The sequence below is a fragment of the Pollicipes pollicipes genome, unplaced genomic scaffold (genome assembly GCF_011947565.3).
Source record: "Pollicipes pollicipes isolate AB1234 unplaced genomic scaffold, Ppol_2.1 Scaffold_4881;HRSCAF=5763_pilon_pilon_pilon, whole genome shotgun sequence".
Lineage (NCBI taxonomy): Eukaryota > Metazoa > Arthropoda > Thecostraca > Pollicipedomorpha > Pollicipedidae > Pollicipes > Pollicipes pollicipes.
Window position 1 is genome coordinate 13,122,371 of NW_023596576.1, and position 71,854 is coordinate 13,194,224.

At 52.2% G+C, this 71,854-nt stretch overlaps 1 protein-coding gene across 1 annotated transcript; it reads left to right on the plus strand.

Annotated features, from left to right (window-relative positions):
• The first annotated feature begins 33,407 nt into the window (after positions 1-33,407).
• LOC119101593 (proton-coupled folate transporter) lies at positions 33,408-58,440 on the plus strand. Its single transcript, XM_037224943.1, has 12 exons — positions 33,408-33,485; positions 43,807-44,221; positions 48,387-48,524; positions 50,173-50,359; positions 50,799-50,964; positions 51,699-51,822; positions 52,212-52,335; positions 53,081-53,182; positions 53,300-53,437; positions 55,448-55,531; positions 55,914-56,070; positions 57,460-58,440. Exons 2-12 carry the CDS (start codon positions 44,075-44,077, stop codon positions 57,593-57,595), a joined length of 1,503 nt encoding a protein of 500 aa, XP_037080838.1. The 5' UTR covers positions 33,408-33,485; positions 43,807-44,074; the 3' UTR covers positions 57,596-58,440.
• Positions 58,441-71,854: the final 13,414 nt, after the last annotated feature.

The window sequence follows — 71,854 nt, forward strand, 5'->3', positions numbered from 1 at the left end:
ATATTTTCAGGTTGCCGTGGATCCTAAAGACAGGGACAAAACTACCATTACCACACCGTTCGGCACGTGTCGTTATACTCGCATGGTTTTTGGTTTGGCTGGGGCACCTGCAACCTGTGCCCGTCTTCTTGACGTCGACGTCGTTTTGGGAGATGTGACTCCCCGAGACTGCGTTCATTATTTTGACGATATCATTGTGCATGGCTGTGGATTTGATGACGTCATTACCAAACTCGACACGGTTCTGCAACGTTTTGAGAGTGCTGGCCTTACCCTGAACCTACAGAAATGCTCATTTTTTCACCAAAAATGTGAATTTCTTGGGACATGTAGTGTCCGCTAATGGTGTGTCCACCGACCCGGAGAAGGTCCAAAAGGTAGTGGACTGGCCCTGCCCGAGCACACAGAAGGAACTAAGCAGTTTCCTTGGGCTGGCTTCCTATTTTCGCAAGTTCATACGAAACTTCGCTGAGATCGCTGCCCCCCTGTTCCGCTTGGCCCAAAAAGACACAAATTTCGTGTGGACTGAGGAAACGCAAAGCGCGTTTGACCTGCTGAAGCGAGCGCTGTCGTGTGCGCCTGTTGTGTCATTTCCGCGTTTTTCGGGTGGTGCGGGAAGGTTCCGTCTCGATACTGACGCATCTGACCTGGGAATCGGGGCAACCCTTTTTCAGGAGCAGGACGGTGAGGATCGTGTGATTGCCTATGCCTCTCAGAAACTGAGCAAATCACAGCGTAATTACAGCACAACCCGCAAAGAGCTTTTGGCGTGTGTCGTGTTCGTCGAACATTTCAGGCATTATTTGATTGGGAAACGTTTCGAGCTACGCACAGACCATGCCAGCTTGCGTTGGCTCCTGACATTTAAAAACCCTACCGGAATTTTGGCGAGATGGTTTGAAATACTTTCTGCATTTGATTTTGAGGTAGTGTTCAGACCTGGCGTTGAGAATGTCCCTGCCGATGTGATAAGTCGATGTCCCCTAATGACGTGTGACGCCCAAACCCAGACTGATGAACATGTGTGTGCGGTGTCTGCGAATTCCTGGTCTAACAGTTTCCTGCGACACGAGCAGGATCAGGATTCTGCAATTTCTGAGACTGCGAAACATTTATCTCTGGGCAAGAGACCAAGATCCTCTTCGGTAGACACTGAGTCGATTCCACTTTTGCGCCAATGGCACCGTCTGAGACTTTTCGATGGTGTTGTCTTCCGCTGCTATCGGACTTGCGCTGGTGGTGAAGACCAGCCACAGCTGGTTGTCCCAAAACAGTTGATACCCGGTGTACTGACGTCCCTACATGCCGGCCCTGCTGGTGGCCATTTTGGCTCAGAGTCGCTGACGTCAACGGCGAGACGCGAGTTTTGGTGGTGCGGGATGGAGGCCGTCATCAAATATTTTTGCGGCCGGTGTGAGAAGTGCAACACACGAGCTACTCCTATTCCACACCCAAGGGCTTCAATGGGTGAATTGCTTGCCGAAGAACCTTTTGAGACTGTGTCTATCGATTTTCTATGTGGCCTGCCCACGACGACCCATGGGAACAAGCATCTTCTGGTGATCTGTGATCATCTTACTCGCTGGTGTGAAGTGTTTCCGGTCCCCGACATGACTGCCGCCACTGTTGCTGATGTGATTGTCAACCAATTTATCGCGCGTTTCGGGTGCCCCCGCCGCATTCATTCAGACAATGCTGCAAAATTCTCTGGCACTCTTCTTGCTGAGGTTTGTCGATTGCTGGGCGTTGAGAAAACGCATTGCTCTGCTTTCCATCCTGAGGGGAATTCAAAATGTGAGAGAATGAGCGAACGATACTGGACATGTTGGCAAAGTACTTGGACGAGAACCATGGCGACTGGGACGCTCACTTGCCTCTGCTCATGCTCGGATACAGAGCCAAGGTACATTCTTCGCTGGGACACTCTCCATACTACCTGATGTTTGGCAGAAGTCCTAGGTTACCAGCTGCGGTGCAAATCCAGGCACCATCTGCTGTCCCCAAGTGCGCCGCGATTTCTGAGTATCTGTCCAGACTCACACAGCGGATCAAACTGTCCCACAAGTTTGCGCTGCAGGCCTCAAACAAGCGTCATGCGCGCAACAAGAGATTGTTCGACAAGAAGCTGACCATGTACCACTTTCAGGCTGGTGACGCGGTGTATCTGTTCAAGAGTGTAGCTCAGCGAGGCCAGTACTACAAATTTGTCAGGCCTTGGAAGCCTGCGGTGGTTATGGCTAAGCTGTCTGACCTCAATTACAGGGTGAGGGTGCTGGGAGGGAAAAAGCTTGTCGTTGTTCACCACAGTAGACTGAAACCTCATTCCGATGACCCCTCGGTGCTTGTCGCAGGCCCAGACATGACCATTCCAGGCTCGGCGTTATCTGCGGACCACGAGGTTGGAGATCAGCCTTCACCCCGATCACCTCCGCCACCAGATGGCGCGTCACCGAAGGGCGACTCGTACTTGTCGCCATTTGCTCGTGGCACATTTCCAGCCGGCGAGAATTCGGTACCCGCGGCTGTTGCTGTGGGTGGCCCGGCGCCTCTCTCGACAGGGATGCCTGTTCTGTCAGAGGTGCAGGATATATCCGCTGCGGTTCCGGAGAGACATGTGGGTGAGCACGCCCCTGATGTGCTTGATGTTCCCGTTTCTGCTCCGGATGGTGGAGATGGACCACTGACCGCACCTGTGCTGGTGCCTGATGGGCTCGTGACCGCTCCTGTGTTGGTCCATGATTCGTCTCCGAGGGCCCCTGCTCCTGTGCCAGCCCCCCGGTGCTCTCACAGAGCTTCTAGGCCAGCGGATCGCTATTGTCCGAGTTAAGTCGTTGGTTAAAATTTTCTTGAGTTTGGCTAAATGTGGCAGAAATGCAATTGGATTATATGGGATAAAATGTACTGCCTGCGTGCTTTTCTGGTGTCGTGTTTGGCAATGTCTTCGCAGGCCTACCGGTGTAGCGCTACCGGTTGGTGTGTCCTGTTAACGGGACAGTGCACATGGGCATGGCATGTCATTGGAGTGTTGCTCACTGACTTCACGAACCCTGTTTCCCAGTCCCCCAGTCATGCCTCAAGCAGAAGCTGTCCTTTATTATTACAATTACACGGAACTTACACCGCCCTGTGGGTTGCGTGTGTTGCGTATGTCGTGTGTTTTGCCTAGCGTTCGCAGATGGGTCGTCGCTGCGGCCGCGCTGCCGCGGTTGTGCTGTCCGCGGCTGAGCTCCGCGGCCGAGCTCTGTGGCCGTGATGTCCGCGGCTGGGCTCCGTGGCCGAGCCCCGTGGCTGTGCTCCGCGGCCGAGCTCTTCGGCCGAGATGTATGCGGACGGGCTCTGCGGCCGAGCTCTGCGTCGGTGTTCTGCGGCCGAGCTCCGCGTCGGCATTCTGCGGCCGTGCTGTGATCGTGCGCTGCGGCGGAAGATTGCGAAGTGATGTCTTGTTTTTGGTTAACAGGGTCGGGTGTAGTCGGTGCACCGTTTGCATTTTTAGTTTGATTTAGTGCTCGCTTCTCGTTTGTTGAGTCACTTAGCTTGCGATTATCTTGAGGTCTAATTTAGCGTCAGTCAATCCATGCTAATTTGGTATTCATTTTGTATTGCTAATTTTAGTCGCTGTTCTGTCTGTTTCCGCTCTGTTTAGTTCTAGGTCTAGTCTGTCCACTTCCGAGGTTTCGTTGTTTCCCTGTCGGCGTCCACGAGGAGTTGAAGCGCGGTGTTGGCGATGGACGGTCATCAAATATAGTGCACCTAAAACCTCGGTGTCTTCGACGTGGCGGCCGTCTACAAATCAATGAATTGTGACCAAACATCATGTTTGGAAGGGTCATCATGCGGTTAATCGGAGTAGCATAGGCCTAATGGCATTGGCCTGACGTCAGCATGTAAGCAGATGGATAAAAGAAATCTAATAGATTATTTCATCAAATTAGATTGCATGAATGCACATAAAGCCTCACCTGCACGCAGTTCAAGGCTTGATCTGACAAAAATTCTGAGGCTGACTAAAATTGCATTCCTACCAAGCACCCAAGAAATCCAACGCCACCATTAAGACGAGCAGACTGTTGGTGTGTAGTTTGTGCCATGCGGGAGCCATGAAGGTCGGTCATATTATCTTACCCAGATTTCTTTTCAGTTGAAAAATTAACTCGTTTTGATAGAAGTCTGGCCTACAGATATCTCTCTTCAACCGGAAACCTAGCTAATGGTGGCATTGGATTTCTGGAAAGCTTGGTGGCAATACAATTTTAGATAGCCTTAGAGTTTTTGCCAGATCAATCCTTGAACTTGGTGCAGGTGAGGCTTTATGTGCATTTATGCAATCTAAGTTTATGAAATAATCTGTTAGATTTCTTTTACCCGTCTCCTTACCTGCTGACGTCAGGTCAATGCCATTAGGCCTATGCTACTCCGATTAACCGCATGATAACCATGCCAAACATAATGTTTGGTCACGACTCATTGATTTAACCCGTCCTGTGATTCACAGCCAAGTCCTGGCGCTCTGCAACCCGGCGCTCTGCATTCCATCTTCAGTGCTCTCCATTCCGGCGCCCTCCAACCCGGCGCCCTCCAACCCGGTGCTTTCCATCCGGCGCCCTCCAACTCTGCGCGCTCCGACCCGGCGCTCTTCAGCCCAGCGCTCTCCAACCCGGCGCTCTCCAACCCGGCGCCCTCCAACCCGGCGCTCTCCAACCCGGCGCTCTCCAACCCGGCGCCCTCCAACCCGGCGCTCTCCAACCCGGCGCCCTCCAACCCGGCGCTCTCCAACGCGGCGCTCTCCAACCCGGCGCCCTCCAACCCAGCGCTCTTCAACCCGGCGCCCTCCAACCCGGCGCCCTCCAACCCGGCGCTCTCCATCCCGGCGCTCTCCAACCCGGCGCCCTCCAACCCGGCGCTCTCCAACCCGGCGCCCTCCAACCCGGCGCTCTCCAACCCGGCGCCCTCCAACCCGGCGCTCTCCAACGCGGCGCTCTCCAACCCGGCGCCCTCCAACCCAGCGCTCTTCAACCCGGCGCTCTCTAACCCGGCACTTTTCAGCCCGGCACTGTTCAGCTCGGCGCTCCCCAGTCTGGCGCTTTCCATCCGGCGCCGTCCAGCCCGGCACTCTTCAGCCCGGCGCCCCCCCCCCCCCCTCCCCCCCAATCCGGCGCTCCCCAGCCCGGCGCTCTGCAGCTCCAGACGCTCTGAACACTTGGCCGCTCCAGTGCCAAGCGTGCGTCAACTCCATTGCTAGACGCGCGACCTCTTGTGGGCGAGACGGGCGGCTCTTGCTAAGTCGGGAACGCGGCTTCTTCTGTCCCGGACCCGCGGCCGCTTCCGTATTAGTCATTCAATGGGCCCAATGATAAACTCAGTACCGCTCAAGTGGTCGACTCACCACTGCTGACTTAGCTGCTGGTCCACAGGCTCTGCTATGATGTGAATCATAATAATGGCGCGGTGCTGGTTAAAACAACAACATTTTATGCCTTTCTCTTTATTTTACGACTTCGTCATAAGTGCGCACTGGAACAGTGATGTCTTGTACTTAAACATGCTATTGCAGGTAAGCGCACAAATGCTAGGGGGAGGATGGTGTGTGATACGCAAGTTGCCCAAATACTACTGAAAAAGTCGCGGTTTCATTCCATGTGTGGCGCCGAAACTAGAAAAGCTACGAAATCCTGAACAGGGTCATTGCATAACGAAACATTCGTAACGCCCGAAATAAAAAGAAATAAGCAGTCTCGCTACGCACGGCTAGTTAAGCGGACACTGACATGACCCATATAGCCCAGACCGTTTGACAGATGATCCATGTTTGGATTTCTGATTGTTGGCTCAATATTTGGAAGATAGAATTTCCCAGATACGAATTGTAAAGGCTAGAAATGTTCATCATATGAACTATGGGAAACTAGGCTGGAATTGTAGACGCAGGTCATAGAGGTAATGTGAAACAAAAGAGAACTTCCCAAATTCATGTAATCTAGCATGCTACATCAAGAGTGTACAATATGATAGCAAAGCGATGAAGTGATCTCGTGAACGGATTAAACCGGACAGGAGCGCTTTCTTCTCTGCTGGTATTGTCCCAGTATGTCGTGAAATAGCGCATAGGCCTTGTTGCCAGCCATGTATGGCCATTATACGGGCGCTGCCCATGCTTGTTCTCGTCTTTTCCGTGCATGTCATATCATAGGTTCAAACCGGCCGACGTGCTCCTCGACCTTTAGTGGCCCGCAGCACCAGCCACTCGTGCACTGATGTCTACGTCCTAACCACTGGGATTTTGCTTGGCTGGGAAGTGAAATTCACGAAGCGAACACTTTTGATTTTAATGTTTCTGACGTTTATAATGAGTTGCAGTTTATCTATCTGTGTATTTGGTGGTCTACCGTATTTAAAGGAATGCTGTAACAGTTTCAGATATATTTCGTTCCAAAAGGGCGGATGAATTTCAAGAAACCTTTCAAAACAGGGGATTTTCGCACGGAAATTGTTTTTTAAGCTTTGAGAACCTAGTCGGAGGTCGGTCAAGAGTAAGCAGAAGAACCAGGGTCTGCTGTCAAGTCGTTTTAGCTATGTACTCAAGATTTCTCTTCGCAGCAGTCCTCACTATGTACAACAGCGCTTTTCACCTATGAATCCTTCTCGTACAAATCACAGTATATTGAATACAAAGACATGTCCGTTTGCATGCACATAAAACCAAAAGCAGCAGTACAAAAACACAGGCAATGGTCAAAAATCAGCACAAAAGCATACACCCAAAGCCGAAAACGGCCCCAAGGCACAACGCAAAAGCCCAAAAGCACCACAAAAACATATGTACAAAAGCATGCGTACACAGCCAACAACATCACCCGAGTATGCACTCAAAAACCGAGAAACGGCACAAAAGTATGTACACAAAAGACTCCAATGTATGTACAAAAAACGGCTCCGAAGCATACACACAAACGCATACATGACGACCAACGTCACCAATCACAAACATCACCACAAACATCGACACCTCACATTTGTTCTTACGTTTCGTAGTACCATCAGCCGAGGCTCGGCTGTTCCTTCAGCCCGTCAGTGGCGCCCTCCTCCGCGGGTGAGAAGAAGTCCGCGGGGAACTGAGGCCGGGGCCGGGTCGGGTCCGTGGTGCCCGACAGCTTGGGGTCGACCTCGAACGGATACCTTGCGAGCCCCTGACCGCCGCGGATGTTGGTGTATTTCTGGCGCCAAAATGCCAGCTCGTCCGGCTCATCTTTCAGCATTTGCAGCGACAGGTCCTGCAGAGGAGAGCAGGCGGCAGCCCGTCAGGGATGGCCCCAGTCCACCGCGAATGGCAGGCACTGGAAAGCTTCTCAGTACGACACGGTACCAGCTTACCGTTTGTGAGCATTTGGATAGGTTGGCATCCACAAAGGTGCTGCTGCCGTCCCCTGCATCCCACGTGGGCCTATAGTGATATTCTGTCTCAGACCGATCCTCGTGAGCACCATCGTCAACTCCCTATCCCCATTCATGCATTGCTTCCTCCCCTCGTCGCCCTTTTAAGTGAATAGAAGCGACCGTCGGACGACATGGGTCCACATACTGACCTGCAGGTGCCGATAATTGGTCCATGTGTCCAACACATTCAGGCTATCCGGCCCGGTGGTGCGGCCGGTCACGCCCATCGCCTCCAGCTTGGCGTGTGTACCGCATGGAAGCCAGCCGGAATTCTCAAGGCCCATCACATGGGTCTTGCAGCGCAAATGCTTGTTCAACATGCCCGCCGTCCTAAAGGCCCGCAGGCAGAATAGACATTCGAATTTGCGGCGATTGCCCGCTGGCATTGCCGCAGCACGCTGGGAAGAACACAACAACGGGGTCATGGTGTGCTTTGTAAGCTCTTGAGACACTTGACATGCTTAACAACGCATGCAACGGACAGTGATGAAGCAAACAATAGCACGGGCACTCCACACTTCGGGCGACACCTGCCTCTACTTTTGGCCGCTAACCTTGTGCGCGGGGTATTCGCGATGCTTCTGCAGCTGCCGGGCCGAGCGAAAGTCGGAACAGCAAACACTGCAGCGGTACCGGCGCTGCTTCACATCAGCATGGCACGATAGATGCGCAGAGAGATGGCCTCTATTGGTGAAACTCGTTCTCCCGCATATTTGGCACTGGAGACGATCAACAAGCCTGAAGAAAGAGCCAGCAAGTCAGTGACGGAGAGACAGGTAATGCCTGACATTATGAATCCAAGCTATAGTCACGCCACCAGTTGTTGCATTAGAGGGGCCCTCAAACCAGATCAGGTGTCACACATCATCACAGACTTGTAAACCATTTAAGTCCTAGCGTAACTTTTACTTGAATGTCGCAAGCGTCCAATCAACGCGCACAGCTTGAGGAGTTTCGGCTTGATGATGGCGACTTAATGTGAAGCAAACATGCAACAAAATGGGCAACGGAACTCAGAAGTCGAGAACGTTGTCCATGACACGCTGCCACCGTGGCCTCACCTGTCCACGAAAGCGGTGTCGTGATCCGGGAAGGTACCCAGGGGTCGGGTGGGGCTGTTGGTGAGCGCCAGGCCCGCCTGGCCGGCCGTCACATTCGGGTGCATGTGACCTGTGGGCGGGACCAGCGGGCTCAGCCGGGCCGGTGGCCAGGGAGACGCAGTGGAGTCGCCCGCCAGCCGACGGCCGCCGGCGCTGGCCTCCGTCCTGTTTACAATCTCGTGTAAGACGCCATGCAGGGCAGGGTTGGCGTCAGCAGCTGCCCATGTCGGGCTCCGGCCCCCGGCTGGACCGGCTGACGCCGGGGTACCGGGCGACGGCCTGGTCTCGTGCGAGATGGTCCGCTTGACGGCAGATGAGCGATGGGCCGTAGGCGCCGGAACATCGTTTTCAACGTCTTCTGGATGGTGATTTTCCTGGTTATCTTCATGAACCTGTGGTTGGAGATTGCACCATGTTAGCTCATGGAAAGTGCGACGCCGTGTGGAGCCGGGCTGGACCAGATGGCCGAGGCTGACGAGTTTATTACGGTCCAGGTAACACCTGCCGCTTTCAGGCTCTGCACACATTGTGTGACATGGAGCTGATGCGTGTCGGCGAAGCAGACTGGTGCCACAGAAAGCCAATTCCGACTGAAAACAGTTGTGAAGTCTTTCTTGGCGCATCTCGTAGCGCATGTTGCGTTTATGCAAGGCGAGTGTCGACTTAAAAATAGGCATAGCCTCCCAATTTGTGTCCATATCTGGCGACACTGTTCAGACAGCTTATAGATAGAAAGGCACAATAACGTAGATTGTCAAGCGTATTTGCTAGGGGCATTACTCACATAAATAAGATAGTTATAACACTTCTGCTGCTGTTTTGATAAAGGCATGTTGCCAAAATATCAACGCATATACATCTCTATTCTCATGACTTTTCTCCGCGAAATAAGGCTATTTCTTTTGCCTGATCTGTGTGAGTGGGAAAATAAAATAAACTATGCTTAACCTGGCGAAAGCCCTCCTTCTCCTGCCCCCCCCCCCCCCCCGTTCTCAAACACCACTGATTTAGTGTAAACATTGCGATAATCGCGCTGCAAGAAGGGACTTCTGGAAGTACTGTCGGATGCGGTGATGGACTCACTGCTCGCCAATCCTATCCAGTTGGGGATTATCCGAGCGTGTTGGTCGGCTGAGAAGCTAGCAGAAGCTGAGAACAGAATATCTAGGCATAGGACGCCCAAAGTATCACCCATTGATCCATGAATATTATGATTAGACACTGCTAGCTTTTGTCCAAGATTCTGATGTGCTTCCGTCCCGGCACGCTTTCATATCCCGTGCCGGAGCTGAGATGGAAGCATGCAGCTCCCGCCGGTGTAAACCTAATAGAGATGCCCGTTGCCCCAGTGTACGTTGGTTTCGTTTTCCCGCAGAAAGCCTGCTGGCGGATGAGGCTATCACGAGGACGAGGTGGGCAATAATTGACCCCTTACCGGTGCTGGGGACGGCCGCTGGTTAATGTGCAGTGGCTGACTCGGTGTTGGACTGATGTCCATCCATGGTGAGCTCTTAGAGGTACACTCTTCGACGCTTGGCTGCAGTCGCTGCGCTGCTGGCTCTGAACTAGAGAAGTGAGTCTCTCTCCCGTTGGAACTGGCCCACGGCCTCCAGGGTTCTCTCAGGATGCTATCGATGGAGAAGCTCAGGTGAGCTCGAGGGCGCGGTGAAGTGTCCGTCGACACAGCCTCCTTCCTTCCCTGAGAGGGCTCCATGGTCACGGTCCGCTTACAGCACGAGCAAGTCCCACACACACACACGCACCCCGACACCTGACGCTCCACGCAGCGAGTGGCGACTCTGGCGGCGCCGGGACGGTCGGCCCGGCAAGCTGACATATGATTGGTCGTGGCGGCAGTAGCTCCGCCCTCTGGTATGTCCGCCCCCTCGGCTAGAGTGCGCCCATCATGGCTTCGCCCGCGGAAAGTAAGGCCTCATGATTATGTTGATTGTGACATGATTATGACGTGACATGACATGACATGATTATGTTATGAATACTGCAGCGGTACCGGCGCTGCTTCGTTTCAGCATGGAACGATATGTGCGCCGAGAGGTGGTCTCTACTGGTGAAACTCTTCCTCCCACAAATAGCGCACTGAAGACGATCAACGGACCTGAGGAGAGGACCAGCAAGTCAGTGATGGAGAGACTTGTAGCACCTGACATGGTGAATCCAAGTTATAGTTACGCCGCCAACTGTTGCATTGGAGGGGCCCTCAAACCAGACCAGGTGTCACACATCATCACAGACTTGTAAACCATTTTACTCCTAGCGTAACTTTTACTTGGATGTCGCAACCGTCCAATCAAAGCACACAGCTTGAGGGGTTTCGGCTTGATGGTGGCGACTTAATGTGAAGCAAACATGCAACAAAATGGGCAACGGAACTCAGAAATCGAGAACGTTGTCCATCACACGCTGCCACCGTGGCCTCACCTGTCCACGAAGGCTGTGTCGTAATCCGGGAAGGTACCCAGGGGTCGGGTGGGGCTGTTGGTGAGCGCCAGGCCCGCTTGGCCGGCCGTCACATTCGGGTGCATGTGACTTGTGGGCGGGGCCAGCGGGCTCAGCCGGGCCGGCGGCCAGGGAGACGCAGTGGAGTCGCCCGCCAGCCGACGGCCGCCGGCGCTGGCCTCCGCCCTGTTTACGATCTCGTGTAAGACGCCATGCAGGGCAGGGTTGGCGTCAGCAGCTGCCCATGTCGGGCTCCGGCCCCCGGCTGGACCGGCTGACGCCGGGGTACCGGGCGACGGCCTGGTCTCGTGCGAGATGGTCCGCTTGACGGCAGATGAGCGATGGGCCGTAGGCACCGGAACATCGTTTTCAGCGTCTTCTGGATCACGATTCTCCTGGTTATCTGCATCAACCTGGGATTGGGGATGACAGGATGTTAGCGTATAAAAAGTGTGACGGCCGGGTGGAGCCGGGCTGGACCGGGTGGCCGAAGCTGACTTTAAAGTTAGCTTTAAGGAAGTTTGAGATTAAGCTTGAGGAAGCTAACTTTGATTATGTCGACTTAAAAACAGGTTTAGCTTCCCAATTTTGGTCTCTATCTAACGAAGCTGTTCAAGCAGCCTTTAAATAGAATGGATAGTGACGTAAGTTGCCAAGTGTATTTGCGAGAAGCACTAGTCACGCAGAGAAGACAGTAGGGACGCTCCAGCTATTGTTTCCATGAAGGCATGCTTCCGAAATATCAACGCATCTACATTTCCATTCTCTTGCTTATTCTCCAAGAAAAATGTTATGACTACGGCCTTATCTATGTGAGTTAAGCCATCTTTTATTTTCGCCACAACCTGCCGAAAGCCTTTGTTCCCCTCCCCCGCCCCCCTTCTCAAACACCACTGATTTAGGGTAAACAATGCGGTAAATGCTCTGCAAGAAGGGACTTCTGGAAGTAATATCGGATGCGGTGTTGCGTTCACCGTTCGACAATCCTATCCAGTTGGGGATTATCCGAGCGTGTTGGTCGGCTGAGAAGTTAGCAGAAGCTGAGAACAGAATATCTAGGCATAGGACGCCCAAAGTATCACCCATTGATCCATGAATATTATGATTAGACACTGCTAGCTTTTGTCCAAGATTCTGATGTGCTTCCGTCCCGGCACGCTTTCATATCCCGTGCCGGAGCTGAGATGGAAGCATGCAGCTCCCGCCGGTGTAAACCTAATAGAGATGCCCGTTGCCCCAGTGTACGTTGGTTTCGTTTTCCCGCAGAAAGCCTGCTGGCGGATGGGGCTATCACGAGGGTGAGGTGGGCAATAATTGACCCCTTACCGGTGCTGGGGACGGCCGCTGGTTAACGTGCAGAGGCTGACTCGGTGATGGACTGATGTCCATCCACGGTGAGATCTTAGAGGTCCACTCTTCGATGCTTGGCTGCTGTCTCGGCACTGCTGGCTGCGAACTAGAGAAGTGAGTCTCTCTCCCGTTGGAACTGGCCCACGGCCTCCAGGGCTCTCTCAGGATGCTGTCGATGGAGAAGCTCCGGTGAGCTCGAGGGCGCGGTGAAGTGTCCACCGACACGGCCTCCTTCCTTCCCTGAGAGGGCTCCATGGTCACGGTCCGCTTACAGCACGAGCAAGTCCCACACGCACACACGCACCCTGACACCTGATGCTCCATGCAGCGAGTGGCGACTCTGGCGGCGCCGGGTCGGTCGGCCCGGTAAGCTGACATATGATTGGTCGTGGCGGCAGTAGCTCCGCCCTCTGGTATGTCCTCTCCCTCGGCTAGAGTCATGGTTTCGCGCGCGGAAAAGTGAGGCCTCATGATTATGTTGTTTTCAGCATAGAAGTAGTATCTTTTACCTTCGCGGCAATGAACCGAAGTGCCCATACGGATTGTTGCGAGGCAATGCACAGAGCTATTCTGGGACGCTGCAGAAAAACGGTTCGTCAAAGGTGGGTGTTGCGGGCGTAGGAATGGGGTACCCTTAATGCCGAATACAAATTACCTGCTTTTTTCGTGCCTGTGGAACTCCCTTTTGCGGCTTAGTTCCCCACCTCCCTAGCGCAACAGCGCTGGTCAGCCCTGTCTGGTGCTGTAAATGGAACAAGGGTTTGTCGGCTGTACTTTCTAAAACATTACAGTTCTGGACATTCGTTCCATTTCAGTGCTGTGTTACGTTACATTGCCGCAAGAATCGCGATGTGCTGCTGCAGCAAATAACATAACGGCATTTGAAGCAAAACGCATAACGCATAACCAGATTTAAAGAAGTGAATTAGGGAAATTATTGGCAGTTTGAAAGAACGGGGATGAAAGGGTAAAATATGTTACCTTCAGGACATGAGCGTTGACTTCCCGGATAGTTACGACAGTAACATATACCGAAGGCCAGTAATGCCATCACAGGGAAGCGGTAACATATCTACATATATTAGACGGAATAATTGTACCATTGAAAATGTCCTGGTGCTCTCGCACAATCAAACGGGACCCCCCGCAGGGGCACCGGCTTCGGTCGGTGTAGGGGACTAGCGCCCCCTCGGGCCCCAGCTCCGGTAACGGGTGGACAGCGCAAGCTGTTCCTCTCAGGGCGTAGCGACCCTGGCGGTACGTGAGCTCCTGCTCCTTGTCCCGCCCGCTCCTTCCACTTTACCCGCACTCCCGCATCCGGCCCTATCCCCACTCCTCATCCTCGTTTTATCGGGGTCGCCGTGCCCCCTCGCCCACGTCCCCGGGTTGATCGGATCCTGGTGGCTGAGGGGCGCGTCGTGCGGGTCAGCCACGGCGCGTCCCAACACTCCACTTTGGCCAGAATATCCGGGGGCGTGGGGGGCCCGTGGGGCCCCACACGGGTCTAGCGGCTTGTCGCTCGCGTTGCGGTTAGGTGCTCCTTGCGGGTCTCCGCTTGGGGCGCCTGGCCGCGCGCAGCGGCTTAAGGGGTCAAGGGGCGGCGGCGCTGAACTACGGTCAGGACGGGGAGGGGTCTCCCCGGTTACACCTGGCCGTGCGGGAGGCGTCGTCCGCCCCGTATAGCACCGAGGTAGCCCTGGCGGCACCACCACCAACTGGCGAGTGGGCCGTCCCCCAGATGGGCTCCGAGGTGGATGGGGAGCCCCGGTGCCGAAAGAAAAACCCTTTCTGCATGGCATCTTCTACCTCAAAAAACACCCATCCTCCGAAAGGGGGTCGGACCACGATAACCCAAGGATGCAGAAAAGACTCTGCTATCCCCGGACCACGGATCCTCGTCTTCCACAGTGAAGAGGTTAGGTTGGCGTCCCTCTCGCCGTTTCAGAGAAGAAATGGCTGCGACAAATTTGGAAAAATTATAAGATGTGACAAGCTCCGGGATGGAAAAATAGAAGTTGAATTTGCTAGTGATCAGGAGGCGAATCGGGCTATGCAAGCAACTGAATTTTCGTACAGTGTTCGGGATGGGGCCGGTAAATTGGAAAAAACAGTGTCAATGACAGCGACACCACACAACACCAAAAATTCGTCCAGGGGCGTGGTGAACTGTTTTGATCTACGTGACGTTGACGAGGAAGAGATCGTGGAGGAGCTCTCGGAGTTTGGAGTGACCGCCGTTCGACGGATCCTCGTCAGAAGGGGAGGAGAGTTGGTGCCCACCAACAACCTCATACTCACGTTCAGTCGCCCTGACTCACCGTTCGAGATACGTGTGGGATACGCACGTGTCAAGGTGCGCCTCTTCATCCCGAACCCCATGCGATGTTTCAACTGCCAGCGATTTGGTCATACCAAACAGTACTGTCGCAACAAGCCTGCCTGTGGGAAATGCGCTTCCTCCGAACACGCAATGGAACTTTGCGACTCAGAGAGAGTGCATTGTGTGAATTGTGACAAGAACCAGGCTCCGCACGCGACTTACGACCGCACGTGCCCGGCGTACGTGAAGGAAAAAGAAATTATATCCATTGAAACCACACGCAACATCTCTTTTCGCGAGGCCAGAACATTGTACGAGGAGAGCCACCCAAGAACATCGTACGCCGAAAAAGCTAAGACCTCCAACGCACGTCCGACCTCCACTGATCAAATGACCGCTGCTCAGTTTGTAGCGCTCTTGAAGTCGTTTGGTCTCTCGGTTGTGTCGACGAACCACGCGCTGGACTCAAGTCTGGCAGCCCTGGCTCCCCCTCCCTCGCTGGAGCGGTCGAAGGAGACCGTGCTGGCAACCTCTTCGCCCCCTGGCCGGTCGGCACCCTCCGCGTTGCCGACTCCCACGGCACCGCCGTCTCCTGCCGGAGAGGAGGGCTGGACGGTGGTCCGGCGTGGCCGTGGCCCGCGGGCTCCACCGGCCTCCACATCGGTTTCCTCGCCACCTTCGTCCGCCTCCGCTTCGTGTGCTCCGCTGCCTTCGTCACCTCCGACTCCATCAGCGAACACATGTGGGCTGGCGATAGAAACGTTGGAGCGGCACGAGGCGGACAGGCGCGCTCGCGATGCCAAGCGGGCGCGCCTGGCTGAACAAGAACGGGCAAAGGCGGCGAACCGTACGTCTGGGGCGGGTAAGGGGTCCATCCCTCGCAACGGTGCTCCATCGCCCAGAAAACCAGTTGAGCCTCCCGCTGGTCCTCAGACGTCTGGCAGGGCCCCATCCATGGGTCCTCCCCCTCCACCACCCAGGATTGGGCACGCTGGCACAAAGCGCCCCCCGGCCGGTCCTCCGTCTCCATCCGACGGAGGAAGCCCAAGGATTCGGCCCAGAGTGGAGCACCGCTCTGCGGAAACGAGCCGTACCTCCCAGACCGAGGTGTCCGGTCCTGCAACGGGCGCAGCCCAGTTCTTTTGAACCGTGTCGCGTCTTAAAGTGTGACTTTGACCCCTTTTTAGTGCACCCCCTTGCAGGCTTATTGACTGTGATATTCTGCGCGCTGTGCTGGTGAGCCAGGTGTGTAATGGCTACCCTCACCTCTTAGCTTTGTGACAAGTATCTTACAGTGGAACTGCAGGGGCGTGAGAACTAGTGTACACGATCTCAGAGTCATTCTGAATGAGCGCTGTCCCGCCATCGCCTGCCTGCAGGAGACCAAACTGGCACCTGGCTCTCATTTTAGTATCCCGAGCTACACCGTAATGCGTCGGGATACGCCAGCTGATCCAATTGCACATGGCGGAGTTCTTTTGGCTGTGCACCACAGTGTCTTTGCCCAGCGCGTCGTCTTACACTCTGACCTGCAAGCTGTTGCAGCTAAGATACTTTTCGGGCGTCGTGCAATAACCGTCTGCTCGCTGTACTTACCTCCTGGTATTCCATTTCCGACGGCAGAAATGAGATTTCTGGTGACCGAGCTTCCCCCGCCTCTTCTATTGCTGGGTGACTTCAATGCTCACCACACATCTTGGGGCTGCGCCCAGACCAACACCCGCGGCAGGCATTGAGAAATTTTTTACGTGATGAATCACTCTGTCTTTTAAACACCGGGACCCGAACTCACATGACGCTGCCGTCAGGCCAGACATCGGCGCTGGACTTGAGTCTTTCAAGCCCCCAACTGGCGGTACACCTGACATGGTCCGTTGACAACGACGCCTTTGGCAGCGATCATTACCCCATCTGGCTGCGCTACCAGAACGGAGCAGCTCTCGGTTCCAGGCCACAACGGTGGAATCTTAGAAAGGCTGACTGGGATGAATTTCAGGCACGGGTGGAAACCAGGTTGGCTTCCGTTTCGGCGGATGTGCCTGCATCGATAGAAGAACTCACCTCCACAATCTTACGATCGGCACAAGAAAGCATTCCACTTACATTTGGTGTCCCACGTCGTCCCCCTGTTCCGTGGTGGACGGACCAGTGCCGCGATGCTATACGTGCGCGTAAAAAAGCCCTGCGAGACTTCGATCGACACAGCACTACGGACAACTTAATCGCTTTTCGACGAGCTCGGGCGGCAGCCCGACGTACTGTCGTGGAAGCCAAGCGTACGTCTTGGCGTTTATATGTGGGCCAGCTAAATTGCCAAACGCCGACTTCGGTCGTTTGGGCGCGGGTGAAGCGTTTAGCAGGCCAACAGTCCTCAGTGCCGCACCCCGTACTTCATATGAATGGCCAGGACATACTGGACCCCTCTAAGGTGGCGAACGAAATGGCTCGTGCGTTCGCGGAGCGTTGTGGGCGGACAACTGCCGCTCCTGATTTCATACGCCATCGTGCTCGTTGCGAAGCAGCCCAGATAAACTTTCATACAGCCGAAGAGTTTTCATATAACAAACCTTTCACAATGTTTGAACTGATGTCTGCCATTAGCTCTCTGCGCAGCGTGGCAGAAGGCCCGGATTTAATTCATAATGATATGCTCCGGCGACTTCTACCAACAGCGACACAAGCTATGATGGTGGCATTCAACCAGTTGTGGGAGACGGGGGAGTTCCCCACTTCTTGGCGGGAGTCGCTTATAGTTCCGTTGCTGAAACCTGGCAAGAATGGGAAGAATCCATCTGACTACCGTCCAATTGCGCTGACCTCGTGTATGTGCAAACTCCTGGAGCGGATGGTTCATACACGATTATCTTGGTTTTTAGAAAGCAACAATATCTTCTCGAACGCACAGTGTGGTTGCAGGAAAAACCGTAGCACCGTTGATCATCTTTTAGCCTTGGACTCAGCTGTGCGCATGTCTTTTAGGGAAAGGCGACATGTTGGAGCTGTGTTCTTCGATATTGAAAGGGCTTACGACACCACCTGGCGATATGGCATCTTACGGAAGCTGTTCCAGTATGGCATACGCGGAGCTATGCTTACCTTTCTTGCGAACTTTCTTGCTGACCGTTTCTTCCGTGTCCGTGTCGGTTCCGTATGCTCGAAAAGATACACACAAGAGAACGGCATACCCCAGGGCAGTGTGCTGAGTGTTGCATTGTTTGCCGTCATGATAAATGATGTTGGGGACAGTCTTCCCCAGGCGATTGGTCGCTCGCTTTTTGTTGATGACCTCGCCATCTGGTGCAGCTCTGCCACAGCAGCGTCCATGTCGCGTCAGTTGCAGTTGGCTGTGGCTCGCTTGGAAAGATGGAGCATGCTCAACGGGTTACGGTTTTCCACCTCGAAGACAGTTTCCGTCCACTTTTGTCGACGCCGGCGTCAGTGTCCCGACATGGTGCTTAAGCTTTATGGACAGTCGATCCCCTGCAATACGGCGGCACGGTTTTTGGGATTACATTTTGATAAGCGTTTGACCTACAGGGAGCATCTTACCACTCTGCGTGACAAGTGTTTTAAGGCACTGAACATACTGAAATGTGTGGCACGAACATCGTACGGAGCAGATCGGAAAACACTTTTGTTGTTATACCGTTCACTGATACGCTCCAAGCTGGACTATGCGTGTGTTGTATATGATGGCGCCTCTGAGTCCGTAAAACGCATCTTGAATGCGGTCCATCATGCTGCGTTGAGAATCATTACTGGTGCATTTCGTACGTCTCCGACAGCCAGCTTGCTTGTGGAAGCCAACGAACCTTCGCTGGCTACCCGAAGACAGTTGTTGGGAATGCGGTACGCTTGTAAGCTCGCGCAATTCCCGAACCACCCAACACATGACGCCGTGTTCTCACGCCATACATCCCATGTTTTTCAGTCCGGACAAGCAACACGTTTGGCGCCTTTCTGTGTGCGTGTTCGTAATGTTCTTCATGAGAGCGGCTTAAGTTTTCGGAGCGTGGCACGCCCACGTAGCCTGCCGACCGCTCCGTGGGTGATGGTATCGCCAACTGTCGACGTCTCATTGTCGGAGGTTCGGAAACAAAATATGATTCCGTACTTTGCCAGATCAACAGCTCTGAAGCATATCGAAACATATCAGGGGTTCACAATGACGTATACAGACGGCTCGAAAACGGATACGGGTGTTGGTTCCGCTTTTGTGTGCGGTCCCGATACGCGATCATTTACACTGCCAGTCCATGCGTCCGTGTATACTGCAGAGCTTGTGGCCATCATTAAGGCGCTTTGTTTTAAAGAGGTGGGCGAAGACAGTCTGCACGTGATTTTATCGGATTCCCTAAGTGCCCTTTCGGCATTAAGGTGTTTTAATCCGGTAAATCCCCTTATACAGGATATCTTACTGCGTCTCGACTCTCTGTACCGGGCTGGCAAGACCGTAGTACTTTGCTGGATCCCGAGCCACGTTGGCATCGCGGGAAATGAGCTGGCTGACTCCGCCGCAAAGCGTGCTACTCGTCGTCCCTGTCGCAGAGTGTTTCCGATACCCGCTACAGACCTGTGCTCGGCCATCTCTGCCTTTTTGCACGAGGAATGGCAGAGCGCATGGGATGTGATAGGCACTAGCAAACTGAAGAGCATTAAACCGATTGTTCAGGAATGGCAGTCATCCTATCGAAAGTCCAGACGGGAGGAAGTAACCCTGTGTCGGTTGCGGATCGGCCATACTGATGCTACACATCGACACTTACTATGTCACGACGAACTACCACGATGTCGCCACTGCAACACCACGCTCACAGTGGAACATGTGCTCGTATGCTGCCCCACACTGCGCGTCGAGCGTCTGAGGTACTTTGGCCCGGCGGCGCCGACCCTGGCGCTCTCCGATTTACTATGTGACAGGTCACCATATATCGAGCATACCCTCAGGTTTGTATCGCATGTTAAGTTCTGCACTTTATATACGCCTGCCTGAATAGCTGATACCGCGTGTAGGAAGTTTTTAGGCTGCCAAAAATTTCGTATCAATGACGCGCTCCTGGTACAACTCAGCCGTCTATATTTCTGAATAATACGCATTTTCTAGTCATTTCATAGTCACACTCCGAAGCTAGTCATTGGGCTGTTATGGGCGCAAAATGACCGCAGTAGTCGACGCGCCCTAAAACTCCAATCAACAACAACAACAATCAAACGGGACCAACACTTTTAAGATCATTGTTGGCACTCAACACCATTTGAAGCGTCCTCCGATCGTTTTCTGGTATTTTGGTATGCTTAGGATTCTGCCGAAAGTATTCTAAGTGATTTACCTGAATTAAAATCCGGTCTTTTCATGAGCAGGCTGTCATGAAGTACTTGGTTTTCTACAAAATGCTAGCGATTTGTTAGCAGTGATTTTGTACCTCGATGTCATTCATGTCCTTGCCTGCAGCGTACTCTAGACACGCCAGAATGTCTAGCGGCTTCCAAATTCTTGTCTTTGAACAAAATGTTTTAACACAAAGCACCGGTTAGTGTAGATAAAACCTGTTCCCTGTCTTTCCAGTACTTCCGCATGTTACTTTCGCTGTTTGAACGGGATTCATGAAAGAAGTGTAAGATCAAACAGCGAAGACACTTGGTTAGCTACTCGCGTTGACTGTGGAGAACCAGGCGTGGCCAATGGCGTATCATCCAACTGCATAGTGACAGGGTTGCAGTAGCATGTCAGCATGGAGACATGTCAGCAAATTGACGATCTCCTATTGCTGCTGTAGAGCTGGCAATGCATTGGTGGTCTTCTGGATCTGCTGTATAACCGGTGGTGAATTGATGGTGCCCTGGATGTGCTGTGGAACCGGCGGTGTTTCACGGTATTCTGGAGCATCTTTCTGTGAGGAGAGCCTCCTCCCCTGATCACAGGGCAAAAAGGCACCCCAAACACACATCTGATATAATTTAGGTTATGTTGATGCCCCGCTTGCTTTGGTGAGTGCTTTAAGCTAAGACTACTGGCCAAGCAAAGCTCAGGTGATACTTAAAGTATTATGGGTCTTATGTTACCACAAACACAACCGGCGGCAGCCTGAGCCGAAATATGTAAGGTAAGCAAAGCAGAATATGAACATGGAGCCTGCACGAGGCGATCAGTATCATCCGCAAATTGGTACCAGTCGCCTGTGCTGACCCGTTTCATCCGCAAAGTGGTACCATCCGCCTGTAGTGACTTGTATCACCTGCGAAGTGGCATCACTCGCCTGTGCTGACCCCTGTGATCCGCAAAGTGGTATCATCCGCCTGTAGTGACTTGTATCATCTGTAAAGTGGCATCATTCGCCTTTGCTAACCCGTTTCATCCGCAAAGTTGGATCATCCGCCTGTAGTAACTTGTATCATCCGCGAAGTGGCATCATTCGCCTGTGCCGACCCCTGTGATCCGCAAAGTGGTATCATCCGCCTGTAGCGACCTGTATCATCTGTGAAGTGGCATCATTCGCCTTTGCTAACCCATTTCATTCGCAAAGTTGGATCATCCGTCCGGAGTAACTTGTATCATCCACGAAGTGGTATCATCCGCCTGTGGTGACGGGTAGTGGTATCCGCGGAGTGGTATCACCTGTCTGTGGTGACCCAGACTTTTTCAGAACAGTATTTTCTTGTCTCCTCCCTTACAATCTGATGGTCTCTGTCGCTGTTTTATGGACTCGGCTTCGACCGGTGATGCCCAGCTGTTTTACAACGTGAACCGTTCGCGGTCTCCAGCAAATCGACGAGGAAGGTAGCAATGCGGTGATGTCTCAATTCTTCCAAAAATGCAACTTCTAACACATCTGCAAGCAAGCTCCTGTCAGTTTATACGGCGCAGCTGCTTGAGGATTCCCATTTTTGTTTTCTGGAAACTTCACGGAGTTGCATTCACTCGTTTTTCAAAACGTAGCAGCCGGGCCATACAGGCTTGACTCCAACTGGAAACTTCTCATTGTTCAGGTAGGACTCCTATGGTCTGTGGCCTTCATTGTCATCAAACAGGGAGCCACTGCTTAATGAAGAGGACACCACTTATCACCTTGAAAAGTAAAAGAACTAGGTATCCTTTCAACAACGCGCATCCATCTCATTGAAAGCGAGCAGAACAAGCTGTAGATTGCTGCATTCTTGCGAAGATTGCCTTGTACAGTTGACCTTGGCCGCCATGGACTATCAAAGCCTAAGTGACGCCGTTCGGGCGCCGGGCCGGCCCCACCCGAGGTGGAGGTCGCATTCTTCAGTGCCCCCGCGTGTGTGGGGAGAGTATCCTTCACCCAAGGGCCACATAGTCGGCATCGCTGTCCCGATAATGACCGACTCGTCATCGTTTGAGCTCTTATGAACCCGTTTAAGCTTATTCCCCTGTCGCCTCACCCCCCGAGACGGACCGGCCCCGGCCGGCCGGCCGCCGTCTCGAGGGGTAGCGGCGCCGCCGGCTAGCCGCTTTGACAGGCGCACAAAAAGCATGCGGCCGCTGTACGATAAGAGGGATCAGACCAGCACAACACGCTCCGAGCGCGACCGAGGCTCGGTTCTGGTCAGCCGGGCGGCCAGCGATAGGCCACAGACGTGAGCTAACGAGGAGTGAGTGCTGTCTGGCTTTGATGATGCCGCTTACGGCCCAGGATGGTGTTCAGGACGCCAGCAGCGGCAAAGGCCACACCTTTGTTCTCACCGCCAGCTCATACCGTTACTCACTGACGGGATCAACTGCTGACAGCCATGCTCATTTGGGTGTTGGAGGGTAATATCTAGTACGGTGGGGGGGGGGGGGGGGCGCACGGTCTGCGCGCGCGCCTCATAACGTGCGCCGCACCCCAACCGGCAGAAAACCCACATATGTTGCTATCAGACAAAGGCGGAGCTTATTCAGCTCCCTGAGTGCGGACTTTGTCAGAACACAATGCTGTCCAACCTGTTTCGTCCGGAACGAGTGCGATGCTAGGGTCGCCATTTTCCAGGGTCGGTGACTATTGCTTCACCGCTTGTGACGTCACGGGGTCGGACGGCTGCGTCCCAGCCGCCCTACACCGTCCCTGCTGCGACTTTCCACGGGCCCAGACCGGCGACTGGGAGCCCCGACCTGGCCGCGATGCTAGCTGGGAGAGACGACTCACGTTTTGGTCTCCTCTCAATTTTGTCTCCTGTGGTTTTCCCGGGTGTCTCCTCGCCGTCTCTGACTAGCGTGTTAACTTGTCGGGTAAACAAGATGTACGTAAAGTGACCAGGAAAATAGTAGTAGAGATTACGAGCGTTGACTAAGCATACCAGCATTTGACTGGGGCCTGCTGCTGGGATGCAATGAATCTACTTGTGCGTGCAGAGCCGGTGCAAGGGGTTCCCCGGTACTGGTTTCTCCAAAACAAGGGATTTTCTGTACCTCGTACTGAATAATTGGAATTCTTATCGTGCTTGTTACATTCGTACATTGCTGGCAATTCCGCCCGTGGCTTCCGCCTAGATTAATTTTGCGCTCGCTTTTTGGGACGGTAAAACACCCCATATATGTTTTCATATCGTGTACAATTTTACCAAGAGTGGTACATCCTGATGGCAAAACGCTCCATTGACTAATCTGTTCTTAACTCCTCGACAGATGTCTGAGGGAAAATAAGAATATTACACCGTATTTATCATAAGCCAACATCAGAGACCATCAGCCTGGGTTGGGCATACTTTGCTGCGGTGTCACATAACTCCGCAGCTGCCTTCCAAAAAACAAAACACCTAAAAAACGGTCTGAGCATCATCGTATATCTCCGTCAGTCGCCACCAGCCCAGTCAATAAGGTTTCTCAGTTGGGGTCACTTTTGATAAAGATGGAAAAAGATGAAAAATGAGACCACTCATGCCACGACCTGGGATATAACATCACTCCTGCGGAGACTGATGACAGCATCCTCCACATGTGATCTCACCCCACCCGCCACCTCTTCCTCTTGTTTGTCTTGTTTCCCCACCTCCACCTCTTGTTTTACAGTTGCAGACGCTTCTTTCACAAACAGGTCTTCTGCATAACCGCTTCTTCCAAGAACTGGTCTTCTGCTTAGCCGCTTGGCGACATCTCGATCAGCGACCCGTACAGTTATGCATCTGTTGAAAAGCACCATTTGCGTGAGAAACAAGCATACGTCGGATGCCATTGGTGTAAACTCATGTGTGTAGCCACCTCTCGGGGCTCGGAGGGACCGCCTGACCTGACAAACTGCCTTGGTGTGGGGAGGGTGCGAAGAACTTGCGTCTTATGCTAAAAATAGAGGGAAAACACCTCGGCAAAGTTGAGGGCACTGCTACCTAGTCTGCACTTTCCGCGGGTTTGTGGCCACTTATTGACTTACGGGCAAACTCGGGGCCCCCGGGTCGATCCAGAGGCCCATAGTAATGTAAATCATACATTGGTCCTCCCCCTACCGTGCCAGGCGTCAGATGGCGGGGGATGTAAGTTTGACCCTGGCACTTGACCCCAGATCGGCGCAGAAGCCATCATTGACGCAACAAGATCCCTTATCGCCGCAGGCGGTCCAATAATTGGCACAGAGGCTTCAGTTCGACTTAATGACCCCTAGTTGAAATGGAGCGCATGACCCCGTTCCAAATTATCAATATGAACCAGTAGTGCAGGCGGGGGATAGGGCACAATGGGCATGTGCCCCCCCCCCCCTTCTTAGGTTTCGAGGGGCCCTTCAGGCCCCTCGAGACCCATGGTTAAGAGCCCAATCTGACGGCACGGAAGGCCAACCGGAATTCGCATTCAGAGGCCCGACCCTGCCGGCCGGGCACTTCACTACTATCCAGGGGGCCCCGCGCGCTGATCGGAACCACCCTGAGTCGATGAGGGCAGATATGTCCGTAGACACAACCACTTACGCACAGTGGGCTCCGTATCGGCTTGGGCCTGAGGACCCAGCAGGAGCCAGAGATTCACGTTGGTCGGGTCAACAGCGTCTGCCAGGAGTCCCACAACGCCAAACATGGTCCTGTGTTGGCAAGGGGCCCGAGTCAGCCAGAGACAGTGTTCGAGGGAGCCCGAAGAGCCTGGAGAGCCCACCGGGACCGTCGATCAAGGGCCCGGTTGGAGGGCATAAGGGCACGAAGTGCTGGTCGGGTCTTATTCAGGGGCACCAGCCTGCTGTGACGAGTCCTCAGATGACAGTCTGAGGGCCCTTTGTGCTGCTCGGGGACCCCCTGAGTCGAAATGGGTCTATATGTCGGTCAGACACCACCAGTACTGCACAATCAGCCCCTTGTCGACATGGGCCTGGGGGTGCACTTTCCAATCAGCTACAAAGTCGGGGCCAGCGATTTATGCTCCTCGGGGCCCCTGTATCTGTCAGGGGCCCGCAATGCCTAACATAAGATCCTGTGTTCGCGAGGGGCCCCCAGCCGGCCAAGGTCAATGTTCGATGAGGCCGAAAGAGGGACCGGGCTGCCGAGCGGAACCGACGATCAAGAGGTCGGTTGGATGGCACAAAGGCCTGAAGGACTGGCTGTAGGTCACATGAAGAATCGCGGCCTGTAGGGTCGTGACCTGAAATATCAGTAAGAGGCTCTCTTGCACCATTTGAGGACGCATCGAGACAATGCGAGTCTCTCGGTCAGCAAGAGCAAAGTTGTCTCCGTGTCAGTTTGAACCTTGGGGCCGTTTCATTAAGATCCTTTAGCTCCTGACCGAGGGCATTAATGTGCCCCTTAATATTCGACTTAAGAGATCCCCTTGCCCGAAAAAATAAAGGGCCTTACTGGCGTTGCAAGGAGTGGATCTAAATGTGTTTAAAACCGACAGGGGTATTCCATGTTTGCCTGAGAACGTTCATCCTTGTTGCAGAACCGATTAGTGAAACCTATTACATCGAAAGGTTTGAGCCTGTGCACCCGAAATTTCGGGAGCAAGGGCAGCGATGGCTTGGGTTGCAGTTTCCGTGAAGCTGAACGGCGTTGGTCACTGCAAGTAACACCACGTACCCCGCGCGAAACAGCCGTCGTGAAATAATGGTTCCGAAGGTCGCTCAAATTTGATTCACATCGTTTAAAGATAAGACTGGGCGTGCCTCTTTTACAACTCTTAGGCGGTCCTCCAGACAGATGAACAGTAGAGCAATACGAAAAATAAATACTCTTCCCTCACCCTTCCGTCTGCTTATAATACGAAGACCAAAAAATATTATAGCCTTCGATATTCCAAAGTACTGTTTCAGACCTTTTGCAAAGAACTAGCCTATATATATATATATATATATATATATATATATATATATATATATATATATATATATTTCCATGGGAGCCGTCTTGCCCAAATGCTGTATAAATAATCAACGCGTCTTAGATTGACTAGAACCAGGAGCGCAAGGTTATTATCAATCTGAATCTTTGATAAAAAGTTACTTCTATTTCGCTACCCGCTCAAGATGTTACATGCTGGACATTGTTATGCGTATCTATAGCTGAATAAACCTGGAAAAAATGTTACGATCAAGGTAACATGAATGATTATCTTCAAATTACAGTTAGCGAAAACGGAGCCAGCGCAAAAGGCGCGAACCATCGATATCATTAGGCTAGACAGGGCACTGGTCTGCGGTGGTATCCTGCGCTCATTGTCAATAAACGCAGTATATGTAATCCTAAAGCAAGCTAAATGCAAATCAAACCCGAAAGCGCATGGGGGGGGGGGCAATCAGCGTTGCTGTCACCCACCTTGAAACATAGCCCCTGTCCCTCCTCACCACCCCTTGTTCCTACACTTATAAGTGCACAGCGGATGTAGTCAAGCGCACACCATGTTCTCATTTGTGTACTTAATGCGCCGTGTGTTATGAGTTTGTTGATAATTGTTGGAAAGTACTCTCAGCATATTTGTTATGCCCCACATGACATCCCCCACGCAGTTGGAGGACGTTCAGTGATTTGGCTGTAAATGATCGGTGGGATGCATCTCGGTCCGTGCTGGATGAAGAGTAACGAACTTTTGAGAGGATGTTGATATATGTGAGCGCGCATGTGAGCGACTGACTTGCGTTAAGAGCAAGATCACAATCGTGTGTGATGCCTATACATCAGATGTCTTTTGGGCACAATAAACATGAGTTACACACACACACACACACACACACACAAAAGGCAGCTCTATGTCACAAAGATTATTACCGTCGTGCTGATGTGGGACATGCAAAAATAAAATCCCTAACAAAAGTAACTGACCTCACTTTTTGCTTTAAATTGTACAAGTGATCTGGCTGAAACTGACATTGATCCCCGCAGGGGCACCGGCTTCGGTCGGTGTAGGGGACTAGCGCCCCCTCGGGTCCCAGCTCCGGTAACGGGTGGACAGCGCAAGCTGTTCCTCTCAGGGCGTAGCGACCCTGCCGGTACGTGAGCCCCTTCTCCTTGTCCCGCTTGCTCCCTTCCCATTACCCATTTTCCCCGCATCCGGCCCACTCATCACTCCTGATCCTCGTTTTATCGGGGTCGCCGTGCCCCCTCGCCCTCGTCCCCGGGTTGATCGGATCCTGGTGGCTGAGGGGCGCGTCGTGCGGGTCAGTCACGGCGCGTCCCAACACTCCACTTTGGCCAGGATATCCGGGGGCGCGGGGGGCCCGTGGGGCCCCACACGGGTCTAGCGGCTTGTCGCTCGCGTCGCGGTTGGGTGCTCCTTGCGGGTTCCGCTTGGGGCGCCTGGCCGCGCGCAGCGGCTTAAGGGGTCAAGGGGCGGCGGCGCTGAACCACGGTCAGGACGGGGAGGGGTCTCCCCGGTTACACCTGGCCGTGTGGGAGGCGTCGTCCGCCCCGTATAGCACCGAGGTAGCCCTGGCGGCACCACCACCAACTGGTGAGTGGGCCGTCCCCCAGTTGGGCTCCGAGGTGGGTGGGGAGCCCCGGTGCCGAAATAAAGAACAACCTTGCATGGCATCTACAAACCCAAAAAACTCCCGCCCCCCGAGAGGGGGACGGACTGCGATGAATTTAGGGTGCAGCGAGGAGTCGGTTCCACCTGCCCCACGCGTTCTTGTCTTCCGGAGTGATGTGAAGAACCTGGCATCGCTTTCACCGTTTCAGCGCCGAAACGGATGCGACAGGTTGGGAAAAGTCACCCGCTGTGACAAGCTGAGGGACGGCGCGATCGAAGTGGAGTTCGCAAACGGCACCGATGCGACTCGAGCTTTGACTGTAACTGAATTTGTATATGCCGCGAGAACCGAGGGTGCAAAGCGAGACGTGAGCGTGCCGGTCACGGTCACACCGCACCACACCAAAAATTTCTCAAAAGGTATCATAAACCGCTATGACCTTCGTGACGTCAGCGAGGAGGAAATCATCGAAGAGTTGGGAATTTTCGAGGTCACGGCAGCACGTAGGATCACGACCAGGAGGGGTGATGACCAAATCCCTACAAACAACATTATACTGACATTCAACCGGCCTGATTTACCGTCTGATATCCGCATTGGCTACGCAGTTGTCAAAGTCGGGATCTTCGTTCCGAATCCGATGCGATGTTTTCAATGCCAGCGCTTTGGTCATACAAAACCACACTGCCGCAATCGAGCTGTCTGTGGGAAGTGTGCATCTTCCGAGCATTCGGGAGACCAGTGTACCTCTGTGCAGCCCTGGTGCGTGAACTGTGGCACGGGGCAGGTACCGCACACAACTTTCGATCGAAGTTGTCCAGCCTTCATGAAGGAAAAGGAAATTATATCACTCAAAACTTCAAAGAACATTTCTTTCCGCGAGGCGCGTGAACAGTATGAGGCTAATCACCCCAAGGTATCTTATGCCGAAAAATCCAAAACCTCTGTACCACAGTCCACCAGCATCAGTCACATGTCAGCGGTCCAACTCATCACGCTCCTGCGATCCTTCGGTTTGTCTGTGGTGCCGGCGGGGCGGGCGACCCCCGCCCAGTCGGTTCCTCCTGGTCCTTCAGTTGCGTCCTGCTCTACCAACGCTGTGCCGCCGGACCTTCATGTGTCGTCGGGGTCGCAGGCGGGGGAGGAGGAGGGATGGACGGTGGTCAAGCGCGGCCATGGTCCGCGGGCTCGGCCTTCCTCGCCGTCTGTCACTCCGCTGCCCTCGTCGCCTCCGGCGACGCTGGCGAGTGTGTGTGGACGAGCAGCGGAAACGATGGAACGGCATGAGGCGGACAGGCGCGCCCGCGACGCCAAGCGGGCCCGCCTAGCGGAGTTGGAGAGGGCTAAGACGGCCAATCGCTTGTCCGTTGCAAGCAAGGAGCCCAACCCTCGCAGTGGCACACCATCGCCGAGAAGGCCAGTGGAGGCCCCCGCTGACCCCCAGACGCCCGGTAGAGGCCCGCCGATGGGCCCTTCCCCGCCGCCACCCCGGACCGGGTACGCTGGCGTCAAGCGTGCCCCGGCCGGTCCCCCGTCTCCATCTGACGGCGGGAGCCCCAGAACTCGTCCCAGAGTGGGGCACCTCCCTGCAGATTCCAACCGTGGCTCTCAGTCAGAAAAGTCTGCTTCTGCAACTGGCGCAGCCCAGTTCTTTTAGGACGTGCCCGGTTTTAGTATGTGACCTCCAACCGGCTTTTTAACACGCCCCCTTTACAGGCCTTTTTTACAGTGGAACTGTAGAGGAATAAGGGCAAATGCCCTCGACCTCCAGGCTGTCGTCAGCGAGCACTGTCCCGCAGCCGTAGCGCTGCAGGAGACCAAGCTTGCTTCTAGTCACCACTGCACGCTGAAGGGATACGCCCTGTTTCGCAATGATGTGTTAACCGACGGTATCGCACATGGCGGTGTCCTTCTTGCAGTCCACCACAGCGTGCCAGCCAGGAGGTTTAACCTGCGGTCTACGCTACAGGCTGTAGCCGCACGCCTACATTTGAATCACCGTCACATCACGGTGTGTTCTTTATATCTTCCACCTGGCGTCGGTTTTCCATTGGAAGACATGAGACGTTTAGTGCATGAGTCGCCTTCACCATGTCTTCTTTTAGGCGACTTCAACGCTCATCACACCGCGTGGGGCTGTGATAGCACGAACACCCGCGGAAGGATGTGCGAACATTTTATCCGTGACTCGTCACTGTGTATTTTAAACACAGGGACTCGTACTCATTTTACACTGCCGTCTGGTCAGACTTCCGCGCTTGACCTGAGTCTTTCTAGTCCCGAGCTGGTGGAGAGCCTCGAGTGGTCTGTGGCAGATGATCCAATGGGCAGCGATCACTTCCCAGTGTGGCTTCGATTCCACATAAGAGGAACGTTGGGTGTAAGACCACGACGTTGGAATTTAAAAAAGGCTGACTGGAGAGAGTTTGAGGCTCGACTGGAGACATTATGTCAGACCGGAGGTGTGAGGGTGGCACCCTCTATTGAGGATTTTACTCACAGACTTCTAGATTGCGCTAGCGATTACATCCCGCGCACTTCTGGATTTCCTCGTCGCACTCCTGTGCCGTGGTGGACGGAGAAGTGTCGTGACGCAATTCGCGCACGCAAACGTGCTTTCCGAGCTTTTGACGCCAGAAGTAGCTTGGAGAATTTAGTAGCCTTTAAGAAAGCCAGGGCTTTCGCCCGCCGCACGATAAAAGAAGCGAAACGTGAATCCTGGCGTATGTACGTAAGCACGCTCAACCGATTCACACCAACTTCGCAGGTGTGGGCTCGGATCAAACGTATCTCCGGGCAGTTTTCATCCGTGCCACTTCCTGTGTTACATGTTAACGGCCAGGTGGTGACTCATCCGTTGGATGCGGCTAACGGGATCGCCCGAGCACTCTCCCACCGTAGCGAAGGTGCAAACATGAGCCCACAGTTTTTACGGCAAGGAGCACAATCCGAAAAAACCGTAGTGAACTTTTCTACAAGGCAACCACAGGCGTACAATGAGCCCTTCACTTTGGTGGAGTTGGAGTCGGCAATCGGAAGACTTCGTAGTGTATCGGAAGGTCCTGATGACATCCACAATGAGATGCTCCGACATCTGCCTCCGTGTGCACGTCGTGCACTATTGGCGGCCTTCAATAGGGTGTGGTCAAGAGGTGAGTTCCCTCCGGCCTGGCGGGAAGCTGTTGTGGTGCCTATCCTAAAACAGGGGAAGAGTGGGCTGGACCCTCTTCATTACCGACCCATTTCACTGACGTCATCACTGTCCAAGCTCATGGAAAAGATGGTAAACGTGCGACTCACTTGGTTTTTAGAGAACAACGATATTTTTAGTAACTCGCAGTGCGGATTTAGGAAAAACCGTAGTACGGTGGACCATCTCTTAACACTGGACACCACGGTTCGCAAGTCTTTTCAAGAAAAAGCGCATATGGGGACAGTATTCTTCGACATTGAAGCCGCCTATGACACCACATGGCGCCATGGTATTGTTCAAAAGCTCTTTAAATATGGTATACGTGGCCATATGGGTGCTTTTCTCCAAAGGTTTTTAGCCAAACGATACTTCCGTGTTCGGGTCGGCAACGTCCTCTCCGACAGGTACGAACAAATAAACGGCGTGCCCCAGGGCGGCGTGTTAAGTGTTGCACTGTTCGCAGTTATGATAAATGATATTTGTGATGTGCTCCCACAGTCGGTCGGACGTGCCCTTTTTGTTGACGATTTTACTATTTGGACCAGTGCAGCGAGAGCACCAGCGATGGAGCGGCGTCTCCAGCTGGCTGTGGACCGCGTTGAAAGATGGGGTGACATGAACGGGTTTCGTTTTTCAGGCGACAAGACCGTTGCGATGCATTTTTGTCGTCGCCAGCGATGTGATGATCTGAGCATCCGTCTATATGGTCGCTCTATTCCAAATAAGGCCGTGGCCAGGTATCTTGGGATACACTTTGACCGCCGCCTTACATATAACGCACATCTTAAAATGTTACGCGATCGATGCTTTAAATCTCTCAACATACTAAAGTGTGTGTCTCGCACATCGTATGGGGCAGACAGAAGCACGCTTATGCTTTTATATCGTTCCCTCGTCCGCTCCAAACTGGATTATGCATGCTTTGTTTATGATGGCGCGTCTGAATCCAGCAAGCGTGTTCTTGATACCGTCCACCATACTGCCATTCGCATTGCTACTGGGGCGTTTCGCACATCACCTTCCGTCAGCCTTTTAACGAAGGCACACGAACCACCACTTTCGACGAGGAGGAAAATGCTTGGCATGCGTTATGCCTTGAAGCTGCGGCAGTTCCCACTTCACCCGACATATTCTGCAATATTTTCGCGGTTTGCAGTAAGTTCTCTTCGTCATGGGCCGCAGCAGCACGCTTTAACTTTTGGTTCCCGAATGAGAGCGTTATTGCTTGAGAGCGGAATTCCTGTTCGGGGGTGTAAGGCAAGTAAGCCGCCTGGCTTCTCCTCCCTGGCAAATGACCACACCCTTCATTGACACCTCGCTTACGGAAATTAGGAAAAAAGACGTCACACCACACCTATTGAGATCCAGGGCAGTTGAGCTTTTGGCGTGTTATGAAGGATATACCCTGACATACACAGACGGATCCAAAACCTCGGATGGCGTGGGTTGTGCTTTCGTTAGCGGGTCCGTCACTCGATCGTTCTCGTTACCGGCCCACTCGTCAGTTTTTACGGCGGAATTAGTTGCAGTCACCAAGGCGATATGTTTCATCGAAGTGGGTGAAGAATCTTCACACGCCATTTTTACAGATTCACTGAGCAGTCTCTTTGCACTGAAGTCTTTTTATCCATCATGTCCCCTTTTACAGGACATTTTATCACGCCTGACACAATTGAATCGGGTTGGAAAGAGAGTTGCACTATGCTGGATCCCCAGTCACGTCGGTATCGTGGGCAACGAACTGGCTGATGTCGCTGCTAAGCGAGCAGCGGTAGCACCATATACCCGGTTTTTGCCTATCCCTGCCAGAGATTTTTACCCGGCAGTCAAGACCTTCTTGAGAAGCAGATTGCAGCGCTGTTGGGACCAGGTGGGGGGCAATAAGCTCAGGGCAATAAAGACAGAGCTGGGCTTGTGGTCGTCATGCTCTTGCAGTGTGCGGTGGGAAGAGGTGGCTTTATGCAGGCTGCGCATTGGGCATACCTATGCCACCCATGGCCATCTGTTACATGGAGCCGACAGACCCCTATGCTAGCGGTGTGGTGCCGTCCTGACTGTCCATCATGTCATTATATCATGTCCATGCCTTTTCGAAGAACGACGACGTCACTTTGGTTCACAGGCTTCGACCCTGACGATAAACGATGTGCTTGGTGACAGTTCCTCCTTTCTTGGTCCCAAACAGCTCTTTTCGTTTTTAAAAGATATTGATTTTCAAGTCATTTTCACACCGTACTAATTAAGTAACAGCATAGTTATGGGCGCAAAATGACCACTGCAGTCGACGCGCCCGAAAACTCCAATGAACAACAACAAACAAAAACTGACATTGATTTTAACGACATTGAAGACTAATTACCTTCTTAAACCATTTCACTGTGGTGAAAACATTGCCTGGGAGATGGGAAAAAGAGCTTTCTCATCTTCAAAGAAAGGGTAAAGCGCATACCAAGTCTCAAAAATGGGAATGACGTAAAATAGGTTCGAGTGGGCATTGTGGACATCGTTTAGCCGCGCATTTTTGTGACACCCAATATTTCCATTAATTTGGCAGTAATCTGGAAGCATCATTTCAATAGCGTTACAATTACTACGCACCGGGGTCAAATACAAACTGCTTTGTTGTCTGCTCCGTTAGCCTTGGTCTGCGCGCCACCGCCTTGGTCTGCCCGGGCAATTGCATGGTTGGCTGTCCCGCGGCATCCAGTGAAATCCGCGGATCCAGTGAAAAGCCTAATGGAGATCATCTAGAACCTGAAGTGAGATTAAAAAACTGGCGTTGTTATAGCTTCCCCCATGCTATGCTAGCATTACATTAATGCACTGAACCTGGTTTTCTTCAAGTACTTCACCTTTTTCAGAAGAAGAAAAATCTCCACCGCGAGCGTTTTACGCGCAGTGCGGCACGGGCTCAACCAGCTCGCGTTAGCAGGATTGCCCGACTTTGAAATCATACAACCCAAACGACATCTTTAGCACCAAAAGTAATGAGCAGGCAATTAACATCATTCACTACGTCGTTTCGACCACTGCTACTCACAATGCTCGCATGATTGCCTATCATCTTCAAGAAATAACCATCTGATAATATAATAATTTCGGCCACAAACAGGTCATATGATTTTTAACACGCAGACAGCCGACGACTTATAGCATGTACTAAAAGGGCAATATAAGCACCAAATTACGTACATTCGAGCAATCAAGAAAAGCATCCCAGTTCTTCACGTTCGTGTCTCGAATTGATGTTTCCAAACAGACAGCACAGAGAAAAACCCAACAATGTCGGCGGAACTGAAGCATTTCCAGCAGTCTTAAAAAACGGACCAAGCCACGGGAACCAAACACCGAAGCCAAGCCAACGTTTTCGGTGCGGTACATTGACGTCTATTAGCGCAGTGCATGTCATACACGAGTCCGGATAATGTGATTCACACTTATTAGGACCAAGCACATCGTGACGACATCGTCGCTTAAACGACAACACTTGGGTTCAATTAACATGACTACTCCGTTGCCGTGACATGCTGCAATCATGTGCAGAGGGACTGTCGTAGTACCCTCTTAAAGTAGTGCACCTCTTGTACAGTTCCAACGAGCAAGGCTTGAAATCGCTCTGACATCAAGAGACATACTCTGCCGAGATATTATGCCAACAGCCACCCTAAGGAAACGGATCACGCCCCGGGAAACGAAGACTGAAGCAAGGCCAGCGTTTTCGGTACGGTACATATACGTCTATTAGCGTAGTGCACCTTATACACGAGTCCGGATCATGCGATTCACACTTATTAGGACCAAACACATCTTGCTGACGATGTCGGTGGGTATGCCAGACCACGGTCCGATGAATAAGGCTCATGCATTGCCGTCAGATGTTGCCATCATTGGCGGACGGACTGCAGTAGCACCCTCTTCAAGTAGTACACCTCTTGTATAATTCCAATTGGCGAGACCTAGAAACCACTCTGACATCCAAAGACGTTCTCTGCCGAGATAATATGCCAACAGCCACGCTAAGCAAACGGACCAAGCCCCGGGAAACGAAGACTGAAGCAAGGCCAGCGTCTTCGGTACGGTACATATACGTCTGTTAGCGTAGTGCACCTCACGCGAGTCCGGATCATGCGATTCACACTTATTAGGACTAAACACATCTTGCTGACGATGTCGGTGGATATGAAAGACTTTGGTCCGATGAATAAGACTCATGCATTATCGTCAGATGTTGCCGTCATTGGCGGACGGACCGCAGTAGCACACTCTTCAAGTAGTACACCTCTTGTATAATTCCAATTGGCGAGACCTAGAAACCGCTCTGACATCCAAAGACGTGCTCTGCCGAGATAATATGCCAACAGCCACCCTAAGCAAACGGACCAAGCCCCGGGAAACGAGGGCTGAAGCAAGGCCAGCGTTTTTGGTACGGTACATATACGTCTGTTAGCGTAGTGCACCTCACACACGAGTCCGGACAATGCGATTCACACTTATTAGAACTAAACACGTCGTGCTGACAATGTCAATGGAAATGCAAGACGTCGGTCCGATGAATAAGACTCATGCATTGCCGTGAGGTGCCATCATGTCGTGCAGAGGGACTGTCGTAGCACCCTCTTAAATTAGTGCACCTCTTGTACAATTCCAACGAGCAAGGCCGGAAATCGCTCTGACATCTAGAGACCTACTCTGCCGAGATGATATGCCAACAGCCACCCTAAGAAAACGGACCAAGCCCCGGGAAACGAAGACTGAAGCAAGGCCAGCGTTTTCGGTACGGTACATATACGTCTGTTAGCGTAGTGCACCTCATACACGAGTCCGGATCATGCGATTCACACTTATTAGGACCAAACACATCTTGCTGATGATGTCGGTGGATATGCAAGACTTCGGTCCGATGAATAAGACTCATGCATTGCCGTCAGATGTTGCCATCATTGGCGGACGGACTGCAGTAGCACCCTCTTCAAGTAGTACACCTCTTGTATAATTCCAATTGGCGAGACCTAGAAACCACTCTGACATCCAAAGACGTACTCTGCCGAGATAATATGCCAACAGCCACGCTAAGCAAACGGACCAAGCCCCGGGAAACGAAGACTGAAGCAAGGCCAGCGTTTTCGGTACGGTACATATACGTCTGTTAGCGTAGTGCACCTCACACACGAGTCCGGATCATGCGATTCACACTTATTAGGACTAAACACATCTTGCTGACGATGGTATAAGGTACGCTGCGCTTATAAATACATATGTACCGAACCGAAAACGTTGGCCTCGCTTCGGTCTTCGGTTTCCGGGGCTTGGTCCGTTCCCTTAGAATTGCTATTGACACGTTATTTCGGTACAGTGTGTCTTTGGATGACAAAGCCGTTTTTAGGTCTCGTCAACGAATTATGCAAGAGGCGCACTACTTTAAGAAGATGCTACTACAGTCTGTCCGCACATGATGGTGACATCCCACGACAGTGCATGAGTCTTATTCATTGAATCAAAGTATTGCAGCCCAACCGACATCGTCGGCACAATGTGTTTATTTCTACTTCGTGTGAATCGCGTTGTAAGGGCTCTTGTTTCAGGTGCACCGCACGACTAAACGTATATGTACCGTACCTAAACCGTTGCCTTTGTTTCAGTCCTCGGTTCCCGGGGCTTGGCTTTGTTCCTCAGGGTTCGTGTCGGGATGTTATCTCGGTGGGGTGTGTCTTTGCCTTTTAGAGTGGTTTTTAGGTCTCGCCAATCGGAATTATACAAGAGGTGTACTACTTTAAGAGGGTGCTACTACAGCCTGTCGGCACATGATGGCAGCATCTCACGGCAATGCATCAGTCTTATTCATCGGACCGAAGTCTCGCAGTTCCACCGTCATTGTCAGCACGATGTGTTTAATTTCCATAAGTGTGAATCGCCTGATCCGGACTCGTGCATGAGGTGCACTGCGCTAATAGACGCACATGTGCCGTACCGAAAAAGCTGGCCTAGCCTCAGTCTTCGGTTCCAAGGCTTGGTCCGTATCCTTAGGATTTTTATTGGCATATTATCTCGGTAGAGTATGTCTTTGGATGTCAGAGCGGTTTTTAGGTCCCGCCAATTGGAATTATACCAGAGGTGTACTACTTGAAGAGGGTGCTACTGCAGTCCGTCCGCCAATGATGGCAACATCTGGCGGCAATGCATGAGTCTTATTCATCGGACCGTGGTCTGGCATATCCACCGACATCGTCAGCAAGATGTGTTTGGTCCTAATAAGTGTGAATCGCATGATCCGGACTCGTGTGTAAGGTGCACTACGCTAATAGACTTATATGTATCGTACCGAAACGCTGGCCTTGCTTCAGTCTTCGTTTCCCGGGGCTTGATCCGTTTCCTTTGCGTGGCTGTTGGCATATTATCTCGGCAGAGTATGTCTCTGGATGTCAGAGCGATTTCAAGCCTTGCTCGTTGGAATTGTACAAGAGGTGCGCTACTTTAAGAGGGTGCTACGACAGCCCCTCTGCACGACATGATTGCAGCATCTCACGGCAATGCATGAGTCTTATTCATCGGACCGAAGTCGTGCAGTTCCATCGACATTGTCAGCACGACGTGTTCAGTTCTAAGGGTGTGAATCGCATTACCCGGACTCGTGTGTGAGGTGCACTACGCTAACAGACGTATATGTACCGTACCGAAAACGCTGGCCTTGCTTCAGTCTTCGTTTCCCGAGGCTTGATCCGTTTCCTTAGGGTGGCTGTTGGCATATTATCTCGGCAGAGTATGTCTCTAGATGTCAGAGCGATTTCAAGCCTTGCTCGTTGGAATTCTACAAGAGGTGCACTACTTTAAGAGGGTACTACGACAGTCCCTCTGCACGACATGATGGCAGCATGTCACGGCAAACGGAGTAGTCATATTAATTGAATCCAAGTGTTGTAGTTTAAGCGACAATGTCGTCACGATGTGTTTGGTCCTAATAAGTGTGAATCACATTATCCGGACTCGTGTATGAGATGCACTGCGCTAATAAACGTCAATATACCGTACCGAAAACGTTGGCTTGGCTTCGGTGTTTGGTTCCCGTGGCTTGGTCCGTTTTTTAAGACTGCTGGAAATGCTTCAGTTCCGCCGATATTGTTGGGTTTTTCTCTGTGCTGTCTGTTTGGAAACATCAATTCGAGACACGAATGTGAAGAACTGGGATACTTTTCGTAATTGCTCGAATGGACGCAATTTGGTGCTTATGTTGCCCTTTTAGTACATGCCATAAATCGTCGGCTGTCTGCGTGTTAAAAATCATATGACCTGTTTGTTGCCGAAATTATTATATTATCAGATGGTTATTTCTTGAAGATGATAGGCAATCATGCGAGCATTGTGAGTAGCAGTGGTCGAAACGACGTAGTGAATGATGTTAATTGCCTGCTCATTACTTTTGGTGCTAAAGATGTCGTTTGGGTTGTATGATTTCAAAGTCGGGCAATCCTGCTAACGCGAGCTGGTTGAGCCCGTGCCGCACTGCGCGTAAAACGCTCGCGGTGGAGATTTTTCTTCTTCTAAAAAAGGTGAAGTACTTGAAGAATACCCTGAACTGGTGTACAAGTGAGCTGAGCTCAGTTCAGGCTAACCTTTATCAAGTTTTTAGTTGCTTTTGCTTGAAAACAAAGCATGGTAGTTTGGCTAAAAGATTGATACATCATAGTTACTCTTTGCAATGCTGGCCCTTCATCCACTGCACTTAGCAATTAATTCAGTGTGATACATTTGTGATCAGATAACAGTGTGTTTCCTAGTATTTTGCTCATGTCCTGTAAGACAATGCAGCCTAGCAAAAGCCTATGATGTTGAGACTTCAAGAATAAAAGACCTGTAATTGCCTTTTCTCTAGGTGGCAGACCAGTCACTGTGCTGGGGCAGATCTGATCCTGCCTCAAGTCAGGCAGCCAACTTCTTCACTACTGTGGGGACCAGTACTCTGGTGATCAGGGGTTTTCCTGATTTTTCTGATTATCTTATCTGTGTTTGTAAAGCTGTTATATCACTTTCTCTGAGGAGGGTCAGTATCACTGACTATACCATCCAACATTTTGCCTTGCATCTTACTTATCAAAATTTAGTGTTTAAATTTGCATCAAACAGCTCATAATGCCAGAGAGAAAAGCCTTTGGATTTGGAGCCTTTACACTGACTGCCGGCAGACTGGCTCTCAACAGGGGCACAGCCAGAGCCTTGGCAAGGAGGGGCGGGCAGGCACAGGTTTGTTAAAGGGTCCTCTGACAGTAAAAGGGCCTCCAAAACATTGTTGCATATGATCCATTTGCTATTGAGAACATGTTTTTCTACACATTTTTGCTATCTTGAACAGCAGAAAGGCCTGATGCTACTGCAAGATCAATTCTGCCCTAAGTTGACAATAAATGAACTGACAAAATCATATGTTCAGTGACTGCATGAAATAAATTGTGAGCATTCTGTATTTTTCAATGGTCTAGTGGGCTCTTTTAAATGTATATAACTCAAGAATTTTTTTCAGAATTTTTCTGTGGGTTGTATAGAGCCCAGCAAGGATTCTGTGAATGTAAATCGGAGATCGAAATGGGTCAACAATGTGTATTGACATGGCCAAGCCATACTTGTCTGGATATGTTCACCATTTAGTCAGAATTGATAAGTGGTACAAATTATGTGACATAGGTTTGAGGATGTGTGCTTACATATCTTGGAAACAAAAATCGACGCCAGGCGTTGCAGTCTCCCGAGTTCGGCCAGGTTTGGCTCCGTGACTTACACTGGGTCGTGACCAACAAGTGGGAAAAAATGGTGCCGTATCTGAAATAAGTACCTTCCAGCGCTTTTTGGCTTCAAATCGTACATTCAGAGATATCCCGGGTGTATTTTTCACCTGTGCGGTTTTTAGATTGATGACAATAACGTGTTGGTTTCTACAGCGCCGCGAAGTGGTGCTGGAATGTGGTTGTGGAACTGGAAGAGTAAGGTAAAATCTGTATTTTATATGTTGGTTTAATTGTTAATCTCTTCATAGGACAACATCAAAGTTGTTAAAAAAGTTTTACCCAGCGTAACCTTTCAACTGTACGAATTCATTTTGAACGACATTAAGGAACATTATTTCACAACGTTCATTGTTGCGCGCTCGGCGCCCGCCCCCTGACGTTACTTGCAGCGGCCAACGCCGTTCGGTTTTGCGAAAAGTGCGACGCAAGCAATCGTTGTCCTTGCCCCCCCCCCCCCCCCCCCCGAGATTACGGGCGGGTCACGGGGGCTGTACGACGCCCTGAGCTGCTGGAGCTATGTCGCGCCGCCAGGCTCTCACCCTGGCAGGAAGCGCGGGCACTGTGGGGAATCGAACCCCACACCTGTGGTTTCGAGACGTGCAGTGGTTAGCGTAGGCGTGTTCACAACACTGGCGGCACCCGGCATGCGGGCTAAAACCTTTTGAGGTATTTGCTTCACTGGTCGATTCTGCAAAATAGTGAAGGTACTCGGGGAAACACGGGATGGCCTTGTGCGTTTTGGACTCATTTCGACCCATTAGATCCAAAAGGGGTCTCTTCAACACTACTGAGACCCCTTATTTCTTCCTGGTAAAGGGACCATCTTAAGTGCACTAAGGGCACATCGTTGTTCCCGGTCAAGGACTGCCGGGCCATTCTATCCCACCGCGGTGTGTTTTCCGGCCGTCATTCTGGCGACACAGGGCGGTATCCCCTGGCCGATCCGGAGGCCCTCAGACCTCAGAGGGATACATCATATCTTGCTGGTCCGCTCCCTGACGCGGGAGGCCTTTTGACCCGCGCAGTTGACCCTGGATCGACGCTTGAGCCGTCATTAGTGCAACAACATCCCTGCTCGCCGCAGGTGGTCAAATAATTGGCACAGTTGGGCCTAAGCTCCAGCTGGGCTTAACGGGCCCCATACTGGAATAGAGTTGGAGCGCCCACCGCTCGGTACTGGGGGCCTTGGCTGGCAAATGACTCCTCTGTTGCCTCAGTGTGAGTACTCATCACAAATTCTTGTTTCCTTCAATTGTTAGAGGGCCCCGACCAACGCAAGAGACCCTCTGCCATTTGGGCTCCTGTCGCCGTCCCTGGTGTGCAGGTCTTCCCGTGACCGAATCGAGGCCCCTTATCGGCACAGAACGCCCTGTTAGGCACTAACCTCCTGAGCGGTGCAGCAGCCCGACCATGTAAATCGCGGGTCCGGCCTTGTCCCTGCTTGGGAAATGGGCCCCCAGAGCGCAGACTAACACGGAACCGGCTGTTCGTTGTTCGATGTCTCTGTTCGAAATAGAGGAGCGCTCTGTCTCAGGGATCCCTATGGGTGCAAGAGATCATCTTACTGACAATGGAAATCACGGCCCTGTGCGCGGGGAACTTTAATGTGACCTACAGCCAGCCCTTCGGGTCCTTCAGCCGTCCCATCAGGCCCCTGATCTTTGGTATCGAGAGGGCCTTCGGCCCCTCTTCGGGCCCCCTCAAACACCGCTCCGACCCGGGTCCAGTTGCCACCACAGGACCCCTGTTCGGCGCTGTGGCCCCTTACGGACCAAGGAGCCCCTCATTGTGTCAGGGACCCTGAACGTTTCAAATCGCGGAATCGGGCCTTGTCTGCTTGGGTGGGTTATGGGTCTCAGCGGCTCAGACGGACATGGAGCCGACTGTCCGATGTTCGTGGTCCCTGACCGACTTAGACACCCGCATTGTCGTAGGGATTCCTCAAACGATGCTAGAGGAGCTTTGACTGATGTTTCAGGTCACTACCCTACGGGCCGCGATTCTTTGTGACCTACAGCAAGTCCTTCGAGTCATTATGCCCTTCAACCGGGCCTTTGATCATCGGTTTCTGCGAGCCGTTCGGGCCCCCTCTTCGGGTCTCATCAAACACTGCGTTTGGTCGGCGCGGGGCCCCTTGTGAGCACGGGACCCTCTGTTATGCACTGTGGGCCCCTAACAGATACAGAGGCCCCGAACAGTGTAAATAACTGGCCCCGGCTTTGTGGCTGATTGGGAAGTGGACCCTCAGGCCCATACCGACAGGGAGCCGAGTGTGCGGTACTGGTAGTGCCTGACCAACATATAGGCCCATATCAACTCAGGGGCCCCCGATCGACGCGAAGGGCCTTCTGAACGTTATTTGAGTGTCAGTCTTCGCGGGTCGGGCGCGCAGGTCGCGTCGGTCTTCGCACAGGCCCCTGAATAAGACTCCGACCAGCCCTTTGTACCCTTATACCCAACAGTCGGGTCCTTGATCGTCGGACCCGTGGGCTCCCTAGGCTCTTTGAGCCTCCTTGAACACTGCCTCTGGTTGACTTGGGGCCTCTTGACACTACAGGGCCCTTGTTAGGCGCTGTGGGCCCCGAGCAATGCAAATCGCTGGCTCCGGCTCGGCCCCTGCTTGGGAAATGTCCCCCTCAGGTCCAATGCCGCCACGGAGCCGACTGTGCTTTACTGGTGAAGTCTGACCGAAAAATAGGCCCCTATCGACTCAGTGGGCCCTGATCAGCGCACAGGGCCCTCTGGTTGGTATTGGAGTGCCCGGCCCTGCAGGCTGGGGCCCCTGAATGAGTGAAGGATACCTTCGGCTGGCTTTCCGAGCTCCTTGGGCCCTCAAATCGGACCCTTAATCGCATTTTCAGAGGGACCCCGAAGGGCCCGTCGGAACCCTACGGGAGGAAGGGGACACGTGCCCCCTGTGCCCCCCTGCCTGGGCTACTGGTCCCCAGTGACAGCAAGGCATCTTGTGCGGTGGTTTTCGCGGAGTGGGCTGAACTCTGCAAAGCATACTGCCTCAAACTGACAACTGAGCAGTCAGTAAGCAAAGACATTACTGGCTGCCGAGAATGCAAGGTCTCCCCTCCAGCACTCTTAAGTCTGATACCCCAAAATAGGCCTCAGACTTAAGGGCTCAAAATGTTAAAAGGGCTAAAAAATGCTCAAGGACCTAAAAAATGTTCGAAGTACTCAAAATCTTCATCCTGGAAGGCTTTCCTGTTGTGCAGGCTGACAGCATTCCCATGGTGGGCCATCTTTATGCCCTCCCCCTATCACTTAAATCGCATAGGGACGTCTCCAAAGTGAGGAAAAGCAGACCCTTATTTGGTTGCTAATGTCCACCATAAATGCAACGTCTTACCTGTGTTGTTGGATGGAATTATGCGTCCGTATTGTCGTTATTATGTTTATGTGCATGTGTTTGCGTCTCTTCTAATCTGTCGGTGCTCTTGGATAGGAAAGGCATTAAGGGGTCCTTTTAAATTTTTTCAGTCGTTTGATAAACCCGATTTCAAACCTAACATACCAGAAACTGTAACTGCCAAAATCCCAAAATGTCCCAAGATCAGGATCAAAATAATAAAGTCAGCCGCAAAGTAAAAAATGAGAATCAGCAACTAGGGCCTGGACAGGTGGCACCAGCCGTCCTTAAAAGCGGTTCAATGTACCCAGGCCTTGGATCAGCCTACCATATGTCAACACAGTTTTTCGCTAGTAATGTGTCCTGCCTGTGTTCACAAAGCTGTTTTATCTCCTTCCCTGAATGGTTGTTATCCTTCCCTGAATGGAATGGTATATCTACCATGAATGGTTGTGTTCCCTAGCAAGCTTCACACGGCTCCCTTAAACTGTGTCACTCTGTTCGTGCGGATCATTATGTATCAGCATGGATGGGTCGTCGACGTGTCAGCAGCTTATAAAACAAACTCGCTGCAGGCCTGCAGCACTCCTTGAGCCTAAGCCAAACTGATTGGCGGCTTTCCCGTCACGTGGCCATTTATAATACTCTCTCATATGCGCTGATTTCCTACTAACAAATTCACTCCATGATGCATAATCTATTTTCACCACACATTCGGGCAATGTAGCAGAGTAAAGTACAAAAAGCCGTGTGACAGGAAAACGTTAAATTAGTGACGGGACTGGGCTTTGTTATCATCGCGTTCTCGACTGTGAAGTGCCCGTATCCAAGGTCACACAGCCCACGCGCGCTGGCCAAGGTTAATCCGGCTTGAGCGCCAGCACCAGCTGTTGGCGCGCCGCCAACACCGGACGGTGGGAGAGACGGGTCTCGTTTTTGTGCCGCCAGCCGTGCCGCTGAGCCGTCGGCCCGTCAGTCGTCGGCCGCAGCTGCGCAGGGCCGCTAGGCTGCTGCCCTGAACCAGGTGCCGCGGGCAGCGGCTGTCCCGGTCACCGCGAGCGGCGGACGGCGACGGCAGGACTGGACAGCGTGTGTCCCGGTCACCGCGAGCGGCGGGCGGCGACGGCAGGAGCAGACAGCGTGTGTCCCGGTCACCACGAGCGGCGGACAGCGACGGCGGGACTGGACATCGTGTGTCCCGGTCACCGCGAGCGGCATGGCGATGCCGGAGGGCGGCGACGCCGACAACACGCGGGTGATGGGCCAGGCGTGGCGGCTGGCCGCCTGCCTGGCCTCTTACCGGCTCGAACCGCTCGTGTTCGCCTACGCGCTATCCGTCACCCTCATCATGGCGACGTCACAGGTAATGTCTGGGGCCTTGTGCCTGATTTCCTCCTTCAACCACCCTGTCACAGGGGGGCTCGCCACATAGCACGGTATGTTGGGCCAATGACTCAATTCAGCACGAAGTTCGTTGCTGCCTGTGTGATGCGTTTACATGCCGCTGAATGCAAGTTCAAGCTGTGAGTGTTACGCTTTTACCTTGTCGTCAAAACCTCGGGCCTGCCACTCGGCCTGGTTCACTGTGTTTGTCTCTGTGCCTCAAGGTTATATGCAGTGGCATGCGCTGGCAATGGCATGTGTCACGCAACCTTTTATAGGGGGTTGATTCGAAAAAAAGAAGTACGCTTGCATTTAAAAATAAGTTGTTTTAACAAAGGATTATCGAGAAATAGCTAATAAGGACAATTGCAAAACTAATTCTGGAGTAATGTTTGTATTGCATTGTTTGCAGGACAGTAGCTGGTATCAGGGAACTTGTTCTAGCAGGGCAACCATGTTGTTAAAGCTGTTAATAAGCTGTGAAATCCCCTGGAATATGTAAGAAGTCTATCATGCAGTTAATATATCTAAATGTTGTGTTTAAACTGAATGTCACATCTTGTTCCTATCAGGAAAGTAGGCATGGCTGTTCAACTCTGGGAAAATTATGGTAATGAAAAGCTTGGCCGCTGGAGGATGGTCCAGTATTGTTTTATCGGAAGCAGCCAGGGGTGTAGCTTCACAAAATGAGTCGAGGGACGAGCTCAGCAGTGAAAAATGACCCAACCTCCCCTCCCAAATACGCCAATAAAAAGGACTCCCCGGATTTGGCCCACTTTCTTCCAAATTTGGGGGCTGGAGCCTGTTTGGCGGCTGACGCCCCCCCCCCCCCTCCCAAACGAGTAGGAAACGACACCCCTGGAAGCAGCCATGGTGCTGCTAAGCACAAAGCAAAAATTCAACCTGTCTGTTAATACTGGACAACAAAGGCCATTGTTTGGACGCGGCGTCTCTTTCGAACGCTGCACAAAACCCGCGATGCACCTCGCCGAAAGTAAATCCTTCAGCTGGTCCAGAAATCCCCGGGGATGGGTCTTCAGTACAACGTATTCAACGGGCAGGGACCGAAAACGTGGCAGAAATGACCCGGAACGTATGAAAAAGGTGATGTCGGCTTTAAACAATAAAACTTCAAATTAAAAAAAAAATTCAAGCCCGTCCAGAAAATCGTTTGCGAGGTCCAAATAAGCTTCTTTTCAGTATGACTTATTCGTCAGTACACAATCAAATTGATCCCGTGCAACATCACTGCTCACCAGACGCTGGCTTTAGCTGACAACGAGCTGTAAACAGTTTTTTTTTTCTAGCAAAGGTCGCGTCGACCCAGAGTTCCTGAAAAGTTCAGGACTTGGACGCGCTAGCTGTTGGTCCTCTGCGCAGCTTCAATGTGACTGCCTGATGCGTCATGGGTGCCAGAGAGATCGTTAGCCCTCTTAGGCCATAAAAACGGACGGCACATGGTCATTATCACGAAGAAGCAACGCGCAAAAACTAGACAAGTTCTGGACTCGGCGGAAGAGGGACCTCGTCTCATCCGGATAGTGCCGGATTTCAGCAAGATGGCGCCACCCTACATGCGTCAAATATGACCCGGGTTTGGCTTGGTAGTAGCGACGGAAGGAACTGTTTTGTCCAGGAAATTTCGGCCACTGCGTGAAGCGCTGCGCTAACACTATTTACGAATTGGCGCTGCAGCGTGCAGAATCTTAAATAATCTATCTCACCCCACTTCAAAGAACTTAATCGTTGGAGCGTGGGCCGCCGCTGAGAGCTGTCTGCGACAAGCTATGTGTAAATCTTAAGATTTTTCAGTAATGGTAGTCATTAAAGGAGGGTCCTGGCTTTGGGACACGTTTCCAAAAATGTTCTGGTGAAACCGCAGGACTATTTGCGTCTATTAATGGCACTGGCTAGTGTCACTGCAGCACCATCGAGATATAACAACGGTATACATTTTGATTTTTGCTAGCCCAAATTACATTGTGAACGTTTTGCACAAGTACTACACTTCTTCCTTTCATGGTGGCCCCAGAATGTATCCCGAGTCCGCAACAACTGCAGTTGGCGCGACCGCCGTCGTCATGACGACAGAATCCGCTGAGTGCCGTTGTCAGCTGTCACAAGTTAGAAGCATCACTTTTCAATGTCCCCACTTTTGAGCTGCTATAATTCGCACATTGCGGGCCAGCGGGCTTGAAAGTGACACCTCCACTGGTATGGATGAGGTCAGTACAAATGGACGTTTATAAATGACACGGCGGGCGGTAAGGCCAGTTACCGAGTAGTGCGTGGGTCGAAGCTTGAACCAATGCGTCACTATAGACCACATGACGTTCCGTTTTAGAAACCCAAATTGTACTTCGAAAAGAATCGCTGTGGTAAAAGCCATAAGGGAGAAATCAGTGTCATGTTGTAACGTTTCGCTAAATTCGCGAGAAATTGGCCTCATGTTTGCACATGTTTTTCTATAAGCAGAATGTTTTAGGCTTTCATACCATTTATCTCACAAATATTTTGACATTCTAGTGCGTTGAAAGCAATACGGAACACACCCGTTAAAAAAGGAAGGCGAGTGAAATGTATTTTCATGGTGGTAAGCAGGGAGTCTAGTAAGATTTCTCCCGCAGGAGCAGCTACGTCAAATTGAAATTGTTAGGTATTCAGAAGGATCTCGAGAAAACTGGCAACACCGACAAAATCGGACGCGTGTGGTCGAAAAATAAAGAATATGTACAGGAAGATAGCATTCTCCTTCTAAATTTGGTAGCGTTCAAGTACAATCTTTTGTCTGGTTTTGCTTCCTGCGTGTGTTTTGTATTAAGAGGATATGGCAAAATGTCACAGGTGTAACTCTGATTTAACACTGCTTACTTTAGTAGGCTGTAGGCGCCCAGTTTGTGGTGTTTCAATCAAGCGACTCTCAGCTTGATGCCCACTGAGGTTCTTCTCTGTGCACCATGCGTAGTCTCACTGGGCATGCCACTGAATTGCTGCACCCGTGGCTCTGGCAAAACAATCCCGCCTGTTATGCTGAAGGTTCGGTTTCACATAATCAGATTATGTGTCGGCGTGGTGGACAGCCGAAGCAGCTTTGTTGGCTCGCGCTCGAGATATTGCTCTGGTGCTCATGCGATAGTCTTGAAGAGCTCATTTACTTAGCCTTGAGCCATGTTTGGGTGATGTGCCAGAAACGAGCTGCAAGAAATTACGTCGCTTACAAGTGTACCTTACAATGCCGCCTTCGTGGTAAACGCGAATACCATATGAAAGAACGATATATGCCATGTGCCACTACGTATGTGTGTACATGCGCCGAAGAGGCCTGAAAATTCCTAAAGGTACATACTTGAGTACGAAATGCACGCATTTTAGATGAAACAGCGGGGCATTACCAGAGCAAGTGAAGTTCTGGCATACAACCTTTTTATGCAAGGAGAGGCGATGATCACGAAAAAGGACAAAATACATACTCTTGGGAGGAGGGGTAATCTAAACTGAGTTTGGCCGTTGGCCCGGTTGCAAGCTACCCCCCCCCCCTCCCCCCCACGGGGCCGAAGCTGCCACCCGCTACACTGCGTAAGAGATGTTCCAGACCCGGTGTCAGTCGGAAGACAGCGTACCCCAGGCCTGCTCAATTATCAGATTTAACTCTCTGGACTTCAGCTTGCGGGGTTTCCTGAAAGGTTGAGGGCGTGGGGAAAACTGTAAAGGGCACGTAAGAGAGCTATCGCGCGCGAGACGAGACCACATCATCACTCGAGAGATTGCTGTAAGGTCGTCGGAGAAGTCAGAGAAGATGGAAGTGAGCTTCAGTAGAATGACGCGCACCACTAATGTATCGTGTAATATTGACGGGCCCGCATGTCGCTTGTTTCATGCTGGATAAACTTGCACATGTTCCGTTTCTATAAGTGTACTAAACCTGACCCTGTGTTTGGAAAACCAGAGGTACGGGATTCGATTCCCGCGATGCTCGTCCTTCTTACCAGGTGAGAGGCGGGTGACGCGACATGGCCTGAGCTGCTGAGCGCGTCGTGGAACCCCAATGACGACAGCGTGTCATTTGCGCTCGTGTGCAATCCTGGAGTTCAGTTCATAATCGGTCAGAGGCCGTGCGCCACTCACCTCTGCCTGTCCTGTTTCAGAATCTCATCATGGACCGTGTGTGCACAGTCAACCTAGAATTCAACTCCAGCATATGCGCCAATATTACAAATCATCAGTACCTGGCCCAGGAAAATGATGTTCAGCGACTAGCCAACAAATTCGTTCTCTATAGAAGCGTGAGTCCATGCTGTGCATGACCTGTTTGGGGATCCGTGCAGGCGTGTGTGTGTGACATGTTCGGGATATGCTGAACGGATTTTATTGTACCTTTGTGATGAAAGGACGTACCCACTGCGTGATTCGTACGTTGCGACTGAATGGCATGCTGTGTTTGCTGTCAAACGTACGCACCTTTGTTGTTTTGGGCTTGAGAACGCACGACAGAACGCCTCTTGTGTGGCCGAATGCGTACGAACACAATGGGTCACTGTGGGTACGTTCTGTGAGGCCCATTACCGATCTGCATGAACCAGGGATCGCCTTGCTATCTCTCTAAAAAGCCATTTTGAGACATTCGCCTCTTGGTGTTTTAACGCAATATCCTTCCATGTATGGCACCATCGAAAAGTGTTGACAACTAATTGTTTTGCTGGAACAACCTGTTCGCCATAACACAAACCTCCCTGTTTGCCGTTGGTGCAAAGGCTCCACTGCCCAGTCTCAAAGTATATGCATGCATTTGCGCTAGGCTTTGCGCTGATCGTCGCGGCCCGCCCCAGTCCCAGCCTCCTAGCCATGTTGCGACCGCGCGCCCGCGCTCCCGCGGCCGGGGCCGGAGACACCCGGGCCTGCATGCCGGGGCCGGAGACACCCGGGCCTGCATGCCGGGGCCGGAGGCACCCGGGCCTGCATGCCGGGGCCGGAGACACCCGGGCCTGCATGCCGGGGCCGGAGACACCCGGGCCTGCATGCCGGGGCCGGAGACACCGGCACGTGTGCACGTCCCATCCTTGGGTAAACTCATCGCTTTGGTGGCCGCGCGGTCCAAGGACTTCTGCACCGGACGCTGATTATGTAAGCCGGACAGGATGCTATCATGGGGCCGACGGCTCCGGTTCCGCTGCATGTAATGCGCACTGGTCTATGACTGGCTGGGGCCTGCTCGCGATCTCCCGTGCAGTGTGTGTGTGGGGGGGGGGGGGAGGGAGGGGTCTGCCTTCCGGGTTCGGGACGGCGTGACGCGCGTCTGTCGAGATCTGGCAGGGTTCTGCGGTACCGGCTGTCGTTTGTCAGCCAGTGGTCGCCCAGCGCAGATTCGTCAGGGCTTGGTTACGTGGCGTGTTCCCGACTTTGCATTAGTCGTTGGGCAGCACCAGCGTAAGACGGAATGCAGCCAGTTTGGTGCCGCAGCTTGGTGGCTTGCGGTGGCTTGGCTGCCTGTGCCCTCGTTGCCATTGTCGTCCGTGCGCCCCGGCACCCGCGGTATCAAGATACGCTCCTTTGTTGTATTCTTGTGTGTTTGATGAATACTGTTAGCCTTACTGTGTTTTTAGGCATCAGACTGTTCTGTGGGTTTGACCGAATGCTTGGCTCTCGTAGTCCGAATATGGACGCTGTGCACAGACTGGTCTCTTACTTGCCTGCTCCAGTCTCCTGGGGAATATTGACAACCAGTGGTAGGGTCTCTCGCACGGCCTAAATTCGGCATGCATACCGCTACAGGGGGCGTGGGCGACAGCTTAACCCTTGATATTGCAGCCCTCGTGACAGTATGGAAAATGCCTTCCCCTGTCGTGTGCCGTTGTCCAGACCCATCCGAGCGTGCCCCACAGTCTGCCTGTGCCAGAAGCACCGTGGCCAAGGCGACTCCTCCCGTGCCGCCAGCTGATCGAGGTGCTGCCGAGCGTGCTGTTCACGCTCTTCATGGGCTCCTGGAGCGACTGCCACGGCCGCAAGCTGCCGCTCCTGCTGCCCATCGCCGGCTCGATTCTCACCTGCGGCGTGTACATCGCGTTCTCGGTCGTGAAGAATATACCAGCGCAGTACCTGCTGTTCGCCAGCATACCGCAAGGTCAGAATAGTGCGCTGAGGCTGACGTGTCGGTTAGGGGCTGAGGGTGTTATCACCCGAGAATTTGTATCTGCGACGTTTGGGCCGTGGGTGCTCTGCGTTGCTTCCCGGTCCGGAGTGAGAGGGGGAGACGCGTCACACGTGTGCTGAATTTTTACCTGTCATGTTTTCTTAAGTTGGTGCTAGCCGGTGGGTCTTTGCCTGCGATGTTTTCGTGGGCTGGTGTTTGCCGGCGAGTTTTTACCTGTGATGTTTTCTTGAGCTGATGTCAGCCGCTTGCGAGCGGGCGGCGCGTGTCTGTAGGATTCTCGTCGCTGCCGGCCTGTCCCAGCTCCCGATCGGGCCGTGGCCTGTCGCTAGCCCGCTGCTATGACGCTGCCCAGCTCTGTGGTGGTGTCGGCGCTCTAGCTGGCGACGCGTCACCGCCGCCCGTGCCGCAGCGCTGACCGGCGGCAGCACGGTGTTCCTGATGGCGTCCTTCAGCTACCTGAGCGACATCACCGGCCAGCGGGATCGGACGGCCCGGCTGGGCGTGCTGGATGTCTGTTTCCTGGCGCCGTTGGCCGTCGGCTTTGTGACGTCTGGCGCCGCCGTGCAGCGCGTCGGGTCAGTCGCCGGCTGCAGGCCACTCCCTGCCGGCCACTCCCCTCCGGCCGCTCCCCGCCGACCGCTCCCCAGCCGCTCCCCGCCGGCCACTCCTCGCCGGCCGCTCCCCAGCCGCTCCCCGCCGGCCGCTGCCCGCCGGCCGTTCCCCGCCGGCCGTTCCCCGCCGGCCGTTCCCCGCCGGCCGCTCCCCGCCGACCGCCCTCCGCCGGTGGCTCCCCGTAGTCTAGTGTGGCTCATGCGCCGAAGGTGACGAAGCGGGAGGAGCCGCGACAGGCTCGGCCATGTGGAGGCTTTGGTCTTGCCTTTGAACGGGACGTATGATGCGTCTAATGTGTGCAATTAGCCGGTGCAAATTGTAATGTCGATTGCTGAAGTGCCGTGTGTCTCTACTCGCGAACAATATCAGGTGTCAGTATAAGTCATAACCAGGCCATTCAAATATCTCATTCAGGGAATGGTTGAAAACAATTATTGAATGCTATTATAGGGTGCGCTACGTAGTACAGGACATTAATTAACCCGAAATGATTACGCGAAGGCGGAATGCTCGACGTGGCCACGCACCATGGTCGGCTGTCACTCACCGTCGGCCGGCGTGGGCGACCGTGGGCGGTATGTCAGTAACCGATACATCAAGTGGCGTTGGTTACGTTGAGTGTGTGTTTGTGTGTGTGTGTGCAGGTGGACGCGGGTGTGGGTGGGTCTGCGCTGTATCACGCGTGCGCCGCCGCCAGGTACGTGCCGCTGTACTGCGCGTCCGGCGGTCTGATGCTGCTGGTGCTGCTGTACGGCGCGCTGCTGGTGCCCGAGTCACGCTCGCCCCAGCAGCTGGCCTTGTCTGCGGCCGCAGCCGGCTCGGTACGTCACGTCACGTCACGTCACGTCACTCTTCGTCTCCCCCCCCCCCCCCCGAGCCTCGCAGGCCGGTCGCTCCCCTCACTCCCGGCACGGCCCGCTCCCACACCCGCTGCGCCGCCGGCCGGCCGGCCGTGCCGTCTCCGTCGACTGCGGACAGTAGGTACGGTGCCTTGGTCTCGCTTCAGTACTGGGACAGCCTTAGGGGCTCCCGAAACCGCGCAACCGAACTGTAGAACACAGACTCTGATGTCCAACAACGGAAATGGCCTGATTGCGAAGCGGGGGAAGAGATCCCTGACCTTGCGTGCATCGCGTCAAAGCCCGGCCGCTGGCTGGGTGTCACCCATCGGTCTCAGTGACTCAGCGGCTTCGTCCCTCCCCGGCCGCAGGTGGTGAGCAAGCGGAACGTGCGGCGGATCGTGCACACGTGCTTCCGGCGGCGTCACGGCTACAACCGCTCCACCATCCTGCTGGCCATGCTCGGCTTCATCGCACACGAGATGACGCTCAACGGTGCGCGCCGCGGCGGCCCAGCGGAATACGAACAATAACACAAGAAACGCCCCAACTCAGTGGGAAATTACACCCCTGGCGCTTGAGATGAGCAGTCATTGCATCGTGGGACCGCAGACCGTTGGGGCTACGCCGTTTGTGCTGTCTTCTGAATGTATTGCGTGACTCTATTTGTGTGTGCCCCTGGATGTGTGCCCCTGGATTACGCTCTTTTACGGCTTGTCCTCTATTGATTCATCCATAATTCAGTGAAAAGGTTGTGATGCTTAACATTTTTTCCTTACCTTGAAATCATTCATAACAGATATCAAGGAGTGGTGGTGGAAATTTCTGGCTACAAGCCGTTGGCAACTGAACCAAACAACACTGCGCATAGTTTGGTTTGTTCGACAGTGGCTGGTAGCCGATAGTTCACATCAGCATGCTCATTAGATGTTTGTAATGGTGCTTTTAATCCATACATGGTACGGGTATATATCAAAATAATAACTTCCGACGTCCCTGGCAAGACCACCTTCCTATATAAACCTGCAGTAGATTACAATAATTGATTGCAAAGTCATTGACAACCAGGATGTTTATGCTCGTTCATTTCCCTTGTCAAGTTAACGTTAACCCATCGACTATCGATGTTGGTCACGAATCTGATTGTTTGTAACACAGCGGTATAAAACACGGACGGCGCCGGAGCGTTTCACGGGCGAGGCAGAGGCCTCAGTAACGAGAGGGCGTGACCTCCTTTCAGGCGAGTCGAGCATCACTCTTCCGTACGTGAAGCGAGTGCTGGACTGGGACTACCAGGCTTACACGACCTACGCCTCGATCGTGCTCCTAGTCTGCATGGTCTGTGAGTAACGCCGCCGCGCTCCGACCCCACGCGAGCCGCTCTGGGCGGGATGACCCCGCTGTGACGTCATCACTGGCGCCGGGCGGACTGCTGACTGACGCCCGCCCTGCCCCGCAGACAACCTGGTCGTGCTGCCCGTGCTCAGCTACGTGCTGGGCGTGGGCGACTCGGTGATCGGCCTCGTCTGCGAGGTGCTCCGGATCGTGGGGCTGGCGCTGCGCGGCGTCGTCACCACCACTGGCCTCTTCTATGGCGGTGAGTGGCAGCGCCGCCGCCGGTTGTCGGCGCTGCCGGGCCTGGCCTGCGCGGCGTCGTCACCACCACTGGCGTCTTCTATGGCGGTGAGTGGCAGCGCCGCCGCCGGTTGTCGGCGCTGCCGGGCCTGGCCTGCGCGGCGTCGTCACCACCACTGGCCTCTTCTATGGCGGTGAGTGGCAGCGCCGCCGCCGGTTGTCGGCGCTGCCAGCGCAGGCTTGGCCTGCGCGCGGCGGTCAGCTGAGCTGGGCTGCCATCGGCTGGTAGTGGGCTTGACCAATCTTTTTCTCTGCGCTGCGAAGAAATGGTGCAAATAATGGTGGTGGTACAAAAATTGCGGCCCGTGAGGGATTGCCGAAGCGAATAAATGGCACGCACCGATCGATAAAACCATCTACGCTTTATCCCGAAGCAGAGCTAAAGCTCTGCTTCACATCCATAATCCATACTAAAAGCAACAAAATCCACCCAAAAGCCATGGGACATGCGAATCATATCCTCGTATACTGTCGGAAAGTGGAAGTACGCGCAGAGCGTTCTCATCCATTGTCAGTCTCTGGCTGTTTGTTTTCGAGGACGGCGTACTTTCAACTGCACGAGCCGCTCCCAAACAGCGTGACGTGGCCGGCGTGGGCCGCCCCCCATATTGTTATCGGGACTGGCTGGACATTGCTTTGCTTGCCCGCTGTCCGGGTCTTCCGCCGTGGCGGCCACTAAAGCTGCCTGTCGGTCATTAAAGCTTGCCGTCATAACCTGCTAAGTAAGCACATCCTAGGAAGCATATGCACGACAAATAGAGATGCAAGTGCGTCACAATCCAAATGGATGAGACCACGATATACTAATGCCACTAGGTCAGAAACAGCTATTCCCAAAGCGCGCTCAGCAAGACAGCCATTGTGCGACGTGGTTTTACCGGCTGCGACGTGGTTTTACCAAGCTCACGTACATTAGGTCCTCATTTAGCCTAACGTAAACACGTACGACACCAGTAAATCAAATTCTGACTTTGGGGGGGCGAAGGCGTGTGTTTCGTAAAGCGACATCATTGACTTGAAAGACAGCTCATGCCATTGTACATTTGACTGCTAATCTGGGCGGATGCTGAGAAATGTCATTGAAATTTGGACGCTAAGTATTCAAAACTGATGGGCGTCTTCAAACAATCACCTCGTGTAGTTACCGTGGTTAAAGGGTGGCTCAACGCCGCAATTTTAGCTTTTGAAAGCGTGCAGTAAGTAATTATACTGAGGACATATAGAAGCAAGCTATTTATTTTTGGCCACTTATTTTTCTCAATTGGCGCATCAAGTGATCCCATTTATCGATCGACTCCAACAAAAACTCCATTGACAGATTTTTTAAAATGCTTGCAAGCCACCTTGGCTCGCACCTTTAGTGGGTGGGCTGGATGGAATCTCGAGCGTAACATCTGTGGTTCATGGTGAAACAAAAGTGCTCAGAAGTCTCCGTTGTTGAGCAAATTCAATCTTTAAAGCTAATCGCGTAGCGGTGCCGTTTTGGTTGAGACGGATCTGGAGAGGGAAGCACAATATTTTTTTGTGATTGTTGTCGGACATTTTGGGTATCACTTTGGGTTTTACGCCGCACGAAACCAATTGGTCGGTAGCATTTTGCCATGAAAAACTGACTACCAATCTATTTAAAAGGATGACTTAGCCTCAGCGTATTGGTTTGCACGGGTTTGGTTGCATTTTCGCAATACGAAAACATTTGTCACCGAACAGAAAATCGCTGTTGAGGAATCACCGTCGTGCAACCAGTTTCGACGCTCCACCACCTTAAGATGCAACGGTGGAGCAGTTCAACTTTGCGCCAAAACGCTAGCTGAGACGGTGTATAACGTGAAAGTACAGTCCAGTTACGGGCGGACGAGTTTGGCTTTAGCTTCAAAGTTTATATTTGGGGTGAAAAATCGCACGTTTGGTCAGTTTGACTTTTGGTCGTCCCGCATTACGCGTTCCTTTGAGTGCGGCTGCTCCTTTTCAGTGACCATGATCGGCCTCCCCGGCTCCCTGGTGACCGTCGTGCTGCGCTCCATCATCTCCAAGAACGTGGCCAAGGAGGAGCTAGGTAATGTACCCGCGAGGAGGGGTGGTGGGACTGCGCAATGCGACCAGGTTGGGGCTGGATAGGTGGGTCATGGGAGAGCTGGGAACCGTAGCCAGAGTGGAGCTAGACGCTGTGAACAGGGAGAGGGGGGGGGGGGGGGGGTTGAGCAACGTGTCCAGGGTGGAGCTATGTAATGTAGACCCGATCGATCGATGGGCGTGCGTGTGTATGTTTACTCGCTGAGCGCGCGTAGGTGTGTTGCAGCGAGGAGGCGCCCGCGTACACACGTGTGGCGCTGGTGCCCGTGGGTACGTACTCCCGGCCTTATAACAAGCTCTACGCTGTACACCGAGGCGCCGTGCTCTCACACGCACACGCGCACACTACGGGGTGTGGTCCGCAGGCGTGGTGTTCTCGTTCCTGGCGGCGGTGGAGTCGATCTGCGCGATGGCGACGGCGTCCGCCTTCCTGCTGCTGTACAACGCCGTGCTGGACCGCGGGCCGGGCGTCGTCTGGCTGATCGCCGCTGGAGTCACGTCGCCCGCCCTGCTGGTCCTGCTGTAAGTGCTGACTAGGCTCGCGCCGCCCTGCTGGTCCTGCTGTAAGTGCTGACTGGGCCCGCGCCGCCCTGCTGGTCCTGCTGTAAGTGCTGACTGGGCTCACTCCGCCGAGCGGATCAGGCTCAGCAAACGCTCAGTCTTGGCTGGTCCTGCTGTGTCGGTTTGGTGGGCTCGGCTGGCCCGTTTGTAGACCGGTTCATGGTAGGTCTTACTGTAGGCCGATGTGCCCGGCTGGCTGGGGTAGACCGCTTCTGTGTAAAAGGGTCCATCTGGACTGGCCCTCTAGGTAGCCTGTCTGGGCTCCCTGTTGATAGTGATCTGGTCTGTTCTTACAGTAAGTGTGCCATCTGGGCTAGTCGTGTGGTAAAACAGCCGCTCTGTAACTGAAGTCGTGAGACGACCTAGTGGCAATATTTTTGTTTTACTCCTACCTATGTACTTGTCTCTTGAAAATGGCTTTAAAATGATTCTCCAAAAGGATCCTCAAGGTCTAGTTGCAAATCCCAAGCCATAAAAAATGGTGGGGTCCTTTGTCAAGCTGAAATTATCCTAAGCCAAGGTGGCAGACCATGTAGGGAAATAGTGGGAGATCTCAAGGCATCAACGCTGCTTTACTCATTTGGTATTCAGCCACTGAAGAGTGAGTTATCAGTCGCTGTGGACTATGGATGTACTGAGAGCAGGTAACGATATATCACCGAGGTCGTACTTGATATCTAGAATGTTTGAGAGTAACTGCAGATCACACAAATGGTAACTGGTAAAATGGTAGTTGTGCCCCCGTTCTGTTGTCACCATTGTCCTAGGTGCTCATTTGTTTCATCGCTGTTGTTGCTTTGAATATTTTTGACCTCCGTCGTATGTGACTAGCCATGTGCACTGGTTAGAGGACTGGGTTGCGCTATGTAACGCCGCACGACCCTGATTGAAAGGACCCTAGCGTGCTGACTTGCCATGAACTGCGTGGGATTTTCGCTCCGCGTGTTGCTACTGTTCATTCTGCACAGATTGAGCTTTTTGGACAGGATCCGGAAAAGCTACAAGAGTGACTTTATATTACATAACACGACATAAATCTACACATCCATCCTGGACACAAAATGGCTGCGGCTGTCGATGCGTCTCTAAGCCCGAATTAACAACGGGACTACCCTGTAAACAAACAGGACGCTCTTGGCGTTATCAGATGATCACCAAAGCCTTAAAAACAAGTTTATGAAGCTTCTGGTCTGGAATCTCTGGTTGGTCCTGAGTTTCCTCGCTGGGACGCTGATGTTCGTCGGCGCCGCGCCGTTGTGTCGCGGTACACACCTGCCACCTGAGCGCTGCCGCGGCCGCGCCGGCCCAGGACCGCTGCGTGGCCGCTGAGCCAGGCGGCGGCCGTTCCAGGGTGTGCCTGGTGCGGGAGCGGCGCGGCGACATGGGCTACGCCCAGGTGCTGAGCGAGCAGGAGGAGCGCGACAGACGCGAGGAGAGTCAGGAGCCGGAGGACAACACCGACGACGCCACCATATTCCAGCACTGAGCCGGACAGCCCGACCCTCCCCACGCTGAAGCCGGCGTGCAACTCGCACTGGAGCGTTGTATGGTATCTGCCGCAAAGCGAAGACAGGCGCGGTCCCAGTGGCCACGTAGTGGTCCATTTTGCAGGACGCGGGGCGGCGGAAAGCGTCACAGATGTCTGAAGGGATACGCTTACGCCGTACGGCAGTGCCTGCGCCTGCCGTGGTCTGTTTCACTGCTCGCGTGCCTTGTCACAGCGCTGGCAGTGCAGCGTAGCAGCTCTCTGTGGGACATGCCGCTGCCCTCAGGGATTGTCCATGATAGCGAATGTAACGCGCGCATAATTAAAAGCACCTCGTTCGCAGCTGATCACGAGGCTGGCCTTTTCATGGTGTGGTATGATGTGTGTCATTCGTTTATGTAGACATATCTATATTGCCTAATTTTTAAGATCGCATTTTTACACGGCTGTCGGTAGTTTGTAACTATGTGCTTATGAATTAGTGGAGGACTTTATACAGTAATGGATTTGTCCGTATGAATGGTTCTGTTTGTAGTGCTGTTTTTCAGCGCCACTTCCTTTTACGGTTGGCCTCACCCAGATGTCGGGGTGCCCATGAGCTGCGTCCATGAAGGTGCCCTGCCGCAAGACTTTCTACCAATTGTGCTTCAATCCCCACCCCATTGTGGGCGTGGTGGGCTGCGACTTATCGCCAAAGATCAAAGAACGGTGGCGGTCGGACCTGCAAGAGGACACGAGTCAACGGGCGAGACTCGGCTAGTCTCGGTGTGAAGGATCACACTTGTATTCCCGAAGCGCTCGGTAATTTTAGTCTACCGCAAATATATTTTACCAGGTGCTTTGTGGTGCGGCCTTTCAAGTATGGGCTCCATTGCGATGTAAACGAGGCGACGCGACGAGATTCGGGTGGCCTGACCCGATGAACGCACTACGCACAGACAAAGTGCCGTTGGCTCACAAGTGCTGATTTTATTGTGTTGAAGGGAGGTTTGAACGAGTGTTTTGCAGGGATGTCTTTCGGGCTAAGTCTGTTCTTCTGCGACCAATTGACCGGAGGATAACACGGCACATCCCTTAAAATGGCAAGAGCTCGTTGGTGGGGTAATTATATGGCCAAAACAGCATTCTGTGAGTTTTAGAGGCGTGCGGCTTACCGATAAGGAACTAGGAGATAAAAATACGCGATGGCGTCTCAAACCCTATTTGAAGTTGCGCTTACGAAAACAGTTCGCGTGCTATAAAGTTTGTGAGAAGTTCAATCAGATGGCAAAGTGCCTCTGTGATGGATTGTGTCAGTATTACATTCGAGGTCAGTTAGATGCATACAGTGACCTTGTTTGACCTTTCACCTAATTTTGCTTAAAAATGTAAGCCTTCAATTTCTCTGAAACCGGTATGCACTTGGAGACCAATATATCTTCGTTCAGAGTAAGACAGGAATCGACAAGATCTTGTCCAGACATGTCGCATATCGAACTCGAACATTGGCGGTCTCGCACGGCCACACGCCATGGGCCGGTCGTCCGGTGTGGGGTGACCGGCGCGGTGGGCTAACCCCGCCGAAAGCTGGGACTGTGACCTTAAGATCACTTATTACTATCTATATGCCAGTCACTTACGCATTCTTCCGAAATTCTAAAACATTGAATGGCAGATGTGTGTTATCGACCTACGTGCCTGTCGTCATTCACGAATCGGGTAGACGGCAACGCCTCGCGCTTGTAGCCCTCACAGCGCATCGATGACCATGATTTAAACCTGACGCGGAGCTCGACATGCGGGGAAACAAACAGCTGGTCTTAGGATACATTGTTTTGTCCAGTGAGGCCCTGACCCGGAGCAAAGTCGCCTCGTGTCCTGGCCCAGCACGCCTGTAAACGCGCGCATGAAATACGGATTACTGGGCAAAAGCGTAGTCATCCGCTGTTCCTGTCGATGTGATCACGCCAACGAGTTTGTAGAAACCACACTACGGCTACGAGCTCCGGATCAACGGCAGGATCAAGCTCAGCAACGGAAGAGCGAGACCGGAACGCGACATTACAATCGCGCGATTCATGACTGATTCATAATTCTCGTCGTCAAGATTTTGAGGTGCACTTTGTAACAATTGCACGCAATAATTTCTGCAGCTGGAGAAATTTCTGTCCGTTGATGTTAGAACACTCATTTCTCCGTCCATGCTCATGTTCAAAATATATCTTGTGAAACAATATATTGTATAACACATATTGTAAAACATATACATGATATATTTGCTTTGCAAATGCGAATGCATTATGACCGACAATAATATGTCAGTCACTTGCCTACTTTTTCATCGCATTATTCGACCCCTGGCCCTTACCGCACCCAGGTGTGTATCCAGAGGCTTGGCAGGAGAGGGAAACAGGGTTGGCAAAGTGCCCCTTTGTAGTAAAAGACCAAATGAAATTGTTGGATATGGTCAATTTGTTAATGAAAGCACGTTTTTCTTCCACATTTTCCTTTTCTACCTTCTATCTCTGTAAAAGGAGCCATAAGCTACCGGAAGACCAATCCCACCTGAATTTTATAGTCAATCAATGTTTATCAAATCAATATAATCACAATTAAGACCAATCACAATATGGCGAAAAGAAATCACACGTTAAACGACTGCATGCAATGAATCACCGGCGATCTTTACTTTAAATTGGCTCAGTGGACTCTTTCTGGCGGATAGAACTCAGGAGATTTCCCAGAATCTTTTTCTGGGCTGTACAGCGACATTAGAGTCAGTGGGGATAGGAATGGGTGAACAACTTGTTTTAACATGGCCAAGTCATGTTTGTCTGGAAATGTTCCACACCCAGCCAGAACTGATTGGTGATAAAAATAATGTAACGTAGTTTTGAGCATTCGCGTTGCGCAAATCTCAACAACAAAAACTTCGATACAGGCGTTGCAGTCTTCATAGGCCGCGCAGCGTCGGCTCTGCGGCTAACACTGAGTCGTGGCCAGCGGGTGGACAAAGATGGTAACGCGTATGAAGTAAGCACCTTTCAAAAATTTTAGGATATCAAACGGTACCATTTAAATGTGGTCGGGCGTGTAGTTCACCTGTGCTACTTTTAGAAACTTAGATTGATGAATTGAACGGATTGGCCTTTACAGCTCCATGAAGTGGTGCTGGAATCTGGTGGTAGAAGTGGAGGAGTGAAGGTCGAATCTCTAGCTTTTGTGTTGCTGTATCTGTTGATTTTTCCAGAAAATAATCTTAACGTGTTAAAAAAGTATGCCCAGCCTAATATTTAAAAGGTACACATCAATTTTTAAGGCTTTGGGAAGGCCGCCTGGTGCAGTGGCCAAGGTCGTTCGGTTTTACTTAAACTGCAACCCAGGCCATCGCCCTCTTGCCTTTTGAGACTGCGGGTTCGTAGGCTCAAACCTTTTGACAAATTATGTCACTAGCCGATTCTGCAAAAGCAACCACGTTCTCAGGCAACCATAGATTGGCCTCAATCATTTTTAACTCATTTCAACCCACTGTATTCAACACTAATAAGGTCCTTTATTTTTTCCGGGAAAGGGGCCCCCTTGAACAGAGCACCAGGAGGCACATTATTGTTCCCGGACAAGGGGTGAAGGGCCATTCTGGGCTGTCATTCTGGCGACGCAGGGCGGCATCCCCCAGCCGTTTTGGAGGCCTTCCAGACGTGGGAGGCCTTCTGGTCCGCGCAGACCACGGTTGATCCCGGACCAACGCAGGAACCCTCATGGACGCAGCAACATTCCTGATCGCCGCAGGTGGTTCGATAGAACCCAGTTCGGCTTAACGGACCCATGCTGGAATTCGGATGGAGGGCCCATTGCTTGATACAGAGGACCCTGACTCGCATAGGACCCTTCCATCGCCTCAATGTGAGCAATGAGCATACGCTCTCACGTTTCATTTCATTGTCAGAGGCCTCCGACCAACGCAAGAGGCCCTCTGTCATATGGGCTCCCGTCCCCGTCCCTGCTGCTCAAATATTCACCTGACGGACTCGAGGTCCCTTGTCCACAAACGACGCTCTGTTAAGCGCTGTGAGTCACTGAATGATACAGGAGCCCCGACCAATGCAAAGCGTGGATCCGATCATGTCCCTGCTCCGGAAGTGGGTCGCCAGAGCTCAGACCAACACGGAGCCGATGGTTGCTGTTAGTTATCTTTGCCGAAATAGAGGAACGCTCTGGCTCAGGTGTCCCAATCGGTGCAAGAGGTGCTCTAATTGACATTAAGCATCACAGCCCTATGGGCGGAGTCGTTAATGTGACCCTCAGCCAGCCCTTCGGGCCCTTCAGCCTTCCAATCAGGCCCTCGATCCTTGTTCTCGAGAAACACGGCCCCGCTTCGGGTCCCCCAAAACGCCGTTCCGACTCGCGGCTACTTGCCGACACAAGACCTCTGTTAGGCGCTGTGGTCCCTGACCGACACAGGAGCTCCTCATTGCGTCAGGGACCACAAACATTGCAGATCGCGGGCTCCAGCCTCGTTCCTGCTTGGAAAATATGTCTCCAGGGCTCGGACGGACATCGAGCCAACTGTTTGGTGTTCGTTGTCTCTGGCCGACTTAGACACCCACATGGTCTCAGGGTTCCTCAAACGGTACAAGAGGACCTCTGATTGACATTTTAGGTCACGACCATACCGGCCGCAAATTTTTATGCCACCAACAGCCAGTCCTTTGGGTCCTTACGCTTTCCAACCGGGCCTTTTATCATCGATTCCATCGGGCCGCACGGACCCCTCTTCGGGGTTATCGAACATTTTCCTTGGTCGGTTCGGGGCCCCTACAAGCATATGAACGTCTGTTCGGCGCTGTGGGCCCCTGAGAGATATATGGGCCCCGACCAGTGTAAATCACTGGCCCCCGGCTTCGTAACTGATTGGGAAAGGCCCCTCAGACCCATACCGATACAGAGCTGACTGTGCGGTGCTGGTGGTGCCTCACCGACATATAAGCCCATATCGACTCAGGGGTCCCCGATCGGCGCAAAAGGCCCTCTGGCTGTTATCGTCCCCGCAGACCGGGACCTCTGGATAGGACTCCGACTGGCCCTTCGTGGCCTTAGACCGTCGAATCCGGGAAAAAAGAAAGGGGACGATCGGGGCCCTTGATCGTCAAACTCGTAGGCCTTTTAGGCTCTCTGGGCCTCCTAGAACACTGCCTCTGACCGGCTCGAGGCCCTTGTCAGTGCAGCGCCCCTATCAGGCGCTGCGGGCGCTGGTAGACGCTGCGGCTCCGACTTATGTAAATCGCTGGCTCCGGCTTTGCTCCTGCCTGGGAAATGGATCCTCAGGCCCATGCCGTCACGGAACCAGATGTGTGTTGTTGATAGTGTCTGACCAACATATAGGCCCTTATCGACTCAGGAGGCCCCTGCTCAGCGCGCGGGGCCCTCTGGCTGGCATTGAAATGCCAGGTCCAGCGGGCTGAGATCCCTGAATGCGACCTCTAGCCGACCTTTCGGGCCCTTCGGACACTCGAATGGGGCTCTTAATCGTAGAGTGGGAGGCACGTGCCCCCTGCGCTCCCCTGCCTGCGCTGCTGGGTGGGCCCCTGCATTCTCGATCCAGGCTGCGTCTATGTGCGCTTGCTATTTGACTTCTGACTTGGATGATCTGCGGCAGAGGTTGTTCAATGTCATGTAGGTCAAAGGCAGGGTGACCATCCCAATGACGACGGTGTATTCAACTTTTTCCATAAAGCTCTGTCGTGGAATTGGAATTTCACAATAGGAAGGTGGAGCTCTAGCACACACACAACGATCCTGCTTTGCGTGAGCTCTGATCTCAAAATCGTTTAATCAAAACATTTGAAAGACAATAAAGATTACATTAAGGCATGCAACCGAAGCATTATATGGACCGCAGTATGGACCGCAGTTAGTGTTTTCGGTGTCTGGCTCAAACAAGGCCCGAGCCCGTTTCAGGGCCCGGGCCCAGTGGCCTTGAAGGGCGCCTCTTCGGTGCTAGAGACCGTGATTGGCCATATTCTTCTATTGACTCATTGTGGACTATTGTGGACTATATTTCGTTGTCGTTTCTTGTATTTCCATGTCATGCCAGGCAAGAGGAACTCGACCAACGCAACTAGCTCTCTGAACTTCAGGGTCCCGTCCTGTTCCGCGAGTGCAAAATGTTCCTCTGATCGAATTAGAGCCGTTTGCTGACACAGGCTCCTCTGCTAAGCACTCTGTGCTTTGATGCAGGGGGCCACATTCCTTTAGGGCCCCGGCCAACGCAGGGGGCCTTTAGTATCAATCGCGTGCACTGACATTGTCCCTGTTTTACAAGTGCCCCCCCCCCCCCGGGTCTAAACTGACTCAGAGCTAGCTGCTCAGCGTTGATGGTCTGGTACCTTCATAGACGTTTTCGTCGTCTCGGGACCCCGACAGGCGCCACGAGTCCCTTTGGCTAACCTTTAAGGGCTAGGACTTCGCCTCGAGTTCGTCCCCCGGCCAAGCTTTCCGGCCCTCCAATCGGGCCCTTGGTGGTCTGTGCCGTCCCGAAGACCGTTCAGAGCCTAGTGGGATGATATGTTCTCTGTGCCCCTCCCCCCTTCACCGCTGGCTGCGCCCCTGGATGTTTAGGTATGTGCGAAACTCAATGATAGTCGCCGACTCGGTCTCAGAACGTAACTCCAAGGTGAGTAATGGCGTTTCCCAAAACATTGGAATGTGGATGTCAGCTTGGCTAAAAATATGGTGGTCTTTGATGGTGGGCTTAATTTCCTAGGTTCTGGCAAGGATTCTTCATTTCCTGTTACATCTTGATGATTTTCACCTATTTGGTGGAACTTAGGCCAACGTGATGAATGGTATTATTTCTCGACCTTCCAATTGTACGAACACTTTGTACAATTGGTGAATTGAGTAAGCATTACTACAATTTGTTTGTACACAGCGTCTGTACAATTCACCAGTTGTACAAACACTTCGTAGAGCTGGTGCACTGGTGAATTGGAAAATTGGTGAATAGGCATTACGGCTGACGACTTCGTTAAACTGGTGGTAAAATATCTACATTAGTGGCAAATAATCCGATCGGTGATAACATGCTCATTTTGGTGTTGATTCTTTTTTGTGAAAGCATCTGTTTTACTCTCTTATTCATATTTGGTGACCGACTAGCAGGAAATCGTAGGTGTTTTGGCCCGGAGACCTAAAAAGTGATAGCCGGGGCTGGGGAAATTTCTTCTGGCTCACGGCCAAGCAAAACCGCCTCCGTGGTCTAGGTGAAAGATGCTGGACTCGTAATCCAGCGGTACTGGGTACGAGTCTCAGAGCGGGTGCATTGTTTGGCCCGACTGAAATGAAAAGGTCAGCTGGCAAGTGGCCGGCGAGGGTCAACCCTGGCCCGGGGCGGCTGCGTCGCAGCATCGTGCGGCGCGTAAAAACCCCCGCAGTCCTGTCTAGCGCAAGGGCGGAGGCACAATTATCCGTCGAACTGGACGGTATGACTTCGGTGATGGGTTCAGGGTACACGCAACAAGCTATGCTTAGCAGGTACTATGAACCCAGAGTCACCCATACAAACCATTCGGAATAAATTTATAACAAAGATCAACGTTAAGCCGGCTTATGCCATCCGGCGCAAAGCAAAGGAAAGGAGAAGCTACGTTGTGTTAAAAGGCCAATTCCGTCCGTATGCAAAAGCAAGCACATAAAAACACGGCGGATTCACGCGTCCATATATGAGTAGGTTCTGCTGTCGTAGTGTCTTGCGACCGGCTCACTGGTGCGCTCGGCACGTCCAAAGTCACTTCTGTATTTGACACACGTCACAGGCACTTCACACAGTCCGTTCCGCCGGCGCGTCCGTTCTCGCGCCGGCGGCTCCCCGAGTCTTCTCCTGGTTACTCCCCTCTCCTGGCCCCCTTGGCCGCATACCTCCTACCTGGGCGCCTGGGGCAGGAGGAGGGGAACGCAAGCGCCTCGAAGCGGCCCTCGTCAAACTAAGCAAACATTCACTGGCTAGCACATAGGTGTTCCCTGGCACCTTATGCAGCATATACAGGCACATACAAACACAACACACAATACAGAACGATGCACTGGAAGCCAGGACCACCTCATTGCCGATCCGATTTCTTCTTGGCTCTGCCGGTGGATCAGGCGGATACCATTGCCGCAAAAAGGAGTCCTTCGGTTCCGCCGCCCCGCCAACGAACGGGGAGCCGGCCCAGCGCTCCCTATAAACCCAGCACCAGAAATAACTAAAAATAGCTAAAATAGCTACTTGTACTAAATTCTGTACGTCAGGACCAAAATAAGCACTTCACCACCGATTAGATTCCGGGTGCCAATATGAACGTTTTCACCACCATTTTAACGAAGTCGTCAACCTTAGTGCCTAGCAAATATAGGAAGGAAATGTCTAGAAGGAATGCTATCCGCCAGGTTGGCTGAAGATACAACATATAGGTGAAACAAATCACCAAGATATGACAAAAAAACAAGAATTTGCACCAGAATCTAGGATATTTAGCCCACCAGCAAAAAACTATCATATTTTAAGCCAAAATGGCATCAATTTTCGAATGTATTTGGACCCAGGCGTCATTACGGAAATTGGAGATGTGCTCTGAGCGCGAATCGCTGACTAGTATTGAGTTTCGTACATATCTACGCATCCAGGGGCGCAGCCATGTGGTGTTGGGGAGAGGGGGGAGGGCACAGGGAACATGTCATCCCGCTAGGCCCTCAGTGGCCTTCGGAATCAGGACCCTCAGCACGAGCTATGAAGCGCCCGATAGGGGGGACCGAAGGCATGACCAGGAGACGACCCGGGGAGAAGATATGACCCCAAAAGGTCAGCCAAAAGCATTCGTCACGTCTGTGGGGGGTCCCGGGACGACGAAGGCATCCATGTAGGTCCAAGACCACCAATACTGAGCAGCTGGCTCTGAGTCGGTTTTGGCCCGGGGGGGGGGGGGGGAAGGGGCTCATTAACGAAGCAGGGACAAGGCCTGTGTCGGCAATTGTTACTGATGGCCTCCTACATTGGCCAGGGTTCCTAAGACAATGTGGCTGTCTATACCAAAGCACAAAGTGCTGAACAGGGGGGCCTGTGTCGGTAACGGTCTCTTAGTCGACCAAAGGATCATTTCGCTCAGAAGGAACAGGACGGGACCTTGAATGGCAGAGAGCCTTTTGCATTGGTTGAGGTCCTCTCGCCTGACATGGAATGGAAATAAGAGAAATGAACATGAAATGGTCCAAAATGAGAAACTATAATGGTCTGACCAGTTACAGACTATAGTGCCGTACAGAGGCCGTGCAGGGCCCTTGGGACTGGGCCCAAAAACGGACCCGGACCCTAAGACGGACCCGGGGCCCCGTTTAAGCCAGGGGCCTGAAAACCCTAACTGCGGTCCATACTTGCAATACACATACGTATTTTGGTGACATGTCGCATTTTTGTCATAACCGTTTTCGAAACCTTTCTGATCCAATAATTTTAAGATCATGGAGCCCACGCAAAGCAGGGTTGTTTTGTGTGCTCAATGACTCTACCTTCCCATCGTGAAATTTCGGTTCTACGGCATAACCTTATGGAAAGACTTGAATACACCGTAATGCTTGAAACAGTCCCGTGCCCTTCGACTCCCCTGAGATTGAACATCCGCTGCCACTGGTCACAGACCATCCAAATCAGAAGTACAATAACGAGCGCATATAGACCCAGCCAATATCAAGAATGTAAAAGCCCACCTCCATCTCACTACCACCCCTTCGTGGTGAGTTTCACTGGGATGCATCCCCGTGTTTGGCTATTCTCGATGTGGCCTTGCGAGTGCATACATAATACAGAGGGGCAACTCAAGCCCCTTCACCGGCGCAGGTGGGTTGGGATCACCAGTAGCTGATACCACCCTAGCTACGGAGGGCAAAACACTCTGTTTTTGGTCCCAATTTGATTCATTTTGGTAACAGTGCATTCTTTTTCACCTGTGATCAGACGTTTTAGCCCTGTATCTGATCGGCTTACCGACCAGATTTTAACCAGCCCCATTGGTGATGAATGAGCCCTTCTGATGCTAATTTGGCCGTTTTGGCTCACTGATTCAGTTGGTGCTCAGGTTAACTATTTTGGTGCTGGAAGGGTCATTCTGGTTGTGTCGGTAATTTTGGCCCGTCGTTTAGCATGGCTTTGGCTTTGAGAATCTTGTCCATCACTATGCAGCCAGCTGATTACTACCGCTGGCATTGCCGGCCTTGAACGCATTGTTGTTATACGTTGAGGTGGAGTGGGCGGTCAGGGAATATATCGGCTCTTATCGAAATCACAGCCACAGGTGAATTTTGGTTGAATTTCAGGAGAATCAAAGCAGCATGCCTGATGTAGTGATATGTAGGTAACGTTATGAGGAACAATGTGTAGCACGGTTTAAAGCAGGACTGTCATGTCGCAAGCGCACGAAATTTTATAGGTTAAACTGGCTGGCAAAGCTGCGCTATTCTAGGAGCTGCACTATTTTAACAGCATTTTGTGCGTGCAGAGGCTCGAGCATACTGTCCCATATTTTGCTTTACATTTGTGGTTTTGCTCAAGTATGGTCAAACTGCCTCAACCCGGGCATTGCATTATTGTGTGGTAAGGTGGGGGCTAATCCCAAATGCTCTCCAAAATAACAAACTCCCTCAAATTTTGTTCAAATGCCTTCACAAACTGACTAGCACATGAGCCTGACATAGCATAATTATTTTCATAAATCTCACCCATGCAGAACCCTTATCTTTTCATTTACAATTTTCAAATGGTTGTATCACAGTAGCTATTTCTATGACAGAAGTGGTGTGGCATGCATGTCAGTGAAGAGATTGCATGCAAATTCATTTTTTAGCCTGGGAAGCCCAGCCCTGTGCAGCTATTCATTGTGTCTAAAAGTGAATATTGTGGCCCAACTCAATCATCAGGATAATTAAGTACAGCTGAACAATGGTTTACGCATCAAGGACCTCTTTTCTTAATTTACTCATACTTGTATGCACAAATTACCTTACTCTCATGGTTATAGGATGGATTATGTATATACAATCATATGGACAGCCCAGAAACCACATATTTGGTTGACTTGAAATATGTTTATTTTAAAGATGACCAAGGGCAACTAAGAAACCAACAAGTGTGGAGAGGCTGAAATATGTTCATTTTTCTGCTCATGCAGTTTGCTTTGTTTTGTTGTGCTGTGTGGTTTTTGTCCTGTACTTGGCATTTATGCCATGGATCCAAATCTCAGAGCATAATTTTTTGTTTGGCATTAAGGATGAGTAAAAAAATGGATATTGGTAAGTTGTTTAAGGTGAAAACATGCTTGTAATATGGAATATTGTCATTTGTTACTTACCTCCCATTGGGCAATCATTAAGCAAAAATGTATTGTGTAAGGGCAGATTCATTTTCTGATTTACAACTGTCATCAAGCACTTACAATTGCTGTTGGGTGCTGGAACATGTTGCTGAATAAGTGGAGCTTTTAATGTTGGCCTAAATGGCCAACAATGCCATTTTGAAGTACACCAATGTAGTTAATTGATTCTTCTGCCCATACAAAGATCTTAGGCCCCATTGGATGAACCACATTGGCAGATCTTAGGCCCATTTGGATGAACCACATTGGCGTCACAACCACTTCCCTTTGCAGATGACTTCCTGTGCATCTTCCAGATGGGTTGCAGATGACTTGCTGTGCATCTTCCAGACAGGGCTCCAAACCAACACATGGCCCAGTGCCACCAAGCAACACAAGCATGTGAGCAACTCACAGAAAACACAGCAATCTTCAAAACATAGCACATCAAAACATGACATGACATTAGAAGCCCTACTCATTTGCCAACATACCCCAGCACACAAGCCAGTGGATCCATGGTTTGCGCATGGTTGTGCGAGATGATGATGAATACACACATCGAACCTCAGTTTTGCATGTGTGATCATTATCTAATATGATTTGTGATGCAAATCTCATACCACTGACACCTAGTGGACGAGGTCCACATCTGTTTCCGACCATTATTCCTGAGTTGCGCGCGATAAGAAAGTTTTGCATTATCGTCTTTTATCATGAATTACAAAGTAAGCTGTCGCCGCAGACGATTCAACGCATTTTACAAAAGCAAAAGTAAATAAAACGCCGAGGTGCATGTGCAACTGGCTTCAAAGATCGCCAGCGAGGCGTCACAGCGATGCGGGATTGAGATTTCGACTCGGGGGGGGGGGCAGATAGTCGCAATGACAAGAATGCTGATGGTTCCGTGCGACTATTCATGTGCTCTCGTATAAAAACTGTGCGATCGCTGGTTCTTGGGCGCTTTTTCAAGACCAATGTCAGATCATGGCAGCCGGGCAGGAAAGCCCGTCAAAAATTGCTCTGTATGGGCCCGCATCGTACTGCGTGGGCCCGCGCACTGTATTGTATTTGCAACCGCGCGATGCGCCGTCCACGAATCACCCAGACGGCGCAAGGTAAGTAAGCATAGGGTTAGGTTTAGAGCTTGGATGTAGGGTGTAGCATAGGGTTAGGTTATGTAAGGTAAGGTGAGTTTTTGGTATGGTCGGTTTTTTCCGCTGATATGATTTTGTGTTTATTTATTCTGTAACGTATTCAGTGATGGCGTATGATGCGCTCCTCCGTCTCCCATTAGGTGCAAGCTTCTGTAGGTTCGGTTGTGTTCGACCTGTTTCACGTAAGGTGTGTATTTATCACTGAACCTAAGTGCAGTGGTGGGTTGTGTGCAGTTTCTTCCCCCTCTGAAACCTGGTGGTCTTTACTGTATATGCCCATGATAAATAAACACTGCACAACCGCATCCTCACTTTTCCAACTGTGCGGCAGCAATTCTAGCTAGAACTAACTTATGCTGGTTAAGCTAAGCCCTGAACACTGCTGAGCTGTGGGGCATACTGCTCCAGTTGGGCCTTAAATTTGCATGGCTTACGCTCAATAATCTGTCAAAAAACAAAAAGAGTTGTCCGACACGGGTCAAGAATAAAGCCGCTGTGATTGTTCGTTCGCGATCCTCGCCCTCTCCACGTTCATGCCGCGTGTTGCTCAGTGTAGCACGTGTGAGCATGTCAACTATACCGCATCACCAGACGTATAAGTCGAGTAACAAGTATTGGAAGAAATGTTTCTCAATTGAGTATGAATAAATAAGCACAATGTCGTACTAAGGCTGACAAACTGACGTTGCAGCGATGATCTAAATTATTTTCTGCCGTGGTGACAAGCTAGCAAAGATACTCCGGTACGTTGCCCCAGGCACTTCTCCTGCACTTCAACTCGTGGCATGAATGTGCTCTCATGAACACAAAATGAATATTTAAGCTTGGTTACTATTATCTCTGTGCATGGGTTACCTTGCCAGAGGTTACACATCCCTTAGCTTGATTTGGGTAGAAGTCAACTTGAGGTACATTCGCGTGTTGTGTGATAAGTAAATGAGCTTAGAGTGCAATTTAACTCAAACCACGTTACGAATGGCTCAGACATAACCCCTGCTCTATATCATGACTTTAGAATGCTGCGCGGGCCGAGCGACGACTTAGCGCTGCGTACTGGCTGCTGTTACTTCACTGTTTGGGTTTCGGTACGGGCATTCGGTCACTATTTCGGATTGGTGCACGAACCGGCCGTGCCAAGGCGCCATGCCTGTGGGGAAAGTGCGACGCGCGTGGCACGCACAAAAAATGTCCCTTCGTTTAACATGGCAAATGCGAAATGAAGGAAGTGTGAATGAGGGGCAAAGGGCAAAGATAAGGGGCAAAGCCGGACATGAATATCGACAATCCCCGGCCGTCCTGGCGGCAGGCGGCCAACTTCGTTAGACTGAAATGAAAGGAGAATCGCGACGGCGCAAGATTGATGGGAATGTGAGCCACATGTCACGCTCGTTCAGGCGTCCGCCGAATTAGATCTCGGAAGCCCGAACAGATACCGACCAAAGACCACCTGCATTATATAGACGAATGCACCGTGCACAAATCAAGTGGAGGGCTCGACACCCTGCAACCCACACGGGGCGGGGATTCGACCATGAAGCGTGCAATGCAGCCTCTGTGCCATTACTCTCCTTACGGCACAGGCGTAAGTCAAGGTTGCTACGGCAAAGCTACGAAAAGTACGCGGCCCTGCGTAGGATAATGTAATTTGTACCTAGGAAAATCCGTTTTCCTTTCGGGTTTAGCAGGCAAAAGACTCCACTCATGTGGCATTTAGCGCTGATGGCATTTTCATCCTACTCGGT

Coding starts and splice junctions, on each gene's coding strand:
- LOC119101593 (XM_037224943.1), top strand. CDS start 44,075: ATGGCGATGCCGGAGGGCGGCGACGCCGACAACACGCGGGTGATGGGC. Junction 48,525..50,172: donor AATTCGTTCTCTATAGAAGC/GTGAGTCCATGC, acceptor CCGTGCCGCCAG/CTGATCGAGGTGCTGCCGAG. Junction 55,532..55,913: donor CGTGGCCAAGGAGGAGCTAG/GTAATGTACCCG, acceptor TGTGGTCCGCAG/GCGTGGTGTTCTCGTTCCTG.